At 39.1% G+C, this 72,089-nt stretch overlaps 1 protein-coding gene across 1 annotated transcript; it reads left to right on the plus strand.

Annotated features, from left to right (window-relative positions):
• The first annotated feature begins 17,856 nt into the window (after positions 1-17,856).
• Positions 17,857-19,260, plus strand: LOC107825558 (uncharacterized). Its single transcript, XM_016652428.1, has 3 exons — positions 17,857-18,357; positions 18,586-18,717; positions 18,811-19,260. Exons 1-3 carry the CDS (start codon positions 17,857-17,859, stop codon positions 19,258-19,260), a joined length of 1,083 nt encoding a protein of 360 aa, XP_016507914.1.
• Positions 19,261-72,089: the final 52,829 nt, after the last annotated feature.

Genomic DNA, 72,089 nt, shown 5'->3' on the forward strand with positions numbered 1-72,089 from the left:
CTTGGTCAATTCCATGGAATTGTATAGTTCAATAATCTTGTTGTTACCCGTATATTCTCCATGTGTTAGGGAAACTGAGCTGCAAGTCATGTTAGAAATCATACTTAGGCTACATGTTGGTACTGTTGGGACCCACAGAGGGCGCATTACATGTTGAATTACTTGCTTAATTTGAAATCATGCACTCAGTCATAGCTATTATTTGTATATCATATCTTAGTCTCTGTTGCCATTTATTTATACATTATATCGTCATTGGTTGGGATGATTATCATGATTCTTGTGAGCCCGAGAGACTGGAGAGATTGATGACTGAGTGAGGCCGAGGGCCTGATTGTGAGGATATTTATGAGATCAGGCTGCACGCCACAACATGTGTTATTGATTCATGCCATGAATGGCTTATTATAGCGCTTGGGCTGGGTTTGCCCCTCCGGAGTCTGCACACCCATAGTGAGCGCAAGTACCTACCGAGTGCGAGTGCGAGTGACGAGCGATTGGGAGGATTGAGTGACTGTAAGGATGTAGTGACTGTGAGGAATGAGTGACTGTGAGGATGGAGTGAATGAGAGGACTGAGTGATTGATACTTTGAGAGTATGCATATGATTTCATCACTATTTTGTACTTCGGCTGGCATACATGACTGATATGTAGATATCGAGATGTACCATATCTTGTTTCAATTGAACGTGACATATTTTACCTGTTTGGGCTTTAACTGCTTAACTTGGAAGCATGCCTACATTCTGTGCTATAATTTTGTAATTTAATTGTACCTGTGAAGTTCGTCACTGCTTTCAGTCCAATAGTTAGACTTGTTACTTATTGAGTTGGTTGTACTCACGCTACACCCTGCACTTTGTGTGCAGATCCAGGTATTTTCGGACACGGTTATTGCTGATTATCAGAGTTTACTGTTATTCGGAGATTATCGAGGTAGCTGCCCTAGCGTCCGCAGACCTCGACTCTCCTCCCCTATCCCTCAGTTTTTTTACTTATTCAGTTTTAGTTTCTTAGACAGTGATTCGGACTCTGTATTTGTATAGATGCTCATGTACTAAGTGACACCCTGGTTTTGGGAAACTTCAGTATTGGGTTGTGACAGTTTTATCCAGTATTTATGAAATTTTCACCTGTTTGAACCTGTTTTGATATATTTTAAATTGTTTTAAATTTTGAAGTGTTGGAAATGTCTAAGTAGTCGGCTTACCTAGTATCATGATAGGCGCCATCACGACATGTTGAGTTTTGGGTCGTGACAAGTTGGTATTAGAGCCTATGTTACATAGGTCTCATGAGTCATGAGAAGGTTTAGTAGAGTCTTACAGATCGGTACAGAGACGTCTGTACTTATGTTCGAGAGGCTGCCAAATCCTTAGGAAAACTTCACATTCTTGTATTCTTGTCGTGCGAATTTGTTGATTCCGGGAACTAAGCTTCTATTACTCTAATCTCTCACAGATGGTGAGGACACGTGATATCGGGCCAGACGGACATCCACCAGTACCACTAGCTAGGGCCACGAGAGGCTGAGGCCACAGTAGGGGCCGTGGTGCAGATCGTACAATAGCTAGAGAAGCACCTACAGATCCACCAGTTTCTCCAGCTTAGGAGTAGGTACCAGATGTGGTTGAGCCAATGGGGCCAGCTCAGGCACCAGCTGTGCCCATTTGATTCCAGGCCTTCACGAGGCTTTGGCTCATATATTGACTGTGTGCACTAGCCTTGCTCAGGCTGTTTCTGTTCAGACCACGCCAATCACTTATCAATCCGGGGAAGGTACTCAGACTCCTGCTGCCTATACTCCAGAGCAGGTGATGCAGGGCATTCAAACATTAGGGGTATTACCGGCCCAGCTGGTTGCTGGTGCTCATGTCCAGGTAGGTCCTGTTGTGAGTGATGATGAGCAGAAGAGACTAGAGAGATTTGGGAGACTCCAACCTCCATCATTCAGTAGGGCTGAGTGAGAGGATGCCCATAACTTCTTGAATAGGTGCCAGCGGATTCTCCAGTCGGTATACTACGAGAGAACCAGGCCAGTCGGTGCTGCACCACTTTCATGGCATGAGTTCTCCGTTCTCTTCTTAGAGAAGTTTGTGCCACAGACCCGTTGGGAAGAGTTGTGCAGGCAGTTTGAGGAGCTACGTCAGAATGGCCTATATATGACCCAGTATGAAATGAGATTTTTAGAGTTGGATCGTCACGCAGTTTGGTTGGTTCCCACTAAGAGGGAGAGGATTATGAGGTTCATTGATGGCCTCCACTATCAGTTGCGATTTGTTATGATTCAGGAGAGTGTATCTGGTGCTCGGTTCGATGAGGTATTTGATATTGCTCGGCGGATAAAGATAGTCCCTAGTCAGGAGTGTGAGGAGAGAGAGTCCAAGAGGCCTCGTGGTTTGGGTGGTTTCAGCGGTGTTCCTTTTTGGGGTCAGTTCCACCACAACAGGGGTCGTTCTTATAAGCACGCTCAAATGGCTCGTTCAGTTCATCGTGGTGCATCATCCATCCATGGTTCATACATTGTCTATCATGGTCAGTCATATCTCAATGATCTCCCAACTCAAAGTTCATCTCGTGTTCCATCGATTCATCGTTCATCTCTGCCAGATCCTTCTAGCAGTTACTCTGGTACCCGGGGCCCGATTCAGTCCCCACCAGCACTATCGGGGAGTTTCTTTGAGTGCATGGAGTTTGGGCATATGTGGAGACATCGTCTTCATCGCCCGGGAGGTCCAGTTCAGTAGAGGGGTCAAGCTATGACTTCTGCACCAGTTACTTCACCACCCGCCCAGCCTGCTCGGGGTGGGGCCCAGGCAGCTAGAGGTTTCTCTAGAGGAGGAGGCCGATCAGGTAGCGGTCGGGCCCAATTCTATGCTATTCCTGCCAGGCCAGATGATGTTGCTTCAGATGCAGTGATCACATGTATTATCTCAGTGTGTCACAAAGATGCTTCCACATTACTTGACCCTGGTTCTACTTATTCCTATGTATCATCTTATTTTACGTTATTTGGATATTCCCTGCGATTCCTTAGTTTCACATGTTCATGTCTCTACACCGGTGGGAGATACTATTATTGTGGACCGTGTATATCGGTCGTGTGGGGTGACTATTAGGGAATTGGATACCGAAGTTGATCTATTATTGCTTAGTATGGTTGATTTTGATTTGATCTTTTGTATGGATTGGATGTCTCAATGTCATTCTATTCTGGATTGTCACACTAAGATCGTGACGTTGGCGATGCCGGGTTGGCCAAGGATCAAGTGGAGAGGTTCTCTAGATTATGTTCGCAGTAGGGTGATTTCTTATTTCAAGGCCCAGCGGATGGTTGGAAATGGATGTTTGTCATATTTGGCCTTTGTGAGGGATGTTGGTGCTGATACCCATACTATTGATTCTATTCCGGTGGTGCGAGACTTTTCGGATGTGTTTTCCTGCAGACTTGTCGGGCATGCCACCCGACAGGGATATTGACTTTGGTATTGACTTGATGTCAGACACTCATCCCATTTCTATTCCTCCGTATCGTATGGCACCAGCTGAGTTGAAGGAATTGAAAGATCAGCTTCAGGAACTTCTTGATAAGGGGTTATTAGGCCTAGTGTGTCGTCATGGGGTGCACTGGTTCTATTTGTGAAGAATAAGGATGGTACTATGCGGATATGCATCGACTCTAGGAAGTTGAACAAATTTACAATCAAGAACAAGTATCCTTTGCCGCGTATTGATGATCTATTTGACTAGCTTTACGGAGCAAGGGTATTCTCTAAGATTGATTTGAGGTTTGGGTATCACCAGTTAAAGATTCGGGACTCAGATATTCTAAAGACGGCATTCAGAACCTGTTATAATCACTATGAATTCCTTGTGATGTCTTTTGGGCTGACTAACGCCCCACCAACATTCATGTATTTGATGAACAGTGTATTTCATCCATACCTCAACTTGTTTGTCATAGTATTCATTGATGATATCCTGGTTTACTCACGTAGCCAGGAGGAGCGTGCACAACATTTGAAGATTGTGTTGTAGCGGTTGAGAGAGGAGAAGCTTTATGCCAAGTTATCCAAGTGTGAGTTTTGGCTTAGTTTAATAGCGTTCTTGGGACAAGTGGTGTTCAATGAGGGGATTAAGGTGGATCCAAAGAAGATAGAGGCGGTTCAGAGTTGGCTCAGACCGTCCTCAACTACTGAGATTCAGATCTTTCTCGACTTGGCTGGTTATTATCGTCGCTTCATGAAGGGTTTCTCGTCTATTGTAGCGCCTTTGACCAGATTGACCCAGAAGGGTGCTCCTTTTAGGTGGGCAGATGAGTGTGAGGAGAGCTTTCAGAAGCTCAAGACTACCATGTGTAACGACCCGACTTGTCATTTTAAGAATTTACGCCCAGTTCAGTGACTTAAGGTTTTGATCAGCCTCGCAATATGTATTATGACCCGCGTGTGTGGTCGAGTTTGATTTATGGATGATTCAGAGTGATTTGGGACACTTAGTCCCTAAGACAGAAGCTTAAATCTTAGGATTTTAACCGTAGTCAAACCTGTGTGAAGACGACTACGCAATGGAGTTTCGTCGGTTACGTTAGCTCCGTTGGGTGATTTTGGACATAGGAGCGTGTCTGGAAAATTATTTGGAGGTCCGTAGTGGAATTAAGCTTAAAATGGCGAAACTCAAAATTTTGGAAAGTTTGACCGGGGGGTTGACTTTTTGATATCGGGGTCGGAATGCGATTTCGAGAGTTGGAACAGCTCTGTTATGTTATTTGGGACTTGCCTGCAAAATTTGACATCATTCCGGGTTGGTTTGATAGGTTTCGGCACGAGTTTTAGAAGTTGGAAGTTTTTGAAGTTCATAAGTTCGATTTGTGGTGCGATTTGTATTTTCGGCGTAATTTGATGTGATTTGAAACCTCGAGCGAGTCCGTGATATGTTATGGGACTGGTAGCATGATTGGGTAGGGTTCCGAGCGGCTCAGGTGTGTTTCGGACCAAATTTGGAGCTGTTTGGACTGCTGTTACTGAAGTCTGGTTTCCTTCTTCGCGAACGCGAAAAGAGTTCCGCATTCGCGAAGAGGAGTTTGAGGGGCTGATGATTTGTCCTTCGCGAACGCGAACGCGAAGAAAGAGCAGGGCAAGCCTTCGCGAAAGCGGTCCAGGCAACGCGAACGCGAAGAAGAAAAGGAAGATAGGGGCCTGGGGTCGTTTGGCCTTCGCGAATGCGAAGCTTGGAACGCGAACGCGAAGGAGTTGGCCAGCTGGTCATCGCGAATGCGACGAGGACTTCGCGAACGCGAAGAGGAAACGATGGGGCGGAAGCAGTTGGCCTTCGCAAATGCGACACTTGTCACATGAACGCGAAGAAGGATTTGAGGCAGCTGGATTTTGGCCTTCGCGAACGCGAAGGAATGGTTGCGAACGCGAAGAAGGCCTATCTAGGCAGAATTCGCGAAGGAATGGTTGCGAACGCGAAGAAGGCCTATCTACGCAGAATTAAAAGTCCCAAAAATGGGGGTTTGAGTTCATAACTCAAAAATCTAATTTGGAGCTCGGTAGGAGGCGATTTTTGGAGAGATTCTTGCGTGGGTGTTTGGGGTAAGTGATTCTCATCCAGTTTTGATTAATTTCCATGATTATGTCTTTGAATCCATCATTTAATTCGGATTTAATGGAAGAAAAATCAAGATTTTTGTAAATTCTTCCAAAAACAAAAATTTAAGATTTTGAGGTTGATTTGTTATTGGAATTCGATAAAATTGGTATGGTTGAACTCGTATCGGAATGGGTGTTCAGATTTCATGAAAATTACGTTGGGTTCCGAGAGGTAGGTCCCGCGTTGACTTTTGTTGACTTTTTGGAATAAATTTTTAAGTCGACGTATTATTATCCGGAATTATTTTTGATGAATTTTAATGAAGTTATATAATTAATTTGGATAGATTTGAACGGCTCGGAGGTCAATTCAAGCAAGAAGGCGATTTTGGAATATCGGCATAACTTCAAAGAGGTAAGTATCTTGCTTAACTTCGAGTGGGGGAAATTTCCCTTAGGCATTGAGTCTTATATGTAACTTGGATAATTGAAAATCATGTACGCGAGGTGACGAGTACGTACTTGGTTTATATGTGCAAATTTTATTGAGTTAAAGTCTTGAGCATATTGTGTAGTAAATTGGATAATTGATGGCATATATTTAATCATCCACTTGTTGTGCCTAAACCCTTGTTGTTGACTCTGTTGTTATATGACAATGCGATGTGATTGTTATTTGATTATTTATGAAATTTCGTGAATTTGCTGGCTTGATAATTGTTGGAATTTAATTTCATTTTGGATTTTCCCCTCTGCAAATAATTAATTAAATGAGCTTAAGAAGAGGTGTTTATATAATTATTGAAAATTTGATCTTTCATGAAGACTTTGCTTTATGTTGAGTAATTTCTATCTCTATTGATTATTTCTGGGTGTTGTACACATTGTGTGGATCATTTGGCTATTTGCTGTGAAATTAATTGACTTGGTTGTAGCTTTGAAATTTGGTTGTGGCCATTGGGCAAATTGTGATATGAATTGATTTTTGTTATGTTGTGATAATTTCCCGTGTAAATTGTTGTGTTGTGCGAGTTGCTATTTTGGGGAGATAAGGGTGGCATTTCACCGTTGATGTTATGTGGTTATAAGGGTGGCATTTCACTGTTGTGTTTGTTGGCTATTGATATTGTCTGGGCGGAGTGATAAGGGTGGCTATAGGAAAGATAAGGGTGGCAATAGGAGCGATAATGGTGGCTATTGATATTGTCTGGGCGGAGCGATAAGGGTGGCTATTGCCAGGGACGATATGTGATGATGCGGTTGTGGTGTTGACAATTTTCATGTGATATTGTGATGTTCTTGTGTTTATTTTTATGCCTTGTGCAACTTGCCTTGTTGTTAGTAAATTGATAATAATCCGATTTGTGTTGAAATTGGGAGCCTGTGACTATTGTCAGGCGGTTTATAAAATAAAATGTGGGCACGAGGTGCTGTGAATTGTGATATGAAATAGGGATATTGGCACGTGAATTGTCTGTGCAGTTGTGATATAAAATGTGGGCACGAGGTACTGTGATGAAATGATAATGATATTTGGCACATGAATTGTCCGTGCAATTGTGAGATGAATTGAGGGCACGAGGTATCGGGCAAATATGATAATTTAATTATGGGCACGAGGTGCCGTGAAAATATGAAAATGGACTGAGACCCGTATTTACGAAAAATATGAAAATGGGCTGAGACCCGTATTTTTGATGATTTTAAAATGAGGTGTCATGTGATGACTTTTTAATTGAAAGAATTATATTCAAAATATTTATTTGGAAGGATTTTTACTTAGAAAGTATTATATAAAAGAATTGTATTTTGAAATATATTTATTTGAGCAAATTGTATTTGAAAAGATTTATTGAAAGAATTATATTTGAAAAATAATTATTTGAGAAAATTATGTTTGAAAGAGAGTTATCTAGAAGAACTATGTGAAAGACATTTATTTGAAGGGCTTGATTTAATTGGGTGTAATTGTGCTTATTAATTGTTAAGTGATATTAATGGTATTCTTCTTGTCTGCTATGCATATCACTGGTTGTTCCATGTTGTCCTATTGTTATTTGTTTCCTATTATTTTGTATATTATACTGCATGGGTTATTAGAATAGTGAGTGTCTTGACTGTATCTCGTCTCTACTCCATTGAGGTTAGTCTTGATACTTACTGGGCACCGATGTGGTGTGTTCACTCTACACTTCTGCACGTTTTTGTGTAGAGCCAGGTATTGATGATAACGGACTTGAGCATAGTTAAAGCGGGATCATAAGGATTCAAGGTAGAGCTGCTTGGTCATCGCAGTTCCTTGGAGTCCTTTCATTTCATTGTATTGTTAACTTGTAATCAAACAGTATTGTATATTCGGTCCTCGTGATCATTCTATGTATTCAGTTAGAGTTTGTGACTCAGTACTACCAGTCTTGGGAGGTTGTATATTGTAATTATTTCCGCTGTTAGATTTAAAAAAAATGGCTTCAAAATGTAATAGAAATCGGCTTACCTAGTCTTAGAGACTAGGTGCCATCACGACGCCTGTGTTGGGACTTTGGGTCATGACACCATGACCACAACTCCAGTTCTAGTTTTGCCCTCAATGTTGGGTTCTTATACAGTGTATTGTGATGCTTCTCGGATTGGTATTGGGTGTGTTTTGATGCAGGAGGGTAGAATGATTGCTTATACTTCGCTCCAGTTGAAGCCTCATGAGAAGAACTACCATGTTCATGATTTAAAGTTGACTGCCATCGTTCATGCATTGAAGATTTGGAGGCATTATCTCTATGGTGTGTCTTATGAGGTATTTACGGATCATCGGAGTCTCAAGCACTTGTTCAAGAAAAAGATCTAAATTTGAGGCAGGGGATTTGGTTGGAGCTGCTAAAGGACTATGATATCACCATTCTGTATCATCCCGAGAAGGCCAATGTGGTAGTCGATGCTTTGAGTAGAAAGGCGGTGAGTATGGGTAGCCTTGCATTTATTCCTATTGATGAGAGACCACTTGTAGTTGATGTTCAGGCCTTGGCCAATCAGTTCGTGAGATTAGATATTTCGGAGCCAAGCCGGGTTCTAGCTTGTGTGGTTTCTCGGACTTCCTTATATGATTGCATCAGAGAGTGCCAATATGATGACCCCCATTTGCTTGTCCTTAAGGACACGGTTCAGCATGGTGATACCAAGGATTTTACTATTGGAGGTGATGAGGTATTGAGAATGAAGGACCAGATTTATGTGCCCAATGTAGATGGGTTACGAGAGTTGATTCTTGAGGAGGCCCACAGTTCACGGTATTCCATCCATCCGAGTGTCGTGAAGATGTACCAGAACTTGAGGTAGCACTATTGGTGGAGGAGGATAAAGAAGGATATAGTGGGGTTTGTATCTCGGTGCCTAAATTGTCAGCATGTGAAGTATGAGCATCAGAGACCGGGCGAATTGCTTTAGAGGCTTGAGATTTCGGAGGGGAAAATGAGAGTATCACCATGGATTTTGTAGTTGGTCTCCCACGGACTTTGAGGAAGTTTGATTCTATTTGGGTGATTGTGGATAAGTTGAACAAGTCCGCGCACTTCATTCCAATTGGGACTACTTATTCTTCGGAGCGCTTAGCTGAGATCTATATCCGCGAGATTGTTTGCCTTCATGGTGTGCCGGTGTCCATCATTTCAGATTGGGGCACGCAGTTTACATCACAGTTTTGGAGAGCAACGCAGCGAGAGTTAGGCACCCAAGTTGAGTTGAGTGCATCATTTCACCCTCAGACGAACGTACAATCCAAGCGCACTATTCTGATATTGGAGGATATGTTACGTTCTTGTATCATAGATTTCGATGGTTCTTGGGATCAGTTTCTGTCGCTTGCAGAGTTTATGTACAATAACAACTACCAATTGAGCATTCAGATGGCTCCATATGAGGCTTTGTATGAGAGACAGTATCGGTCTCCGGTGGGATGGTTTGAGCTAGGTGAGGCTAGGATATTGGGGACTGACTTGGTTCAGGATGCTTTGGACAAGGTTAAATTGATTTAGGATTGGCTTCGCACGACGCAATCTAGACAGAAGAGTTACGCCGATCGGAAGGTTCGTGATGTTGCTTACATGGTTGGGGAGAAATTACTGCTCAAGGTTTCACCTATGAAAGGTGTTATGAGGTTCGGGAAGAAGGGCAAGTTGAGCCCTCGGTATATTGGGTCATTTGAGGTGCCTCAAAGGATTGGAGATATGTCTTACAAGCTTGCCTTGCCGCCTATTCTGTCGAGTGTTCATCCAGTGTTTCATGTTTCTATGCTCCGGAAGTATGTCGGTGATCCGTCTCATGTTTTGGATTTCAACACAGTTCAGTGGGAAGGGAATTTGACTTATGATGTAAAGCCGGTGGCCATTTTGAATTAGCAGGTTCGGAAGTTGAGGTAAAAGAACATAGTTTCAGTGAAGGTGTAGTGGAGAGGTCAGCCAGTTGAGGTGGCTAATTGGGAGACCAAGCGGGAGATGCGGAGTAGATATCCACGCCTATTTGAGTTGGTCGGAAATTTTGAGTGTTGTATCCCCGTTCCCCCATTTACTGCTCATTTTATGCTTATTAGTTTCTATGTGACTTACCGAGGTAGTTGGTTCGGTTCCGGGAATGTTTCAGAATGAGTTGAGATACTTAGCCTCAAGGTCGAAAGCTTAAGTTAAAAATATTGACCGGATGTTGACTTGTGTGTAAATGTCTCCATAATGGAGTTTTAATAATTCTGATAGCTCTGTTGGGTGATTTTCGACTTAGGAGTGTGTCCGAATAGTGATTTGGAGGTCCTTAGTTGATTTAGGCTGGAAATGGCGAAAGTCGGACACGATTTTATAGGTTTCGGCATCGATTGTAGAAGTTGGAATTCTTTAGTTTTCATTAGGCTTGAATTGAGGTGTGATTCATGTTTTCCATATTGTTTGATGTGATTTGAGGGCTCGACTAAGTTCGTATCATGTGTTAGGACTTGTTGGTATGTTTATTGAGGTCCCGGGGGCCTCGGGTGAAGTTCAGATGGTTAAAGAATCAAAGTTTGGAATTGAAGCACTGCAGAAGTGCACCAAATTTGGTGCGATCGCACTTGCGGAGTTTTGGTCGCAGGTGCATGGCCGCTGAAGTGAAAGGATTGGTCGCATATGCGGTTGGGCGAAGCTAGGCAGTGGTCACAGGTTCTAGGGTTTGTCCGTTCCTGTGTGGTCTCAGATGCGGAGAGGGGTCGCAGGTGCGAGTTCTGGAAAGGTAGCATGGGGGCGCAGGCACAGAATGTTATCCGTAGGTGCGGATGCGCATCTGCATATGGAATATCGCAACTGCTGAAGTGGCCTGGATTCATTTGATCACAGAAGGGATGGAATATCCGCAAAAGCGGAACCACAGGTGCTGTCAAATTGAGCGCAGGTGCGAAAGCACTGGCAATGTTTAAATTCAAAGGGTTCCGAGGTTTTAATCATTTTTGGACATTGCAAGCTCAGGCTAAGGCGATTTCTTAGAGGGATTTCAAGGGGTTTCTTGAGGTAAGTCACTTGTGATCATTTTTATTTAATAATCTTGTTTCCCTATTAGATTTCCCACCTAGTTTGTGTGTTTTGAGGTGGAATTCGGGAGTTTGAGATTAGGAATTTGGAGAGTTTAATTTGGGAATTTGGGTGGTGATTTGGTAAATTTGGTATGGTTGGACTTGTGGTTGAATTGGCTTACGGATTTTGTGACTTTTATCGGATTCCGAGACGTGGGCCCGGGAGTCGACTTTTGAGTTGACCTTTTGACGTTTGATTAAGAACTTTGTATTTTCTTATGGAATTGATTCCTTTATCTCGGGTTGATTGAATCGAATTGTTTGCGGCTAGATTCAAGGCATCCAGAGGCCGATTCGCCAGGAAAGGGCTTATTGGAGTAGAGATTTGCATGGTTTGAGGTAAGTAATACTTCTAAACTTGGTTCTGAGGGTATGAAACCCCGAATTATGTGTTATGTGATTGGTGTTGAGGTGACGCACATGCTAGGTGACGGGCGTGTGGGCGTGCACCGTACAAATTGTGACTTGGTCAATTCCATGGAACTTTATAGTTGAATAACCTTATCGTTACCCGTATATTCTCCATGTGTTAGGGAAATTGAGCTGCAAGTCATGTTAGAAATCATGCTTAGGCTACATGTTGGTACTGTTGGGACCCGTAGAGGTCGCATTACATGTTGAATTACTTGCTTAATTTGAAATCATACACTCAGACATAGCTATTATTTGCATATCATATCTTAGTATTTATTGCCATTTATTTATACATTATATCATCATTGGTTGGGCTGATTATCATGATTCTTGAGAGCCCGAGAAACTGGAGAGATTGATGACTGAGTGAGGTTGAGGGCCTGATTGTGAGGATATTTATGGGATCAGGCTGCACGCCGCAACATGTGTTATTGATTCATGCCATTATTGGCTTATTATAGCACTTGGGCTGGATTTGCCCATCCGGAGTCTGCACACCTACAGTGAGCGCAGGTACCTAACGAGTGCGAGTGCCGAGCGATTGGGAGGATTGGGTGCGAGTGCCGAGCGATTGGGAGGATTGGGTGACTGTGAGGATGGAGTGACTGTGAGGAGTGAGTGAATGGGAGGACTAACTGATTGATACTCTGAGAGTATGCATATGATTTCATCACTATTTTGTACTTCGGTTAACATACATAAATGAAGTGGAGATATCGAGATGTACCATATCTTGTTTCAATTGAATGTGACATATTTTACCTGTTTGGGCTTTAACTGTTTAACTTGGAAGCATGCCTACATTTTTGTACTATAATTTGGTAATTCAATTGTACCTGTAAAGCTCGTCACTACTTTCAGCCCAATAGTTAGACTTGTTACTTATTGAGTTAGTTGTACTCATGCTACACCCTGCACTTTGTGTGCAGATCCAGGTGTTTTCGGACATAGTGGTTGCTGATTATCAGAGTTTACCGTCATTTGAAAATTATCAAGGTAGTTGCCCTGGCATCCGCAGACCTTGACTCTCCTCCCCTATCCCTCAATGTTTATTACTTATGTAGTTTCAGTTTCTTAGACAGTGATTCAGACTCTGTATTTGTATAGATGCTCATGTACTTAGTGACACTCTAGTTTTGGAAAACTTCAGTATTGGGTTGTGATGGTTTTATCCAGCATTTATGAGATTTTCACTTGTTTGAACATGTTTTGATATATTTTAAATTGTTTTAAATTTGGAAGTATTGGAAATTTCTAAGTAGTCAGCTTGCCTAGTATCATGATAGGCGCCATCACGACAGGTTGAGTTTTGGGTCGTGACAAGTTCTTTCTCTCCAAGAATCACATGCAAAGATCTCCTTCTATATTTTTAAGCGTGATTAGCAATATTAGATGCAAGACAAAAAGAAAAATTCATGGATGAGGTAGCTAATAAGGTAATGAAATACAAAAAAACTATAAGATTCCAAAACTCTAAGCAAAAAAGAAGATTTTTCAATGGATATGGTTATAATTCATTGAAAACATATAGATGAGTTAATATACAAAATTTGAGGAAGATTGGAGGTAATTTGAACTGATTTGGCATCAAAATTCGTAGTTAAAATCGAGTTCAAAAAATTCTTTTGCGACATATGTATCAAACGTGTATCACATATGTATCTCACACACAGGTATACATGAATATACATGTAATACATGTTTGATGCATATGTGATACACAAATAATACACAATGTGATAAAAACTCCACCAAATCATCCCAAAAATTGGGATTCAAGCTCCTTAAGATGTACCCAATCTATTCTAATAATACTCATTCAAAAGAAAGTAAAGAATTGACATTTGTTTTGGCTACAAATAAACTAATTGGCTAATATGGATAATAGTTGGCTAATATTAGTAATATTTTATGAATTGGCCAATTTTTGCAATGAGCTACTTAAAAATGAACATAGTTGATAGTTTCCCTATATTTACCCAATTCGAAATTGATCTCTTTTTAACTTAAAATTATTTTATTATGCTTCCATAATAATAACTTACAATAAAATATATTATATTATTTTGTAAATATAACAATTAGTTTATTAGAATGTATTTATAATTTTGTATAAACGTGTTAAAAAATTATGTAAATAACAAGATGACTAAGAGATGGCACTTCTTCTAAAAAACGTATGCTCTTTCTCTCTAGCTTCCATGCCCTCAGCGCACGTTAGTTAAACGTACGCCTATCCACCGTAGTTATGGCTAGGGGAAGAGGTCGAGCTCATGGATGACTTAGGTTGCAACCTTTGGCTACTATAGGTAAAGCAGCTGAAGCTCATACGCAATCGGAAAAATCAACGTTGGCACAACCGGCTACTACTCATGTTCCATTGCTTGAGTCAAATTTGAAGCAGAAACAAATGGAATCGAGTGTGCAACACACTGCTAAGAGACTGGACATGAGTACTAATCTATATCTAAGTGGGCGAAAGGAGGATTCAACACTGAAGTCAACAGATCAGACGAGTACAAGTAAGGGCATCCCAGATCTGGAACCAACGATTTAGAACAAGGAGAAGTCAATTGCATGGACCTTCCTCTTTGCAGCTAATCGTAGCTCAGAAAATGGTTTAAAATTAGACTACAATCCTCCTGCAATTGTTGAGGGGAAAGTTGTAGTTCAGCTGGAAAAGGATGATGTTGATAGAGAAATCCAAAAATGGAAGAGTGCACTGATTGTGTAGGTAATTGGAGAGACACTGGGGTATAACTATATGCATAGATTTGTGAAACCGAGCTGGAATCGAGTGGCTGAAGTAGAGGTATTTTACCATGATGAAAGGTATTACGTTATCAAATTTCAGTCTACAAGTGACATGCAGGAAATATTATATTCTGGGCCTTATACAATCAATAATAAACCGATGATATTGAAGCCATGGACTGTAAATTTTGATTTCACAAAAGAATTCATGCAGGAAATTCCCCCGTGGGTGGTATTTCCAAACCTACCATGGGTTGCTGGGGAGGAAGATCATTGAGTAGGATTGCTAGTGCAATAGGAAAACTAATGTATATTGATGAGTGTACCTCTAAATAGAAAAGGATTTCCTATGCTCGCATTCTCATTGAAATAAATGTTACAAGGCCACTTCCTACTAGTGTCTTAGTGTGGGAACCATATGGGAGACAATTTGAGCAAACGATTGAATACGACTGGAAACCAGAATTTTGTGAGGTCTACTTAAAAATAGGTCACTGCTGCAGGCAAAAAAAAGTTGAGAATCAGAACTTTATGCAGCAAAGGAAAAGAGAAGACCAAGAGAAAATGCCCAGCCAACACATACAGATGTTAGACCTCCAAAGATGATACAAGTGTGGAGAACAAAAGCAGTTGTTGACAAGAATGGTAAGGTTGCTGAGGTTATGGTGACTAGCAAAGCCACAGTTGATGAACATTGTCAATAGGAAGTAGGACAAAGGCAGATGACCTTGCTTGTCAGGGAGGACCAGATTACTGTCACAAAGGAACCTGCTAAGGAAAGCATCGGAGTGGAAAACCAAGAACATAAAAGCCATGAGCTTAGTTGTCCTAGAGAATTTCCAGCTCTAGCAGCTAGCATGCAGAGGATCACTAGTACAAAAAAGATAACATGTGGATTAGAGAGAAATAAGAACATGCCTACAGTAGAAAGTAGGCCTCCTTCCCTATCCCAATGACTTGGTTGGTATGGAACGTTAGGAGTATAAACAAGAGATACAAGAAGAAAGATCTCTCAACATATATGAAGAATAAACATATCAAACTAGCTGGATTGCTTGAAACTAGAGTCAAAGAATCAAATGTGAAGAGAGTTATCAAAAACATACTACCATAATGGGCATTGCAGTATAACTACCAGAAAGTTGTGGATGGCAGAATATGGCTCACCTGGGATCCAAATGTGTATAGTGTTGATGTTGAAAGAGTGGAGGCTCAAATTATATGCTGCCTAGTTAAAGAAAAATTAGATGGATTTGAAGCATATCTAACATTGGTATATGGCTTCAATACAGTTAATCAAAGAAAGGAGTTATGGACAAGTATGGCTGATAGGTGGTGATTTTAATGCTATGTTATATACACAAGACAAGATGTATGACAACCCTGTGATACTGAATGAAATTACTAACTTTTCTGATTGCATATACAATCTATTATTGAATGAACTACTATAGAGAGGATACTACTATACCTGGGCCAATAATTTACAGGGGGCAGAAAGGATTGTGATCAGAATTGATAGGATCTTTGGCAATGATAGCTGGATGATGAACTGGGGTCATGTGCACACAGAATATGATATACCTTTAATATCTGGCCACTCACCAATGCTTGTCTATACAAAGACTGTGAAACTTAACATTAGAACTCCTTTTAGGTTTTTTAATGTATGGGCCTCTCATGATGAGCTTGATACAATTGTTGGCAATCTATGGAGAAGAAAGGAAGTCAATGATCAAATGGAGAACATTTGGAAGAAACTAAAAGCTATGAAACCTCTATTCAAAAGTCTTAATACTAATGAGTATAAGAGCATTGCTGAGAGAATTGAAAATGCCAAGGTTGATCTTATTCAAGTCTAGGAGGAAATGAGGATGCAATATTCAGATAATCTACTACTACTAGAGAAGACTATCATACAAAACTTGGAGAAGTGGTCCCTCATTGAGAAAAGTGCCCTCAAACATATGGCTAGAGTGAAATGGATCAAGCTAGGAGATGTTAATACCAAGTACTTCTCTGTTATAATGAAGGAGTGAAGTCAAATGAAGCATATACTAGAGATATACAATGATGATGGAATAAAATTAGCTACTCCTACTAGCATTAAAGAGGAGATAGTTAAATTTTATAAGAGCTTGATGGGAACTGTTGCTGCATCTTTGCCTGATATCAATAAGGAAACTATAGAAAATAGACCTAAACTCACTCATGAACAACAATTGAGCTTATGTGTGGAAGTAACAGAGGAGGAGATATATGCAGTATTATGTGCAATACATGAAGATAAGGCCCTTAGAGTGGATGGATATAACTCTTGTTTCTTCAAAAGAGCATGTCCACTGATCAAAAGTGATGTAGTGAGAGCAATTAAGGATTTCTTCACTACTGGCAAGTAGGGGTGTTCATGGTTCGGTTTGGGTCGGTTTTTCCATAAAAAGAAACCAAACTAAGTAAGTCGGTTTTTCAAATATTGGAACCAAACCAAACCAATTAAGTCGGTTTTTTATAGATTCGGTTTTTGTCGGTTTTTGGGTTATTTATCGGGTTTTTTTAAATATGAGACATACACTACCAAACGCATATTCCGGCGAGTACATTTTCAACGTAACGCTATCAAACCAATTGCTCTTTGAGAAATCTATCATTTACCAAGATATATTGATGATAATTGACTCAAATAGTGATGAATAACTTAAGTACTCAATTAAAAATTGATTATTTTTAACATGAAATAAATTCTTGTACTTAATAAAAGAAAACTATCAATCAAACTAAAAGGCAAAGAATTAGATTATTATAATAGCAAAGAACTAGACTAAAAATACAAATGACTAATATGTACCATAAAATTTTAGAAACTTTATATAAAAATATACATATATATATAAGTGTAATAATAAATTTAAATAGATACTTTTATAGTCGGTTTGGTTCGGTTTTTTTTATTAAAACCAAAACCAAATCAAATTTGATCGGGTTTTAAAATTTAAAACCAAAACCAAACCAAACCTAAAAATATCGGTGTTTTTGGTCGGTTTGTTTTGGTTTTCGGTTTGGTTCGGTTTTTCGGGTTTTTATGAATACTCCTACTGGAAAGCTATATAAAGCCATAAATTGCACTGCATTTATACTGGTACCTAAGGCGAGCAATCCTGCAACAACATTTGATTTCAGACCTATTGTCTGCTGCTCATTTCTATATAAGATCATCTCAAAGGTGCTGGCAAATAGATTACAGAAAGTTATAGCAAACATCATTAGTGAAGCACAAGCTGGTTTTATTCCTGGGAGGAAAATTACAGACAACATCATCTTGGCTCACGAGCTTGTCAAAGCTTACATAAGGAAGAATACCTCTCTTAGATGCATAATCAAAATAGACCTGACCAAGGCCTATGATTATGTGGAGTGGATCATCTTGGAGCAGGTCATGGTTGAGCTAGAATTCCCTAGAAGATTTCAAGAGTAGGTTCTAACCTATGTTAATACTGTGAGCTATTCAATTGTAATGAATGGAGAACCTTCAGTTCCTTTCCCAGCAACTAAAGGATTGAGACAAGGCGATCCTATTTCACCTTTCTTATTTGCAATTGTAATGGAGTACTTGAGTAGAAGCCTCAAAGGATTACAAAAGGAGAAGGAGTATAAATTCCACCCTAGGTGTTCAAAGCTAAGTATTACGCATCTAAGTTTTGTTGATGATTTGCTCTTATTTGCAAGAGGTGATATACCTTATGGTACTCAGCTTCAACAATGCCTTAACCAATTTTATAGAGCATCAGGACTACAAGCTAATCAGACTAAGAGTTTTATCTACAATGGAGGTGTTACACAAGTAGTCAAAGATGAGATGCAACAAAGATTTGGTTACTCCAGAGGTGAACTCCCAGTAAAATACTTAGAAGTGTCTCTATCTACTAAGAACATGTCCTTAGCTCAATGGCAACCTTTGATAGAGAAAATTATAGCTAGAATCTCCTTCTGGACAACCAAAAACTGTCTTATGCAGGTATGATTCAGTTAGTGTAATTCAGTTCTGTTTGGTATACAAGTTTATTGGTCACAATTATTCCTAATCCCAAACAAAGTTCTCAAAACAATAGAGGCTTACTGTATGAGTTATGTATGGTCTGGTTCTAATGTTATCACAAGAAGATCACTTGTGTCTTGGGAGAAAATGTGTACACCTAAGAGTGTAGGAGGTCTAAACCTCATCAACCTTAAACTTTGGAATAAGGTTGCTGCTGCTAAAAATCACTGGGATCTTGCATATAAGGTGGACAAGCTGTGGATTAGGTGGATCAGTTCCTATTATATAAAAAACCAACAGCTAGATGACATGCCAATTCCTCAACAGGCTTCTTGGCTGGTCAGAAAGATGATTGGAGTAAGGGATATAGTGGGCCTAAGTCAGACAACGACTTAAGGAAAATGCAGCATGATCAGACAACTCTACTACCAGATGCTGGGTCAACTACCTAGAGTGGAATGGAAAATCTCAATATTTACAAATGAAGCAAGAGCCAAAGCTAAGTTTACAATATTGATGTACCTTCAAAACAAACTACTTACAAGTGATAGACTTCTACAGTGGGGTATTCCAGTGGACACAATATGTGTCATGTGTCAATTGCATAATGAGAGCAGAAACCATCTCTTTGTGGAATGTGTCTTTGCTCAAAGGACATGGAACAAGGTCCTAATGTGGCTTCAAAAGCAACCACATGGTCTGAATTCATGGAACCAACATTGGAGATGGGCAATGGAGAATGCTAAAGGAAAGTCTCAAGCAGATGCCACTTTCAAGATGATATATGCTGAGATAATCCACATGATATGGTGTGAAAGAAACAACCGAGTGTTTGAGAAGGCCGGCAGAGATGTAGAAGAAATAGCAAGAACTATAGCATGAGTATGTAATGTCAGAGATAATGCTCGAACTAGGAGCCTACTGCAATTGTTAAAATTTTGAATAGTTGTTTCGAATAGTTAGATGGTGAGGTGAGCGGTTTAATTGGATGTACCGGGAGAGATAGATACTGTATAGAAACAACTGACTGAGTTTAAAGTCAGGTGTGGTTTTGTAATGACTCACTTAGTGATTAATAAAAATTATTTAATTACCAAAAAAATAAAATGACTAATTGATTAAGAAATAATGGTGACATAATTACAATTATGCTAATAATATAAATTTTACGAATATAATAATAAGTAAATTATTAAGACTAATGACTATATTTTTTTAAAAGAACAAAATAAGTAATTTGAACAAATTTGAAAAATAGATCAATATATTTTATTAATTATTATTGACTAAGAAGCATAAGAAAATTAATTGGGAAAAATGGGACGGTCAAAATTGATCGTCAACAAGCCCCATATTAGGCAAAGTGATATTGATCGTTAAGTTAGATCCGACCAACACTTAAGCTAGGACCTGCCCCTCCGGAGTTAGGTAATAACCTGTGGATGCAGGCGCACGGGTCATATATGTTCTTGGTGAGGGACAAATGTCAGACACTCGTACATAGCTAAGTGTGGGTGTGTGTGATGATTGAAGGGTATGTCATGACCTAAAATCCCTCCTTAAGAGTCGTGATGATACCTAGTCTTCCAACATTATTTTAAACAATGAAAACATGAATAAACGAAAATGAAGTATAATATAAATGCAAAAATAAGAGTAATACAGGCCAAATCGGAAAATACTCAACATAATATCACAGAAGGTAACTCCGAGGCCTGCGGTTGGATCATGCAGGGATACCTTGAAGTATCTAGTGTTGTAATGACCCGACCGGTTATTTTGAGCATTAGCATTTTGTTCAGCTATTTGGATTCTTGACTAGCTTCGTATGATTTATTATGACTTGTGCATATCGTCGATTTTGGTTTTAAGGTGTTTTCAGAATTAGTTTGGAAGAATGAATTTTATGTTTAAAGCTTTAAGTTGGAAGAGTTGACCAAGTTTGGCTTTTAGTACTTGACCTTAGTTCAGAGTTTTGATAGATCCGCTAGGTCCGGATGGTGATTTTGGACTCGAGCGTATGCCCGGATTTGCATTTGGATATTTCTAGAAGGTTTCGGCAGTAATTGGCGAAAGTTGGAAATTTGAAAGTTTGGAATGTTCATAAGTTTGACCGAGAGCTGATTTTGATGATATCAGATTCGGATTATGGTTCCGGGAGTTGGCATTGTTTATTTATGTCATTTTGGACTTGTTGGTATGTTCAGACGAGGTCCCGAGGAGATCAGGTGAGTTTCAGATGTGGTTCAGATCATTTCGAATGGTTTTTGCATTTGCTAGTTTTCTGTCGTTACCTGTTGCTTCTGGTGTTCTTCGCTATTGTGAAGGGTGATTTGGTCTACTGTGAATTTGTTCTTTGCATTCGCGTAGAGTAGGGTTTGGTCTTCATCACATTCGCATCTGCTTCTACACGTTCGCGTAGTGATTGGGCTGATTTGGGCAAGATGTTTGTTACCTCTTTGCGTTCGCGATGTTATTCCCGCGATTGCATAGTTCTGTGAGCCTTGTTTATCACATTCGCGAGGCTATTGCTGCGATCGCATAGTGCATTTTCAAGGGTAGTGTATTTTCTTCTTCGCGATCACGATGGTATTTCCGCGATCCTGATTGATTGATTCGTCCTATGAATATAAAGTACTCTATTTTAGAGGTTTCAACCACCTTTGCATATTTGGAGCTATGGAGCTCGGATTGAAGCGATTTTTGAGGCGATTGTTACCATATGGATTGGGGTAAGTGTTCTCTAATCGGTCTTGATTTTATTTCATAAATCTATCTTCATTTTTGGCAATTGGTTAATGATTTCAATAGAGAAATTGGTTTTTTTGTCCAAATTTGATAAAGTGAATTTGCGAATTTTGAGCATCAATTCAGAGTCGGCTTTGTGTGAAACTAGTATGATTAGACTCGTAATTGAATGCATTGTCGGCTTTTGTGAGTTTTGCCGGGTTCTGAGGTGCGGCCCGAATTTAACTTTTTGGTTGACTTTGGGCTTTTGATTAAAGATTTGACCTTTATCGATTGGGTTTATTTTCTTAGGAATTATTTGATGTATTTGAGTTGCTTTTGGCTAGTTTCGAGCCGTTCATAGGTTGATGCGCACAAGATAGCATTTCTAGAGTATCGTTTGTCTTGCCCAGAATTGTGTTTGGCTTGTTCGAGGTAAGTAATACTTCTAAACTTGGTGCTGAGGGTATGAACCCTGAATATACGTGTTATGTATTTGGTGTTGAGGTGATGCACACGTTAGGTGACGGGCGTGCGGGCGTGAACCATGTGAATTATGACTCGGTTGATTCTGTGGTACTGTGTAGCTACTAAATCTTGTTTTTATCTGTGAAATTTTACGTGCTAAAGTAATTGAGCTATGATCCATGTTAGGCGATATGCTTATTCTGTTGGGCCCCACTGAGGTCATTTTTGTTGTTGGGTTATTTGCTTAAATTGCAATCACATGCTCAGTCATAGTAATTTATTTGCATATCATATCTCAGTCTCTGTTATCATTTGCTATCATATCATATTATCATTGTTTGGGTTGATTGGCATGAGATTTGTGAGCCCGAGAGACTGGAGAGATTGATGACTGAGTTGGGGCCCGAGAGACGGATTGTGAGTGATATTGATGGGATCGGGTTGCATTCCGTAGCAGGCCATATTGGCTTTATATATATTATTATTATTATTATTATTATTATTATATGGATCGGGGCTGCACGCCGCAACAGGCCATATTGGCTTTATATATATATATATATATATATATATATATATATATATATATATATATATATATATTATTGATAGAATATTAGATTAATTTTATAGCAGGCTATGATGGATTATATTAGCGCTTGGGCATGATCCGCCCCTCCGGAGTCTGGCATACCAACAACGAGCACAAGTAATATTGATTTATGATGGGATCGGGGTGTGCGCCGTAACAGGTACCGTACAATGCTGAGTAACTAAGTGCGCTGAGGGATTGAGCATGATGAGTGGGAGTGTGAGACAGTGAGATTGAGTACTCCAGGAGTACAAGTACATGAGTTTATCACTGTGATGCATTGCATTGACATGTATTTTTGACATACATGCATAGAGATGCATTTCCTCATGCTACGCGGTATTGTGACATTCATAACTTCACATGCACTTTGACATGTAGGCATAAAGATGTACTTTCCTCATGCTATTTGAGATTGAAATATCTTATCTGTTTTTTAAAGCTTTGGGAAAAAATCACAGATTTCTTATTTACTCATATTTTGGTAATTTCGGTGAAAGATTTGGGTTTTACTATTACACCTGGAAAGCGTGTCTATTTCTTTCGTAACTGTGCACTAGCTGAGAATCATATCTTTGAGTTGTTTCTCATACTACTTTTATTATATTGTTATGAGTTGATGTTGGCTATTGGTGTTGGACTCTGACAGTTGTCCAAGCTTATCAATATTTTCAACCTAAGGTTAGGTTTGTTACTTATTGAGTACATGGTGTCGGTTTTACTCATACTACACTTCTGCACCTTGCGTGCTAATTTTGGATGATGATGTTGATGAGTATGACATGAACTAGCATTGAAGATGTACCTGCGTTCCGGTCATAACTGCCTCTTGTTTTTGGTAACTTTAGAACTATTAATCTATTCATGTATATTTCAAATAGATGATGTATTTATTTCATACCAGCTTTGTAAACTCTATATCTTAGTAGCTCATGATTTGTACTACCAGTCCTTAGGAAGTCTATAAAGTTCGGTTATATTAAAATTATTTCTCTCAGTAAACCTCATTTGAATTGGATTGTTGCTAATTGGCTTACCTAGCAGGTTGGGTTAGGTGCCATCACGATTAATTGGATTTTGTGTCGTGACAAGTTGCTATCAGAGCTCTAGGTTAATAGGTTCTACGAGTCATGAGAAAGTTTGTAGTAGAGTCTTGCGAATCGGTATGATGACGTCCATACCTACTTCGAAAGGCTACATGGCAATTAGGATAAACTTTCCATCTTTCTTTCCTTATCGTGCGACATTGATTCAGCTTGAAGTGTATTCTTTGAATTCCTTCCACTCACTCGTACGTGTATGTGAGCGCTCGGTATCAGTTGTGCATCTACGATTTGTGGATTCTATGGATGGGATGCGAGATGTGTTGCTATGTTTTGGAGTTAGGCCAGTCTGGAGGACGTGAGGCTAGGTTTGGACCGCAACTTAGGCTTGGTAGTTTCACTTGTGTGAGCATGTGCTTTTGGAATTTTATGTCCAGTAATGTTCCTATGAGTGGAATTTGTGGCTCGATGAGTGGTTGGATGGCTATATGAGTTTGACATGACTGCGAGATTTGTTCTGATGGTTTGAATGTGATGAGAAGAGTTTGCTTAAGATATAAAAAGGACTATTGGGGTGCTAAAAAGGGCTATTGGGTTATTGATTTCTGTCTTGATGTGACATACAATTTCGAGTTATGAGTGTGTTGAAGGATCTTTCATGTTGTTTAATTGTGTAATGAATTAGATTCTTATGTCTTGTTGATGAGTTCAAAATCAAGAAGATTAAGTGATTGCGTAGTAGTTGTGGCTGTAAAAGGGTATAGATAGATACCAGTTTGAGGCAAATAGGTGGGTTATCACCTGCAGGGTACTCTACGAATGTGTGATCCTTATGTTGTTGTGTGGAGGCTTTCCTTTCTAACAGTGGGTATAGGTATTGCGATTTGAGTTTGGATTGATTGAGGAAGTTGACCTGACCGACACGAGGAGGAATGCGAGCTTAGAAAATGATTTTAGGTGTTATATGGTTTGTGTTACATGAGCGTATGAAAGATTTAGTTGAATCTCACTGCGGTATTCTAGCAGTAATAGAGTATGGGCATTGTGAGTAATCCAGTGTTTTGGTCTATGGATTTGAGCCAAGTGGGGGAGTCTTCTATCGATGATTTGATTGCATATTTATGCATTGTATTGGTTTTAGTTTGAGGCATACTTATGGATCGCTTATGACTTGCAGAGGCTGGTTTTGAGGATGTCTTAAGCAAGGAAATATCTGGATATATGGTGTATTGCACTTTATGGGTATATGGGAATCATGGAATGATTGAGTTGTTATTCATGAAGGATGCAGTGCGCAGGGAGGAGGAATTTGCTCGGTTGCTTAAAGGCGTGGTTACTTCTTTAGGTGTCATCGGGCTAATGGGAGACAAGTCGTTCGGCCCGTTTGGGCGGTGCAATTGAGATTTGAGCAGAGTGGATGACTCTCGAGGAGGTTCTAAAGAGTTTAAGATTCATATGTGGCATTTGATGATTTTCTGGATTTGTATTTGGCTAAGATCTGAGATTTGCTTTGGATGGTGCCGGAACTTGCGGTATTTTTGTATCCTTATGGAATTTAAATTTTAGTATCAGAAAGGTAAAAGGAATAATTTTAAATTAATATAAGGTCTCTTCAGAGTGGGTGTCTCGGTTGTGGTACTTTTGGGGTGCTTAAGAGAGAATACAATAACTTATGGGCCTTAGGGAGGTGTGGTTTTATGCTAGGATCTCGTATGGTGAGCTTTGGGTAAATCGTGGTGTTCTGGCAAGGAGAAGTGTCAACTTGAGGGTAATTCGGAAGGAACTTGGAGAAATAGGACAACTTGTTAGTAGGTTGGATCAACACGATAATGGATATGATCGGTTCTTTGAGTACTTATGATGTGGTGAGTCTCTACAGGTGTTTTGAGTCAATACTCTTGGGTTTGGTGGCCTGTGTGTCTTGGTTGAGTTAGGGTGATTCAGTTATGATAGCTTGGTTATGGATTTCAAAGTGTTCTTGACAGTTTCTATCACAATTTGAGATGGATATTTCTTACAGGTGTGAGGAACATGTCATGTATTGTGATTTTCTACTGAAAAGGATAATGTGTAAGGTTCCTGGCTGATTGAATATGTAGTTTTCTTGTGACTCAGAGTTGATAATGAGGTTCTCGTATTTTCATATGATGGCCTAATAGAGGCAGCGCGTGGTCTGAGATTGGGATTTGCATGTGCAAGTATATGATTCAGTTTCAAAATGAAGGTCATGAGTTTATGTAGCACATATGATTTCAGTTGTTGGCACTATTTGGTATTACCTAAGAAGAGTGTACATTCAGAAGGTGCACTGAGTTTTGACTTACAGTTGCTTCATTGGTACTGCGATGCTCGCCTGGTTGATCGACTGTTGATATTCAAATTTTTGCTATGTGGAATGGAAGAATTATAGAAGTATTTCTCGTGGGGATGATTATGTATGATAGATGTGTTAGTCATTCGAGTGGAGGAGTTGGGATCGACTATGGTGATTCATGTGTTCTGTGGATTTGGTGACTGGGAGATCTCAAAAGCAGATTATTTTGGGGTTGCGGACTGTGAAGATGTCGCCAAAGTTAGCTAGATGGTAGTATGTGCTATGGTTAGGTCATTATGGACTTTTGGATCGCCATTTATCCATTTAGAGATGACCGAAGTTGATTTGGGGGCCCATTGGTAGGCCCAATGAGAATCTGTATTCAGAACTGTTTGTGTTGTGGGGTTTGGCATTCGGTTAGAGTTGAGCTTGTTCATGTTTTGATATGTTCTATGTGTTACTCTTCTATGCTACAAGGGGTTGTGGTTTGTTGGTTATATGCACACACGATGTGGTTCTATTTGGGCCTTGTAGCAGAATTCGAGCGAGATGGTTATTGGGGTGTTGAATGGTTGACTGAACCTTAGTTATGGACTTTTCGGGCTATGGTATATTGTGTCATTCGCTTCTCCATGTTTATGGTCATGCTCTTTGTGTCCTTGATGTCGAATTGCTTGTAGTTATTGATTTTGAGCTTTGCGGCTTGAGGTATTTCATATGGACCAGTGTTTGGATGGGGACATGCATTGCAGCGGAGTTGTGTTGGGATATTATCCTTTGTGTTAGATTCGTGTCTCTTGGTTCTACTATATATGATGAGTTCATAGCATTACGGTTGTGGTGGTACTTGTTGAGCTTGCCAAATGATTTTCTCATTTGAGTCATTTTCCATTAGTGTGGCAGATCAATAGAGTGGCGATATTGATGAGATGAGTTTGTTGGACCTAGCATGGATGCTATTGGATTTGATTACAGCAGGTATGTAGGAATAATATCGGAAGTCGTCTTAGGATATGGCTTTGGTTCTTGACGAATGAGAGAGGGCTCTATGACTTATTGATCTGATGAGTGCTTGTGAGTTTTTGTATGTATCGGCAGTGTACGAAGGTTTTAGAATGAGGTTCTATTTGATATGAGGTTTATTACCAATACTAGGTTTGTTTGAGCAACTGCTATGATCGGGAAGTTTCGCTACGAGTATGCGAGTTGTGTGGTACATCATGTGATTACGTCTTGGGTTATGTTTATGGCTTGATACATCTTGTTCGAACTTATAAAGTATGTAGGTGTGAGATTCGGGTCTTGTAAGGATTGCGGATGTTGGAAATTGGGTTTTAAGGTTTTCGGACTAAGGTTAAAGTAATGATCTTCATTTATGTTGTGTTGTCAGGCTTACATGGACTGGGGTGATGTGAGATCACCCCCGAGTATGTGCATTGTAAGGTTACACGGCGTTTTGATGGCTTTGAATGACTCGGGGCACGTTCGAGGATGAACGCATATTTAAGTGGGGGAGAATGTAATGACCGACCGGTCGTTTTAAGCATTACCATTCCGCTCAGCTATTTGGAGTCTTGATTAGCTTCGTATGATGTATTATGACTTGTGCATATCGTCGGTTTTGGTTTTCATATGTTTCAGAATTAGTTTGGAAGAATGAATTTCATGTTTGAAACTTTAAGTTGGAAGAGATGACCAAGTTTGACTTTTAGTATTTGACTTCAGTTCGGAGTTTTGACGGTTCTGTTAGGTCCGGATGGTGATTTTGGACTCGGGCGTATGCCCGTATTTGCATTTGGATATTTCTAAAAGGTTTCGGCACTAATTGGCGAAATATGGAAATTTGAAGGTTTGGAATGTTCATACGTTTGACTGAGAGTTGACTTTGATGATATCAGATTCGAATTGTGGTTCCGGTAGTTAGAATAGCTTTGTTATGTCATTTGGGACTTGTGCACAAAATTTGAGTTCATTTCGAGTTGATTTGATATGGTTCGGCACGAGGTTTGGAAGTTGAAAGTTCTAAAGTTCATTAAGTTCAATTTAAGGCGTACTTTGTGATTTTGATGTTGTTATACATGATTTTAGGCCTCAAGTAGGTCCGTGTTATATTATGGGCTTGGGTGAGTTTCGGACGTGGTTCGGATCATTTCGAATGGTTTTTGCATTTGCTGGTTTTTTGCTGTCACATGTTGCTTCTGGTGTTCTTCGTGATTGCGAAGGTCCAGCCGCAATCATGGTGTTCTTCGTGATTGCTGTCACATGTTGCTTCTGAGCTAGGAAGGATACTAGTTAGCGCTTCGCGTTCGCGATGTTATTCCCGCGATCGGGTAGTTTTGTGAGCCTTATTTATCGCTTTTGCGAGGCTGTTGTTGCGACCGCGTAGTGCATTTTCTTCTTTGCGATCGCGATGGTATTTCCGCGATCGCGATTCATCGATTCTTCCTATAAATATAAAGTATTCTATTTCGGAGGTTTCGGCCAGTTTTGCATATTTGGAGCTCGGATTGAAGCGCTTTTTGAGGCGATTTTCACCATATGTATTGGGGTAAGTATTCTCTACTCGGTCTCGATTATATTTCATGAATTTATATTCATTTTTGGCAATTGGTTGATGATTTCAAAAGAGAAATTAGGGGCTTTTATCTAAAATTTCATAAAGTGAATTTTCAAGTTTTGAGCATCGATTCAGAGTTAGATTTGAGTGAAACTAGTATCGTTGGACTCGTAATTAAATTGGTTGTCAGATTTTTTGAGTTTTGTCAGGTTCTGAGGTGCGGTCCTGGGTTTGATTTTTTTGTTGACTTTGGGCTTTTGATTAAATATTCGACATTTATCGATTGGGTTTGTTTTCTTAGGAATTATTTGATGTATTTGAGTTGCTTTTGGCTAATTTTGAGCCGTTCAGAGGTTTATGTGCATGAGATGGCCTTTCTAGAGTATCGTTTTGCTTGATCGGTATTGGGTTTGTCTTGTTCAAGATAAGTAACACTTCTAAAATTGGTGCTAAGGGTATGAACCCCTGAATATACGTGTTAGGTGTTTGGATACCAAGTTTGTCATGCCCCAAAATCGAAGAGCGATACCGGCGCTCAACTGAGTGAACCCGACCGAGCAAGCCTGTTAGATTTTCTTCTACCCAAACTCATCCACGAATGGAGATAATACATATTTTCATTAATTAGACAAAAAGGTGTTCACGTCTACAATCTCAATTCATTTCCAATAGTTTCATCATTTTTAAAGTCTCAAATGGACAAGTAATACAACCACAACATAATATATTTTGACTTTCCCAGCACCAATACACAACCCACACTATGTCTACGGAGCCTCTATAGATAAAGAAGAGTACAATGATAATTCCGGTAATAAGGACCCGGCTATACCTCAAACAGAATACTCAAAGTACAAATGATTCATGACCTCGGGATGAAGTGAGGCTCACCATGTCAGCTGGGAAGAAGGTGTGCTTCTATCACTGATCAATATCTCCTGATGTGGAACCACCTACATCCATTTAAAGATGCAGCGCCCCCGAAAAAAGGGACGTTAGTACTGTCGAATAGCACTAGTATGTATAACTAAACACCCTCTCAATAGAATGACAAATAATACAAATAAGATTATCATAATGTTAATGGAAGTCTTGGTCAACATCAAACCTCAATTTAGGATCAAAATAGTGTTTCAATTAATTTCCATATCTCACATTGGGAGATTTTTAGTATCGATATACCATTATCCACAATACTATTATTCACAATACCATCATTATTCACAAAACCAGTACCACTGTACTCTCAGCACGGAGTCCGATCACGACCCAATCGGCTAGGCTATCTCATTAGAGACATCAACCACAATTACTCTCACTATAAATACCACCGTCTTTAACACGGAGTTCGATCACGACCCGGTCGGCTAGGCTATCCTTTAGGGACATCGACCACAATCACAATTTCAATTACTCTTCTGAGCATAATCACCACCATGTGTACAGCATGGTGTCCGATTACGACCCAACCGGCTAGGTTGTCTTATTCGAGACATCAACCTTTTTATATCAATCATCGCATTTCATATTACTTTCACATCTTTTTATTTCATTAGCACTAATGGCCATAATTATAAGATCATTCTTGGTACGTTGGCCATAATCAGTATTTCATGCTCACCTTTTCAATTTCAAATATCATCATCATCATCAACAACAACAAATACAATCCAAATCAATGTGTGTAGTACACATGTGAGCAATTTAGAGTCTAAGGCACATTGAGATATTTCACAAAATTTGGCATAATAGCCTTCGTTTAAACTTGACTTGAAGTCGAAATATTATTAATGCACAGCCCATATTTTAACACATTCTCAATTGATAACATAACATGAATAAAGCTTTTGGGATACTTGTCGAATATATATATCTTTCATCCCAATCTTACTCGGAAAAGCCAATTTTATAATGAACCACTCGGGACTTACATATTTTACATGAATATCGTGGGATCCAATTCTAAGAGAAGCGTTTAGCCAACATACCTCAATTGAGCTTCCTTACACTCTAAAATATTCCAGAATTCTTAGCAACTTCAATCTATTATAGAAATATAACAAATTGAATCAAAATTAGGAAGATGATTATGGTTCTAGCTCATTTGAGCATTTTATCAAACACTAGGTGTGCATTAAGGTATCAAGGTCCTTTTATGGAATATTCTATCATCCCACAACCCAATCTTTACCATTCTTAGCTCAACAATCTTCCTACACCCTTTGATAACACATGCATGTAAAATAAACAACTCTCGTGCCCAAATATTATCTTGTTAATTACCCATTTATAGATAAAATTCGAGATTGAGGATTAGGGTGTATAATCTTACCTCTAGGATAAAAACCTAGTGAGTTTCCCTTCTTCATCTTCCAAAACTTGAGCAAGAATTGAAGAATCAATTATTGAGGAACACCTTCTCACTCTAGGGCACTCTCTCTCACTCTAAAATATCAAATTATAGCTCAAAAATGACCCAAAACGTGTATTTAACGAAGTAGGGTCGGGTTTTTAAAATCCAAAAATGAAGCTCCGGAACAGGTTCCGCGGTTATACGGGCCGCATATCGGTCGCATAATTGGTGCCCAAAATGACCAAAATTCTATCTGTTTCTACTGTCACTATGCGGATCGCATAACTGTTCTGCGGTCGCATAGCCAACCACATAATTGCTTCCAACTGGCCCAATTAACTACCTCACTCTGCGGCCATTATGCGGTCCGCAAAATGATTCTGCGGTCACATAATGGACCGTATAAATGCATTTTATAAGTGATAAATGATCATCCCATCTACCTTTGAAGTCTAGAACACAAGCACGCAGCATATCCTCAAGCGTTTAAATAGTCCGCTCTGCCTGTCCGTCAGTCTGCGTGTGAAAGGTTGTACTAAGATTCACCTAAGTACCCAAACCTTGCTGAAATTTCTTACAAAAATTAGCAGTGAATTGTGCTCCCCGATCATAAATGATGGAAACTGGGGTGCCATGCAACCTGACTATTTCTTTGATATACAACTGAGCATACTGCTCTGCTATGTCGGTAGACTTAACCAGCAAAAAGTGTGCTGATTTTGTGAGTCGATCCACAATCACCCAAATTGAGTCAAACTTGCGCGGAGTGCGCGGTAATCCTACCACAAATTCCATATTAATCATTTTCCACTTCCACATTGGAATTTCTATGTTCTGTGCCAACCCACCAGGCCTTTAGTGTTCGGCCTTCACTTGCTGACAATTCAGACATCTTGCCACAAAGTCCGCCACATTCCTCTTCATATCATTCCACAAATATACTTCCTTAATATCATGATACATATTTGTAGAACCTGGGTGCACGGAATACCTAGAAGTGTGAGCTTCAGTAAAAATTCTTTCACTGAGACCATCCATATTTGGAACACATAGCCGCCCTTGGTACCTTAGTGTACCATCATCCATGCCAAGAGAAAAGGCCATGGTCTTATGTTTCTGAATCCCCTCTTTCAATTGCGCCAACAATGGATCGTTGTATTGTTTCTTTTTGACTTCCACAACAAGCGATGATTCAACCCTATTTCGCACAATTACCCCTCCTTCACTAGAGTCCGTAAGACGAACTCCCAAACTAGCGAATCGATGAACTTCCTTGGCCAATGGCCTTCGATATGCCTCTAAGTGTGCTAAGCTACCCATAGATTTTCGGCTAAGAGCATCTGCCACAATATTGGCCTTTCCCAGGTGATACAAGATATCAATGTCATAGTCCTTGAGTAACTCAAGACATCTTCTCTGCCTCAAATTCAATTCCTTCTTCTTGAAAATATATTGAAGGCTCTTATTGTCCGGCAATCTTGCTTTCAATTCCTGGAAACTCTTTTCACAAGCATCTGACCATTGGAACTTAATCGCTTTCTGCATCAATTTAGTCGTTAGGGAGGCAAGAGTAGAAAACCCCTCCACAAACGTTCTATAATATCCAGCTAAGCCTAAGATACTGAATCTCTGTTGGAGTTGTAGGCCTCGGCCAATTTTTCACAACTGAAATTTTCTGAGGATCAACCTTAATTCCCTCACTATAAACTACATGACCCAAGAATATGACTGATTTAAGCCAAACTTCACACTTTGAAAACTTTGCGTATAACTGGTGCTGATGTAGGGTTCGCAGAACTACCCTGAGATGATCGGCATGGCCTTCTCGACTTCGTGAATATACAAGAATATCGTTAATAAACACTATCACAAAAGAGTCGAGGAATGGGTTAAAAACTCGATTCATAAGATCCATGAAGGCTGCTGGGGCATTTGTTATCCCAAAAAATATAACCAAAAATTCAAAGTGCCCATATCAGGTTCTAAAAGCTATTTTCGGAATATCCCGCTCCCTGATCTTCAATTGGTGATACCCGGATCATAAATCAATTTTGGAGAAGTACCTAGCTTGCAATTGGTCAAACAAGTCATCTACCCTTCGTAGTGGGTACTTGTTCTTGATTGTTACCTTATTAAGTTGCCGATAGTCAATACACATTCTCAGTGACCCATCTCTCTTTCTTACAAAAAGGACCGGTGCGCCCCAAGGCGACACACATGGCCAGATAAAACTTTTTTCTAACAAATCTCTCAATTGTTCCTTTAGCTCTTTCAATTCTGTCGGTGCCATTCTGTAGGGTGGAATTGATATAGGATGCGTGTCTGGCATCATATCAATACCAAGATCAATCTCCATGTCTGGTGGGATCCCAGGGAGTTCATCCAGAAAGGCTCCCGAAAATTCATTCACAACAGGCACAGACTCAAGTGTAGGTGCCTCAGCATCGGTGTCCGTAACCCGGACCAAATGATAAATACATCCCTTTTTGATCATTTTCGTGGCCGAAAGGTAAGAAATAAACCTACCCTTCGGCACTACATCATCAACCTTCCATCAATAACTGACTCATTTGGAAATTTGAACCTAATAGTCCTGGTTCGATATTCAAGCTTGGCAAAACAAGAATAAAGCCAATCCATCCCCATTATCACATCAAAATCGACCATTTTCAATCCAATAAGATCGGCCACGATGTCCCGACCAAGCAACATGATAACACAATCCCTATAAACCCGCACGGGCAAAATAGACTCACCAACCGGAGTAGATACAGAGAACGGCTCATAAAGCTATTTTGGTTCTATCCCAAATTCCATAGCAACATAAGGTGTGACATATGACAAAGTGGAACCGGGATCAATAAGAGCATATATATCATGAGATTGGACAATCAATATACCTGCGACAACATATGGAGAAACCTCTAAATTCTGGCGACCCCTCACAGCATAGAAACGGTCGGATCCTCCCGAATTCTATGCTCCACCCCTAGCTGCACTACGCCCTATAGGTGTTGGAGTGCCTCGAGATGGAGGAGGTGATGTTGATGTAGTAGCTGCAGAACTGGCTGGTTGTGCCATGCCCCTGCCCGCACCCTGGCGCGACGAATGACAATCCCTCTGAATGTGACCCCTCAATCCGCGTAAGTCCAAGTAACTTATTCCTAGGTGCATCTTTCCATAACAAGGGCATGGGGGCTTCCTCTGCTGTAATCTACCACCATGATGACCCTCTTGATTGGATCCCCTATTGCCCTGACTGGGCCTGAAACGACTCCACTGTTGCTACTGACTGGGCCCTGATGGCGGTGCACTAGCCGAAGACTGAGCAAAGGACTATGATGGCCCTGATTACCCTCCTCTGAAGGATGACCTTCCGCCACCAGAAGAACCACCAAAGTTGCTCGTAGACCTGGCCTTATTACTACCCTCACACTCCATTTTGTTCCTTAATTTGCGGGTGTCTGTGGCTTAAGCGAATGCCACCATCTTTCCATAGTTCATATCAGAATTCAAGGCTGTTGTAGCAGCCTCATTAATTTCCAAGGGACCAAGGCCCTGTATAAATCGGCGCACTCTATCCTCCATAGTGAGAAGCATGTTAATAGCATTCTTAGACAGGTACACAAATCTCATATGGTAATCCCACACACTCATGCTACCTTGCCTCAAGTTCTCAAACTCAGCAGCACGGGATTCCTTAGTCTCAACAGACAAGAAATGATTAATGAAGGCATCGGCAAACTCACCCCACCTCGCCAGAGAGCTCTCTTCTTCACCGGTCTCCTTCCATAGTTCAAACCAAGAATATGCCACCTCTTTCAGGCGGTAGGAGGCCAATTCCATTGCCTCAGTTTCAGTAGCACGCATAACTCTGAGAGTCTTGTGCATTTCATCAATGAAATCCTGGTGATCTTCCTCTGGGTTAGTACCCGTGAACACTAGAGGATCCAACTGGAGAAACCTGTTCAACCTGGAACTAGTAGAATCCCCTGGCTGACCGGAAGAAGTGGGTGTAACATTTGATATCTGGGCCTGAGATGCCACTATCTGAGCCAACATCTGTATGGCTCCCCTAAGATCAACATCTGAAACACCAGAATCGGAAGCTGAAACTAGAGGTGGAACTGGAATATCAATTGGAGGAACTATTGCACCTTCAGTAGGTGTAGGGACAGGTACGGTCTGATCAATTGTAGTAGAATCAGGCAGTGTAGTAACTAGAGGAATAACCTCACTCCTTGGGTGCTCACCTGCATCTTCAATTATAGGATCAACTGTCACTCCTAGGGTGACATTGGCTCTTTGTCCAGTCCTTGCCTTCTTCTTAGCTGCAATGTACTGAATATTAGAGCAACTCGGGAGTTAAAGGAGGAAAAATCTTACAACTAACTTTATCGCACGATCAAGGACATGGAAGAAGGGTAGTATTCCTAAATGCCCATGTAGCATCCTAATTATAGATGTGGTCAGAAACACACTGATAATAAGGACTCTACTAGACACTGCTCCGAGACATCCTAAGACACTTTAAAACCTTAGGCTCTGATACCAAGTTTGTCATGCCCCAAAACTGAGGAGCGCGACCGGCGCTCAACCGAGTGAACCCGCTCGAGCAAGCCTGTTATATTTCCTTCTACCCAAACTCATCCACGAAGGGAGATAATACATATTTTCATTAATTAAACAAAAAGATGTTCACGTCTACAATACCAATTCATTTCCAATAGTTTCATCATTTTTAAAGTCTCAAATGGACAAGTAATACAACCACAACATAATATATTTTGACTTTCCCAGCACCAATACACAACCCACACTATGTCTATGGAGCCTCTATAGATAAAGAAGAGTACAATGATAATGCCAGCAATAAGGCCCCGGCTATACCTCAAACAGAATACTCAAAGTACAAAAGATTCATGACCCCTGGATGAAGTGGGGCTCAGCAAGTCAGCTGGGAAGAAGGTATGCTTCTATCACTGATCAATATCTCCTGATGTGGAACCACCTGCATCCATTTAAAGATGCAGCGCCCACGGCAAAAGGGATGTTAGTACTGTCGAATAGCACTAGTATGTATAACTAAACACCCTCTCAATAGAATGACAATTAATACAAACAAGATTATCATAATGTTAATGGAAGTCTTAATCAATATCAAACCTCAATTTAGGATCAAAACAGTGTTTCAATTAATTTCCATATCTCACATTGGGAGATTTTTAGTATCGATATACCATTGTCCGCAATACTATTATTCACAATACCATCATGATTCACAAAACCAATATCACCGTACTCTCAGCACGGAGTCTGATCACGACCCGATCGGCTAGGCTATCTCATTAGAGACATCAACCACAATTACTCTCACTATCAATACAACCATCTTTAATACAGAGTCCAATCACGACCCGATCGACTAGGCTATCCTTTAGGGACATCGACCACAATCACAATTTCAATTACCATTTCCAGCACAATCACCATCATGTGTGCGGCATGTTGTCCGATCACGACCCGACCGACTAGGTTGTCTTATTCGATACATCAACCATTTTATATCAATCATCGCATTTCATATTACTTTCAAATCTTTTCATTTCATTAGCACTAATGGCCATAATTATAAGATCATTCTTGGTACGTTGGCCATAATCAGTATTTCATGCTCACCTTTTCAATTTCAAATATCATCATCATCATCAACAACAACAAATACAATCCAAATCAAGGTGTGTAGTACACATGTGAGCAATTTAGAGTCTAAGTCACATAGAGATATTTCACAAAATTTGGCATAATAGCCTTTATTTGAACTTGACTTGAAGTCGAAATATTATTAATGCACAACCCACATTTTAACACATCCTCAATTGATAACATAACATGAATAAAGCATTTGAGATACTTGTCGAATATATATATCTTTCATCCAAATCTTACTCGGAAAAGCCAATTTTATAATGAACCACTCGGGACTTACATATTTCACATGAATATCGTGGGATCCAATTCTAAGAGAAGCGTTTAGCCAACATACCTCAATTGAGCTTCCTTAAACTCTATAATATTCCAGAATTCTTAGCAACTTCAATCTATTATAGAAATATAACAAATTTAATCAAAATTAGGAAGATGATTATGGTTCTAGCTCATTTGAGTATTTTATCAAACAATAGGTGTGTATTAAGGTTTCAAGGTCCTTTTATGGAGGATTCCATCATCCCACAATCCAATCTTTACCTTTATTTGCTCAATAATCTTCCTACACCATTTGATAACGCATACATGTAAAATAAACAATTCTCATGCCCAAATATTATCTTGTTAATTACCCATTTCTAGACAAAAGTTGAGATTGAGGGTTAGGGTGTAGAATCTTACCTCTATGATGAAGACCTAGTGAGTTTCATTTCTTAATCTTCCAAGCAAGAATTGAAGAATCAATTATTGAGGAACACCTTCTCACTCCAGGGCACTCTCTCCTACTCTAAAATATCAGATTATAGCTCAAAAATGACCCAAACATGTATTTAACGAAGTAGGGTCGGGTTTTAAAAATCCAAAAATAAAGCTCCGAAACAGGTTTCGCGATCGCATATGCGACCGCATAATGGTTATGCGGGCCGTATATCGGTCGCATAATTGGTGCCCAAATGGCCAGATATTTGTCTGTGTCTGCAGTCACTATGCGGTCTGTATAACTGTTCCACAGTCGCATAGTGTACCGCATAACAGTTATGCGGTCGCATAGTCAACCGCATAATTGCTTCCAATTGGCCCAATTAACTGCCTCACTCTGCGGCCAATACATGGTCCGCAGAGTGATTCTACGGTCGCATAATGGACCGCAGAAATGCATTTTTTTGCCAAACATTTTTCTTTACTTTATGGTGCATTGTTCAACCCAAAAGGTCCGAGCCGCGAAACAATATATTTTTATAATACACAATACGTAAGACCAATTCGGCACCACGAAACAATATTTTTCTTTTGCAAAAAATTTACGGGGCCTTACAGAGGTGACACATATGCTAGGTGATGGGCGTTTGGGCATGCACCGTGTAAATAATGACTCGGTTGATTATGTGGTACTTTGTAGCTACTTAATCTTGTTTTTATCCGTGAAATTTTACGTGCTAGAGTAATTGAGCTATGATCCATGTTAGAAACCACGTTATGCTATATGCTTATTTTGTTAGGACCCACTGAGGTCATTTATGTTGTTAGGTTATTTTCTTAAATTGCAATCACATGCTCAGTCATAGTCATTCATTTTCATATCATATCTCAGTCTCTGTTATCATTTGTTATCACATCATATTATCATTATTTGGGCTGCTTGGCACGAGATTTGTGAGCTCGAGAGACTGGAGAGATTGATGACTGAGTTGGGACATGAGAGCCGGATTATAAGTGATATTGATGGGATCAGGTTGCATGCCACAGTAGGCCATTTTGGCTATATATATATATATATATATATATATATATATATATATATATATATATATATATATATATATATATATATATATATATTATTATATGGATCGGGTTGCCCGCAACAAGCCCTATGAGCTTTATATATATTATTGATGGGATCGGGCTACACGCCGTAGCAGGCCATGATGGCTTATATTAGCCCTTGGGTAGGATCTGTCCCTCCAGAGTCTGACATACCAGCAGTGAGCGCATGTTATATTGATTTATAATGGGATCGGGTTGCGCACCGCAGTAGATACCGTACAGTGCTGAGTGTGCTGAGGGATTGAGCATGATGAGTGGGAGTGTGAGACAGTGATATTGAGTACTCTAAGAGTACGAGTACATGAGTTCATCACCATGATGCATTGCATTGACATGTATTTTTGACATACCATCATAGAGATGCATTTCCTCATGCTATGCGGGATTGTGACATTTATGACTTCACATGCACATTGAAATATAGGCATAGAGATGTACTTTCCTCGTGCTATTTGAGATTGAAATATCTTAGCTGTTATTGAAAGCATTTGGAAAAAATCACAGATTTCTGACTTACTCATATTTTGGTGATTTCAGTGAAAGATTTGGATTTTACTGTTACACCTACAAAGCATGCCTATTTTGTTTTCGTATCTGTGAACTAGCTGAGCATCATATCTTTGAATTATCTCTCGTACGACTTTTATTATATTGTTATGAGTTGTTATTAGCTATTGGTGTTGGACTCTAACCGTTGTCCAAGCTCATCACTACTTTCAAACTAAGGTTAGGTGTTTTACTTATTGAGTACATGGGTCGGTTGTACTCATCCTACACTTTTGCACCTTACGTACAGATTTTGGATTTTGATGTTGCTGTGTATGGCGGGAGCTAGCATTGAATATGTACCTTCGTTCCGGTCATAGCTGCCTCTTGTTATTGGTAGCTATAGAATTAATAATTTGATCATGTATATTTCAAACATATGATGTATTTATTTTATACCAGCTTTGTAAACTCTAAATCTTAGCGGCTCGTGATTTTTACTACTAGTCCTTGGGAAGTGTTAAAGTTAAGTTTTATTATCATTATTTCTCTTAGTAAATTTCATTTGAATTGGATTATTGCTAATTGGCTCACCTAGTGGGTTGGGTTAGGTGCCATCACGACTAGTTGAATTTTGGGCCGTGAAAGCAATGTCTCACTGTCGATCAGTCTGGTCTAAAGTATCTGGATCAGCATAAAAATAGATGTGCAGAAGAGTACCATGAGTAAACCACAATCGGTACCTAGTAAGTATCAAGGCTAACCTCGGTGGAGTAGTGACGAGGTTCAAGTCGTGTGATAACTCACTAGACAAATATCCTATACAATGAATATATCAAAGAAAATTGATAATTGAAATATCAACTAAAAACAGTAATCAAAACCCCTTTAGAATATGTAATAACAACTCAATGTAATAAAGACTCATTTTGATCACGAAACTTCAAATAGAGGTAAAGCATGTGATGAAATGTTAAATAAAGCTATTAACTCAGGTAAGTTCCAAACGTAAGCTTTTAGAATCAATTATGAAATAAGAATAACAGCCATGTCTCAATGCAATCACAACAACAATGAGGACACCCCGAAATATCACATAACATCTTCAAAATGACTTCCTTATTACATTGCATGTGCATATAAAAATGATATGACACCCTTATTTAGACACATGTGCATATAGTTACCCTTATTTCTTCACGCGGGCAACCCTAGATAATGCCACCCTTATTTCACCCCACGCGTACAACCATAGACAAAGAAATCGCATGGCAAAACCTCATGCTGACACCCCCAATCAATCCGCTCAACATGTCCATAAGTGCCACGGTACCACAAAACAATAATGCCAAGTGCCACAATATCATAACAATAGTGCCAAAGTGTTATCAAAGTATAAGTTCACAACTTTCAATAACCGTGCACGAGGACATAAAAAAATCGTAGAAGCGGAGGGATGTATAATAGATAAAGCATGTCCATTGTTATGCCAATGAAATGAGCATGATCAAATAGTCATGAAGTGATTTCACAAGTTTCAAATAAAGTTCATTATCACATTAAGGCATATTAATAGCCTACAGTCTATTCCGATCAAAACCACACATAGTGCATGTATACACGCTCATCACAGCATGTACACGTCACTTAACACATCATAGGAATCCATAATTTAGGCTAGCACCTAAGGGGTATTCTCTCACACAAGGTTAGACAAGCTTCTTACCTCAAACAAGCTAAATTAGTCCACTAGTAGGCCCTTCCCATGCAAATCCACCTCCAGATGGCTCGAATCTAGCCAAAATAACTTAATATCATAAATTAAAGCCATATGAAACTATTTTGGATAATAAAGATTTTATCTTTAATTAAAATCAAAAGTCAACTTAAAAAGTCAAACTCAGACCCGCACCTCAAAAACTGACCAAACTCATGAATTCCGAATACCCATTCTGACACGAGTCCAACCATACTAAAATCATCCAATTCCGACCTCTATTCGCCATTCAAATCATCAATTAATATTATAGAAAAGTTTTTACCAAAACCCCCAATTTCTCCAATTCAAATCATCAATCAAACACTAAAATCAAGGTTGGAATCATGAAATAATAACAAATCCGAGTCAAAAATACTTACCCCCAATCCAAATCATGAAATTCTCCTCCAAAATTTCCCAAAACCGATCTCTCTACCTCAAAGTGTGATAAATGAAATAAAACCCTTGTCCAAGCTATTACTGCCCAGTGAATTCCGCATCTGCGATCCCTTAACCACATTTGCGGTTAAAACATCGCGCCTGCGATCCCCACAACACCAGGACTTCCATTTCTGTAGTCTAGACCTCACACCAGCGAACACACTTATGCGGTCCACCAGCATAGGTGCGGTCTCGCTTCTGCGAAATTCTTCCGCATCTGCGGAAGCTTTTGAGCTCCAACAACACCGCTTCTTTGGTCAAATGTCTGCACCTGTAGACCTAGCTCCAACTTGCCCGGCGTCGCTTCTGAGGCTCCATGACTGCATTTGCAGGCTCGCACGTGTTGCCATGCCTTCTCATGTGCGAAAACACCAGAAATCACACACCTTCTACAATTCAACCAAGTCCAGCAATAATTCGAAAATAATCTGAAATGCACCTGAGGCCCCCGGGACCTTGTCCATACACACAAACCAATCCTAAAATATAACACGAACCTATTTGAGGACCAAAATAACCCAAAACAACATCGAAAATATGAATTTCACCCTAATTCAAGCCTAAGGAAACTAATGAACTTTCCAAATTCAAAACTTGCGCCAAACACACTTAAACAACTCCGAATGAACTCAAATTTTGTATGCAAGTCCCAAATTATGCAACGGACCTATACCAACTCCCGAAATCATAATCTAAGCCCGATATCAATAAAATCAAGTATCAGTCAAACCTATCAACCCTCCAAACCTTTTACTTTTCAACTTTCACCAAACCAACCTACGGACCTCCAAATCCACATCCGGACATATGCCTAAGTACAAAATTATTGTACGAAGATATTGAAACCATAAAAACTCCATTCCAGAGTCGTCGACAATAAAGTCAAACTCTGGTCAACTCTTAGAGCTAAAGCCACCAACTAAGGGACTAAGTGTCCCAAATCAACCCAAACTCTCCCAAATACATACCAATCAACCCCCATAAGTCACATAACCATAAATACACAATGAAAAGTATCAAATAGGGAACTTGGGGATAAAATACTCAAAACGACCGGCCAGGTCGTTACAGGATATTTGTGCCAGGCACTATACATGTGTTGAGATTTGGTATACTTGATGATTTGACTGCGATATTGTTGATTCTGACATGTATAATTGTCATGCAGTTATGGGGTTGTGTTTCTTTCCTTATGCTAATGGGTACTTGATGACTCTATTTTATGTGTAGAACTTGGAATCATTGTTAAATTGATAAAACCATGTTTCGATGATTTCCGTGGAAGAATTATACCTTAACTATTATTTTCAAAAACATGATTATTTATCTTCTTATTGTTAAAAGGTTGAATATGATATTACTTGAGCTACTTTTTCCTTTTGCCATTATTTTACCGTTATTGTTGCTATTGGCTATTAAAAATGAATATTGGACCTCGCAAGCTCGCCACTACTTTCATCCCGTGATTAGACTTGTTACTTATTGAGTATATGGGATAGGTTGTACTCATACTACAATCTGCACTTTATATGTAGATCGAGGTGTTGCTGATAAAGTTGATTACTTAAGAGATGTATCAGTAGCCCTGTTGGAGATTTTAGGGTAGCTCTATTATTCTGTTCGCAGGCCTTGGAGTTCCATTCATTACTTTATTATTACTGTTTATGTTCTTCAGAAAATATTGTATCATTATTTAGACCATTGTAATTACTTATTCTATAGAGCTCATGTACTCGTTGACACCAAGTTCTGGGATGATATTTCAGTGGTATCACTATTTGGCTATAATTATTTATCTTATTTTGCTTTTGAGACTATTTCTTACGATTATTGAAGTATTCTTTCGAATATTGGATGTTGGCTTGCCTAGCAAGTGATGTTAGGCACCATCACAACTCTGGTAGTATTTTGGGTCATGCCAAGTTGGTATCAGAGCACTAAGTTTCTTAGGTCTCATGATTTATGAGCAAGTCTAGTAGAGTCTTGTGGATCAGTACAAAGACATTTGTAATTATCTTCGAGAGGCTACAAGGCTATTAATACGTCACTTTTTTCATTCTTTATTGTGCGGATATATTTATCCCTAAGTCTAAATGGTTGCTCTTCTATTCTCTCACATATGGTGAGGACACGATCGTCGAGTACAGCTGAGTAGGCATAGGTACCCCATGCTAGGGCCACAAGAGGATGAGTACAAGGAAGAGGCAAAGGTGGAGCACACTCTACAATTAGGGGCCCTGCTCGAGTAGCTACTATAGAGCCACCAATAGCTACTATTGAGTTGCAACTTCATAATTATATGGAGCAGGTAGGACCAACTCAGGCTCCCCATGGCTTACTTGTTTAACCAACTGTTTAGGATGTTTTGATCCTATGGTGGGCTTATTCAAGAGTTTCTCTTAAGCCAGAACATTTCCTACTGCACCAGATACTTCCTGGGCAAGGAGCAGATTGCAAACTCGAGCTACTCGTACCCCTAGAGTAGGTGGCCCATGGTTATCATACCCTCAGAGTATTGCCAGTTGGGGAAGTTTAGCCTACTATTTCCACGTAGCCTAAGGATAGACCCGCGATGTTAATTGATGAGCTGAAGAGACTGGATAAGTTCACGTTGTAATGAGATTTTTCGCAATTTGGGACTAGTTGAGTCTAGTGAGGTTGATTTCACCCCCTTCTAGATGTAGGGTCCAGGCAAGAGGTGGTGGTAGGATTATAAGCTAGGCAGACCAGCATGATCGACTCCTCTTATTCGGACTTTGTTTTCTAGTGTCTTCTTAGAGTAGTTTGTGCCACGTTCCAGGAGGGAGGAGCTTAGGAACTAGTTTCAGTACGTTCAGCAAGGTCAAATATCAGTTACTGAGTATGAGATGAGGTTTACAGAGCTGTCTCATCAAGTTGTTATTTTGATTCCCAATGAGGAGGAGAGAGTGAGGAGATTCATTGGGGATCTTTATTACAGTATTCGCCTTGATATGGCTAGAGAGTTAGAGACTAGGACTTTATTTTACTAGGTTGTGGAGATAGTGTGCCGTGTTGAGCGCACCCACAGTGAGACTAGGGCGATGACGTAGGGTAGGGACAAGAGGTCCTGAAATTAAGGTAGCTACAGTGGTACCTTGTCTGGAGGCCAAGGTTGATTTGGGAGAGGTCATTCTAGCAAGACCATTTATCATTCACCACCGCCCAGTCGAGGAGCTTCTGTGAAATCTTCATTCAGTGCACTTCCAGCGTAAATTTATCATTACGCTCCATCCGTTCAAGGTTCATCAGTACTAGGTTCTTCTGGTGGGTATTCTGGCTCACGGGGTCCGGCGTCATATCCAGTTAGAGGTTGTTATGAGTGTGGTGACCTAGGGCATGTCAGTAAATACTACTCCCATCTTCACAGACATTTAGGACAACACGGAGGACAGACGATGATTCCAGATTGGGGTGGAGGTCATCCAGGACATGGCCGTCCTAGAGGGGGAGCTTAGTCAAGTGGAGGTCAGACAAATGATATACATTTTGAGAGATGACTGAGGCTATTTCATCTGATGTAGTGATTACATGTCTTGTTTATGTGTGCCGCAAGGATGCTTCAATATTATTTGATCCTGGTTCTACTTATTTATATATGTCATCATACTTTGCTTCTTGACTATATATGCCTCGTGGTTATCTTGACACCCCTGTTCATGTGTCTACACCAGTTAGGATTCTATTATGGTAGATCGTGTGTATCGGTCTTGTGTGGTCACTATTGGTGGTTATGAGACTAGTGTGGATCTTCTATTCCTTAGCATAGTAGATATTGATGTGGGTATGGATGGGATATCTCTGTACCATTTTATTCTTGATTGTCATTTTAAGACTGTGACGTTAGCTATGCCAGGGTTGCCGAGGGTGGAATGGAAAGGTTCTCTTGTTACACTCATAGCATATGTTATACCCCATATTTTCGCGCTCGTATGCATCATAAGTAAAGTAAAATAAAGACCGGTGAGGCTAAGATCCCATATTTGGATAGAAATATGTTTAAACATGTGTTACAAAAGTTAAGTAAGAGTTCTGGATCAAACGAATGAAAGACAATTAAGTTCGTCAAAACTCGGGAAAGGGCCGGCCGAATTTCAAATAGGATTTTTGGCCCAACTTAGTAGGGGTATATCCGACGCTATATGAGTACTTATGGGATGCATAACCTATCTAAATTAAATTTCAGGGAGTCTTATTTCCAACTCAATAAACAGTGCATCAATACCATGTTGGAGTAGGGAGATATACGCATGTTTTCAAGACTATGCAGGTGCCAAGCAACCAATCGTGTGGGGCCAATATGACGTTATTATGTTATTTTATCGCATAAATTTCACTAGATGACAGTTGAGGAGAGTTATGGCTAACCCTCTATGATTATTGCACAAATAGATGGGGTCGTGTGGGGCTAATATGATGTTATTATGTTATTCTATCGCCCAATGTGGCATTGGATATGTGTTTGGGCTGTTTGACAAGTTTGGATAGTCCTATTTATAAAGAAAACTTAGTCAAAATTTTACCAACATTCGAGGTCGAATGTTCTTAAGGGTGGAATGATGTTACACCTCGTATTTTGCGCTCGTATGCATTGTAAGTAAAGTAATGTAAATACCAATGAGGCTAATATCCCATATTTGGATGTAAATAGGTTTAAACAGGTGTTTCAAAAGTTTTTTATGGGGTCAAACAAATCAAAAAAAATTAAGTTTGCCAAAAGTCGAGGAAGGGCAGGCAGAATTTCGAACATGATTTTTGGTCCAAGTTGGCAGGGGTATATCTAATCGTATATGATTAGTTATGGGATGCATAACCAATATAAATTCAAGTTCAGGGAGTCTTATTTTCAAAATAATAAACCATTTGTCGATACGATGTCAGAGTAGGGATATATTCACGGTTTTGCAAGACTACATAGACAACCAATTTGGCGCGATGACTAGCGCGAGGCGACCCATTTAGCACCCTTAGGATAGTGGAAAATTACAAATTCCTACTTAAAGTGGTGCAACCCATTTATCTTTCACTTTTCATCCTTAGAAGCTCCAAAACCCACCCAAAGACACTTTAAAGGTTTCTCTACCATTGAGGAACATTTCCAAGTGTTCATGAAGTGAGTTTACCCTTGAAAGAGGAAGGCCACCTTGTAGTTTTCTCTAGTTTGTTGAGTGAAGTGGAGGGTTTCTTTGATCTTGGGATAGAGCTTGTTGATGATGAATCCTTGGCTGTTGAGGTAAGTACTTTACTACTCATATATGATCTCTAGTTCTTTCTAGCTTAGCTTGATCAATTGGTGAAGATAACTTGTAAGATATGGAAGTATTGGAGACAATTCTTGGAAATACTTGGGAGATGTTGTGTTATTGTTGAGCTTCTTGTTTGGGACTGTTTGGTGATGATTAGTTGCTGGTAATTATAGGGTATTGTTGGTTGTTGTATAAGGAAGATAATGAAGTTCATTTAAACTAAAGAAGTTGCCTTGTTGATTAGTTGCCATTGTTATGAGTTATAGAAGTTCTATGCACATAAGGTGTTTGATAAAATGTCTTAGTGAAGACTACGTTTAGTTATTAATCCAAAATTGATCCACAACATTTGTATAATGTAGATTATCGTTCGTAGAGCATTCGGGAGCTCGTGAGCTATCGGCATGGGTATGTAGGGCTATATTTGTTTTTTGGCTTGGTTGATACAAGCATTTCTAAAAGGTGACATCTTCTTGTTGCAATATGTTACTCATGTCTCCTTTGCTATTGAGATAACTCACATCCTATGATCGTCCATAGTTGGGAGAACTTCCTGCATCCTATAAGTATATTGTTATTGATTAGAGATTGAAGAAACATAGCACGAATAACAATAATCAGAGGATAACAACCTTGAGTCACTCCGATCAGATCCAATATCAATTTATTATATATACCACCTCTATATATATATATATATATATATATATATATATATATATATATATATATATATATATATCTTCTTACCACACCGCACTATAGTCGGCGGGGCAGACACTTATATGTTCATACCACTGATTAGTTGGGCAGATATTACAACCTCCTATATGGCCGGGCAGTTTATTATGAGCTTACCCCATATAGGGACTTGATATGATACTATATGGCCGCATAGAACAGCCCGAGTTTACTTACATGCATATACTTAAGGTTATGTTAGTTGTGTGTCCTCAACGGTCTTTTTTGAGTTACATGTTTATTCAATACCCTTTTCTTTGGTTTTACTTCTCTAATTTATATGTTTTACCTACTTTACATATGCAATACATATTTCGTATTAACGTCTCTTCTTGGGCACAATGTTCATGCCCGCAGGTGCAGACAGACAGACTAACATACCTCCTTAGTAGGTTACCTATTTCCAGCCGTTAGTTGTCACACTCCACTTCTCTAGAGTTGTTGTACAGAATCGGTGGGCGCTACTCCATATGTATATAGCTATTTTGGGTATTTCGGGGCCCTGTTCCGGCTTGACAACACATATTAGTACTCGTAGAGGCTTGCAGACAAGAAGTTGTTGCATATATGTTTTGTGTGGCCTTGTCGGCCCTTGTCAATTGTTGATATAATTATGATCGCCTCGTTTGTGTATATATATATATATATATATATATATATATATGTGTGTGTGTGTGTGTGTGTGTGTGTGTGTGTGTGTGTGTGTGTGTGTGTGTGTGTGTGTGTGTGTGTGTGTGTGTGTGTGTGTGTGTGTGTGTGTGTGTGTGTGTTTCTACCATATCATTGTCATTGAGAGGCCTTGTTGGCCTCCTAAGTTGCGTGTTGTGGTATTAAGGTACTGTAGTTGGTTCTTTCGGGACTTAGGGTGCCAAATGTTGGCCATACCCCTAAGGCTGGGGTATGACAAACTTCATATCAGAGCAGGTCAGACCTAGGGACTCTGCAAGCTGTGTCTAGTAGAGTCTTGTTTATGAGTGTGTTGTTCACCACATTTATCAATAGGAGGCTACAAGAAATTTAAGATAATTATCTTTCTTCTTGATCTATATCGTGCAAGAGATCTAAGTCGTAAATGTTCACTCCTAATTTTCATTTTGTTTATTTTCTCAATGATGCCTACTACTAGACGATAGATGGCTATTCAGAGATTAGATGAAGAGGCGGGAAAGGGCACTAGTCAGGTACCACCCACTATTGTAGATCATCATGAGCCTCAAAATGAGGCCGACTCATAGGATTGCGAGCACAACCACCTGTAGGGCGAATGGGAGCCGATATACCCCCAGTCCCTCCCCTGGTTGCTTTTGAACAAGATATGGATATGCAAAGTGTTGTTCAATTATTGACTCAACTAGTAGCCTCTCAGGCCCAATGTCATACCCCTGGCACTTCTGATAGAGCAATCAACATGAGAGTTCAGGATTTCATCAACCTGAACTCTCCGGTATTCACTGAGACAAATCCAAATACGGACCCGCAGAATGTTTTGGATCATATGCAACAGACCTTACGCGTTATGCATGCCACTGATGCTAAGATATTGTAATTTGCTTCTTATAGGTTGCAGGATTTTTCCGCCACTTGGCATGAGACATGTGAACAATATGGGGGGTCGTACCCCACCAGCAGGATGGAGGGAGTTTTCAGAGGCATTCTTGCACAATATTTTCTTGTTGAGTTCCGTTGAGTGAGCCAAGACATGTTTCTATGTCTGGAGTAGGGAAATATGAGTGTTCGGGAGTATAGCATGCAGTTTAACTTCTTGGCTAGGTATGCCCCTATAGTTGTGGTTGAAATGAGTGACCGAGTATATCGATTTGCGAGTTGTTTGGGACCACACTTGGTTAATGAATGTAATACGACCTCTTTGAATCCGAATAAGGATATCGCTCATATTCAGGCCTACACATAGAGGTTAGAAGATCATAAAAGGCATCAATAGGTTGATCGAGAGTGGGATATGGGTTAACATATGAGGGCTCGATCCACGGGTGATACAGGAGACTTAGGAGGTGGGTTCATGCCATAGTTCTCTAGGCACCCATCTTATCCGGAAGCCAGTGCACAACAACAGTTCCACAGCCGTCGTCGTGATCGAACCACTTATTCTGGTCAAGGTCAGAGTTCACACACATTAGGCCCACTTTACATAGGTGAGTCTAGTCAGATGAGACCTTCGTTGCCTTATTGTGATCAGTGTGGTAGAGCTTATTCTAGGCAATGTCGTCTGGGTTTGGATGTGTGTTATTCATGTGGGCAGCCCGATCATATTATGTGATTTTGTTCGATAAAAAGGGGGTGGTATGGCGCAACTGACATGATCTGTAGCTGATTGTCTTCATATGTACGCCCTCTTGGAGAAGGTACACAAACGTCAACAGGTAGAGGTAGAGGCAAGGTTGAAGCATCTAGCTGAAGCAATCATCGGAACTGCCTTAATACTTGCCAGGTCAATAGGATCTAGAGTCGTATGTAGTTACAAGTATATTATCTGTCTTTTACCTTGATGTGTATGCCCTAATCCATCCAGGTTCTACTCTGTCATATATTACTCCTTTTATTGCTAGCAAGTGCAGTAAAGCACCTGAATTGTTGCGTAAGTCGTTTGAAGTATCTACGCCTGCGGGTGAATCCATAATTGTTAGGCGAGTATATCGGGGTTGCGATGTGATGATTTATGATCATCATACTTTATCTAATCTAAATGAATTGGAGATGGTCGATTTTGACGTTATTATGGGCATGTATTGGTTAGCTTCTTGCTATGCCAATGTAGATTGTTGGACGAAGGTTGTCCGCTTTAATTTTCTAGGTGAGCCTATTATTGAATGGGAAGGTAATGCTCCACCACCTAAGGGGAGGTTTATTTCCTACCTAAAGGATCGAAAAATGATCTCGAAGAGGTATATCTATCTCTAGGTTCTGGTGCAGGATGTGGAGGCGAAACCTCCAACTCTTCAAACCATCCCTATTGCTAATGAATTCCCTAACATATTTCCTGCCTAACTTCCAAGAATTCCTCCCAAAAGGGAAATTGACTTTGCTATCTATGTGCTTCCTAACACCTAACCTATATTTATCCCTCTGTACAGAATGGACACTGCAGAATTGAAAGAATTGAAAGCTCAGTTAAAAGATCTCATAGAAATGGTCTTTAACAGGCACAGTGCTTCCCCGTGGGTTGCACCAGTGTTATTCATTCATAAGAAGGATGGTTTACCAAGGATGTGTATTGATTACCATCAGTTGAACAAGGTAACTATCAAGAATAAATATCCGTTTTCCAAGATTAACGACCTGTTTGATTAGTTGCAGGGCACCAAATATTTCTCAAAGATCAATCTTAGATCCGGATACCATCGGTTAAGGGTAAAGGAGTAAGGATATTCCAAAGACTATTTTCATGACCAGATACGGTCATTATGAGTTCCTTGTTATGTCCTTCGATTTTACTAATGCACAAACGATTTTTATGGATTTGATAAATCAATTGTTCAAGTTGTTTATAGATACCTTTGTAATCGTGTTTATTGATGATATTCTTGTATATTCTCGCTCTGAGGCGGAGTATGCGAATCACTTTCGAGCAGTGTTGCAGACGCTCCAGGATTGTAAGTTGTATGCTAAATATTCTAAATGCAAGTTCCGGTTGAACTCGGTGGCCTTTCTTAGGCATATAGTATCAGATGAGGGCATCAAAGTTGACAGACAGAAGATTGAGGCAGTGAAGAATTGGTCGAGGCCCACAACTCCTACTGAAGTGCGTAGTTTCTTGGGCTTGGCAGGTTAATATCAGAGATTCATAGAGAATTTCTCTTCTATTGCTGCTCCATTGACAAAGTTGACGCATAAGGCGGCTAAGTTCCAGTGGTCAGATATTTATGAAAAGGGTTTCCAGAAGTTGAAGAGCAAATTAATATCAGCACTTGTTCTAGCACTTCCTGAAGGATCAGAGGGTTATGTTGTATATTGTGACGCTTCTAGAGTTGGATTGGGTTGTGTTTTGATGTAGCACAACAAAGTTATTATGTATGCTTCAAGACAACTGAGAAAGCATGAGCAGAATTTAACTGACTTATGATCTTGAGTTGGCGACTCTTATATTTGCTCTGAAGATATGGCGCCAATATTTATATAGAGTTCATGTTGATTTGTTTATAGATCATAAAAGTCTACAATATATTTTCAGGAAGAAAGCATTGAATCTAAGACAATGGAGATAGCTTGAGTTGCTGAAAGACTATGATGTTGATGTCTTATACCATCCCGACAAGGAGAATGTTGTAGCCAACACGTTAAGTCGTAAGTTTATGGGCAGCCTAAGGCATGTGGGAGTTGACAAGTTGGATATCACAAATGATCTGTATCCATTAGCTGATTTGAGTGTGTGATTGCTTGCTGCAGGTGACGGGGGCGTTATAGTCCAAACTGTTGTCGACTCGTCTTTAGTGGCCAAAGTAAAGGCATGGCAATTCAACAATCCAGAATTGGTAAGAATTAGAGAAGGAATCCCCTTTCAGAAGAAGTAGTTTTTCGAGCTATCAGATGATGGGGTTATTAAATATAAGGGTCGATTGTGCGTGCCCGATGTTGGAGGACTTCGAGGACCAATTATGGCATAAATTCATCAATCCAGGTATTTTATTCAACCTGGCTCTACAAAGATGTGTCATGACCTTTGGCAGATATACTGGTGGAACGATATGAAGAAGAATATTTTATAATTCATCTCTCAATATCCAAATTGTCAGCAAGTTAAGGTTAAGTATCATAAACTTGGAGGATTGCTTTAGAATATTGAGATTCTGACCTGGAAATGGGAAACCATCAACATGGATTTTATTACAAGATTACCTAGTTCTCGTCGGAATTTCAATTCCATTTGGGTTATCTTGGATAGACATACAAACTCAACTCATTTCCTACCTGAAGGAACTACCTACTCAGCTGAGGCTTATTCCAGATTATATATCAGAGAGATAGTCTAACTTCATGGAGTTCCAATTTCTATTATATTTGACAGAGGTACCTAGTTTATAGCTAACTTTTGAAGGTCCTTCCAGAAATGTTTGAGTACTCGGATTAGCCTTAGAATCTTTTCATCCGCTAATAGACGGACATGTCTGTGTCCTATATTTCAAAGGAAGTTGGGAAGACCATCTGCCACTCATTTAATTTGCCTATAATAACAGTTACCATTCCAGTATCAAGATGGAACCATATGAAGCCATGTATGGGCGATAGTGCAGGTCTCCTATCGGTTGGTTAGATATTGGCAAAACAAAGTTATTGAGGCCTAATTTGGTACAACAAACGTAGAGAAGGTGAAATTGATTTAGGAGCGATTGTTTATTGCCCATAGTCGACTAAAGTCCTACTCAGATAACCGATGTCGAGACTTAGAGTTTGCTGTAGGAGATTGGGTGTTCCTGCAGGTATTTCCTATGAAAGGCGTGATTAGGTTAGGCAAGAAAGACAAGTATAGCCCCAAGTACGTTGGACCGTATCAAAATCTTCATAAAATGGGCCAAGTGGATTACAAACTTGAGTTACCACAGGAATTAGAAGTAGTTCATCCAGTATTTCACGTATTTATGCTTCGTAACTGCTTGGGTGATCCCTCCTGCATCACCCTCATTGAGGATGTTATTATCACAGAAGACCTATCATATGAGGAAGTCCCTGTTGCTATCCTAGATTGCCAAGTCTATAAGTTGCAGACCAAAGAAGTAGCTTTAGTTAAGGTACATTCGAGGAATAATAGCGTGGAGGAAATGACATGGGCGGCAAAATAGGATATGAAGTCCAGATACCCTTATTTGGTTCAGTCTTCAAGTGATATCATTGAAACAAATATGGCAGGTGTAGCCTAAATTTTAGTAGATGACAGTTGAGAGTTATGGCTAACCCTTTTTTATTATTGCATAAATAGATGGGGTCGTGTGGGTATAATATGCTATTATGTTATTCTATCGCCCTATGTGGCATTGGATATGTTTTTGGGCTGTTTGAAAAGTTTGGATAGTCCTGTTTATAAAGAACACGTAGTCAAAATTTTCCCAACATTCGAGGTCGAATGTTCTTAAGGGGGGAATGATGATACACCTCGTATTTCGCTCTCGTATGAGTTTTAAGTAAAGTAACGTAAATACAAGTGAGGCTAATATCCCATATTTGGATGTAAATAGGTTTAAACAGGTGTTTCAAAAGTTTTTTATGGGGTCAAACAAATCAAAGAAAATTAAGTTTGCCGAAACTCGGGGAAGGGCAGTCCAAATTTCAAACATGAATTTTGGTCCAAGTTGGCAGGGGTATATCTAACTGTATATGGTTAGTTATGGGATGCATACCCAATATAAATTCAAGTTCAGGGAGTCTTATTTTCAACACAATAAACTATTTGTCGATACGATGTCGGAGTATGGAGATATTCATTGTTTTGCAAGACTACATAGACAACCAATTTGGTGTGATGGATAGCGCGAGGTGACCCATTTAGCTCCCTTAAGACAGTAGAAATATTCCTACTTAAAGTGGTGCAGTCATTTCACTTTCATTTCTCGTCCTTAGCATCTCCAAAACCCACCGAAAGGCTCTTTAAAGGCTTCTATACCATTGAAGAACATTTCTAAATGTTCATGAAGTTATTTTCCTCTTTAAAGAGGAAGGCCACCTTGTAGTTTTCTCTAGTGTATTGAGTGAAGTAGAGGGTTCCTTTGATCTTGGGATAGAGCTTGTTGAGGATGAATCATTGGCTATTGAGGCAAGGACTTTACTACTCCAATATGATCTCTAGTTCCTTCTAGCTTAGCTTGATCAATTGGCGAAGATAACTTGCAAGATATGGAAGTATTGTAGACAATTCTTGGAAACACTTGGGAGATGTTGTGTTGTTGTTGAGCTGCTAGTTTGGGGTGTTTTGGTGATGATTAGATACTGGAAATTGTAGACTATTGTTGGTTGTTCTATGAGGAAGATAAGAAAGTTCATTTAAGCTAATGAAGTTGCCTTGTTGATTAGTTGCCATTGTTATGAGTTATAGAAGTTCTATGCACATAAGGTGTTTCATAAAATGTCTAAGTGAAGACTGCCTTTAGTTATTGATCCAAATCATTCGTTTAGTGTTGATTATTGTTCGTAGAGCATTCGAGAGCTTGAGCTATCGACAAAGGTATGTATGGCTATCTTCTTTGTTTGGCATGGTTGATATAAGCGTTTCTAAAAGGCGACATCTTCTTGTTGAAATATGTTACTCATGTATCCTTTGATATTGAACTAACTCACATCCTATGATCGTCCGTAGTCGGGAGAACTTCTCGCATCCTATAATTCTATTGGTATTGATTAGAGATTGAAGAACATAGCGTGAATATCGATAGTCAGAGGATAATGACCATATGTCACTCTGACTCTGATTATGATATCGTTTGAGGGTTGTCTTGCATTGCGCTTATATATATATTTTAATTCTTGCCACGCTACGCTATAGTCGACCGGGAAGGCCCTTATATGTGCATACCACTGATCAGTTGGCCAGATATTACCGTGTCCTATATAGCCAGTAGTTTGTTATGAGCTTACCCTACAAAGGAACTTGGTATGATAGTATATTGTCCCATAGAGCAGGCCCAGTTTACTTATATGTATTTATTCATGGTTATGTTAGTTGTGTGCCCTCAACAGCCTTTTCTGAGTTACAAGTTGATTTGAGACCCTTTCCTTTGGATTTACATCCCTTATTTACATTTTTCACCTCCCTTACATACTAGTATATCTTTCTTGCTGACGTCCCTTCTTGGGCGCGGTGTTCATGCCCGCAGATACATATAGACAGACCAACATACCTCCTAAGTAAGGTACATATTTCCAGCTATTGATTGTCACACTCCACTTCTCTAGAGTTGCTGTACAGAGTTGATAGGCGCTACTCCATATGTATATAGCTATTTTGGGTATGTCGGGACCCTGTCCCAGCTTGATGACACATATTAGTACTTGTAGAGGCTTGTAGACTAGAAGTTGTTGTATATATGTTTGGTGCGGCCTTGTCGGCCCTTGTCAGTTATTGATATACTTGTGATTGCCTTGTCAGCCTTAGTTTATGTATGTATGTTGTGTTGGCCCTTTTCTGAGTGCAAGTTACTATTGCATTCTACCTTATTATTGTCATTGGGAGGCATTGTCGGCCTAATTTGCATATTATGGTATTCAGGTACTGTAGTTGGTTTGCTCGGGCCTTAGGGTGCCGAGTACTCGCCACAAGCCCCAAGGCTGGGGTGTCACAACATAGTGATCTCATTTTTTAAGGTTCAACAGATGGTTGAGAAGGGATGTTTAGCATATCTAGCCTTTGTCAGAGATGTGAGTGCTAATACTCCTACAGTTGAGTCAGTTCTAGTAGTGAAGGAGTTTCCAAATGTATTTCTGACACATATACCAGGCATGCCACCTGATAGAGATATTGATTCTGATCATTGATTTGTCACTAGGCACTCAGCCTATCTCTATTTCACTATATCGCATGGCACCGGCGGAATTGAATAGAACTGAAGGATCAATTACTGGAGTTGCTGGATAAGGAGTTTATTAGTCCTAGTGTGCCACAGTCCTAGTGTGCCACCTTGGGGTACACCGATGTTGTTTTTTAAGAAGAATGATGGATCTATGAGGATGTGTATTGACTACAGGTAGTTGTACATGGTTAAAATCAAGAACAAGTATCTGGTTCCACACATTGATGATTTGTTTGATCAGCTTCAGGGAGGTCATAGTGTTTTCGAAGATTGACTTGAGTCAGGGTATCACCAGTTGAAGATTAAGACTTTGGACATCCCTAAGATGGTTTTCAGGACTCGTTATGGTCATTATGAGTTTTTGGTGATGTCGTTTGGATTAACTAATCCCCCGGCAACTTTCATGTATTTGATGAACAATGTATTCCAACCTTACTTGAATTATTTTGTTATTGTATCTATTGATGATATATTGGTATATTCCAGTAGTACGGAGGAGTATGAGCAACATCTGAGGATTTTCAGACTTTGACGGAGAAGAAGTTGTATGCTAAGTTCTCCAAGTGTGAGTTTTGGTTGGACTTGATGGTATTTTTGAATCATGTGGTATATAGTGATGGGATCAAGGTGGAATCGAAGAAAATTGAGGCAGTTTAGAGTTGGCCTAGACCTTCTACCTCTATAGAGATCAGGAGTTTCTTAGGCGTGGCTGGGTATTATCACTACTTTTTGGAGGGGTATTCATATATTGTAGCCTTATTGACTAAGTTGACTCAGAAAGGCGCTCCGTTCAGGTGGTCGGATGAGTGTGAGAGAGCTTTCAGAAGCTCAAAATTGGATTGACTGTGGCTCCAATTTTAGTTTTGCCTTCAGGATCGGGGTCGTACACAGTTTATTTTGATGCTTTACGGGTTGGCATTGGGTGTGTGTTGATGCATGGCGGTAGGGTGATTGACCACACTTAAACCATTTCTTATCCTCGAGGAATCAAACTAAACCTTATATCTAGATGACATTTTCATCAAACACCTTCCCTAACTCATCATGCCAAGAATATCTAAAGCAGTTTAAGCACCATACCGCAACCACTTAGCCTCAAGACACAACTCACAAGCACCACGTATTTTTGCAAAACCTGCTCACTTACTCAAACACAGAGGCCAAAAATATTACCTTTCCTTCGCAAATTATGTTCCCTCACACCAAAGATAGAGAGGATTTCCACATACAATAAAACTCAAGAACAATTGGGAACGCATGATAGAAAGAATTCATTCACTCTCAGAAATAAAATTCATGTGCCACAGAAGATGTACCATAGGTTTTTCCGTAGTGTAATATTCTACTAATTTGAGTTCATTCCGCCAATGATCAAGTAGGACTTATTTTGGTTGTAATGTAGGTTGCGGGGCAGGTATGATATATTTGGATAATAGTGACTACACCTCCCTAAGCACTTTAATATATTTACAATTTCTTAATTCAACCCCACACTTATGTCGAACCAAATCCCAACCTTCACAACATAATAACACCAAGCTTCCAATTCTTTAAGCACAACAAAAGATGAGAACAACCACATGAAAGGAATAATTTTCTTTAAAACATATACAAACACCAACTTGTTTTTCAAGCAGTTTTCTTCTTTTTTATTTTTTTTGAATTTTCTACAAGTGACTCTCACTTTTTTCTTTAAAAACAGTGCATCTTTCTTCATTTTCTCAGTTCCACTCAAAAACCCAACCATACCTTCACTTAGCTTTAACAAGATCATAACAATTTTAAGAGCTCAAGAGAGGTAAAAGGTTCAAACAGATAGTTAATTCAAATAATTGGGTCAGACTTGGAATGTGATTGCCAAATAAAGAGGATTACATGCTTAAAGGAGCTAACTAAGATACACATTAATTTGGTGGGTCAAAGGCATATATCTAGTTCAATAAATAAATGCCTCTATCACTTCCTAGATTGAACAAGACAGCTATTTCACTTTGCAAACACACGAAAAAAGTTCTAGATATCAATTGGCATGCACAGAATATCAACAAAATAACCTCACTCACACATTGGCATAAAACTCACTCAGGACCGGATATATCCCAACTCTATAGTCAAAGCAGTTAAGCAATAGCAAATATTTTAAGCACTTATACATGAGTCAAGAAATGAGCCGAGGCATCACAACTAAGACACTCACCGGTCTCAAGGCACAACAAAGTTAATAAAAGTTATCTCCATTTAGCATAATGACACAAGACTCCCTATTCCTAAGAAAAGAAAAAGCTAACTACACTCCGTTCAAGCATAACTCTTGGAAAAGAACCGCGACACAAAAAAAAACCAAGAAATATTATTATACTATCTAAGAAAAATATAAAATAATAAAATAAAATACATATTTTGAATTTTTGATTTTTTTTTATTTGTTTGTATTATTTTTGTATTCGACTTCAAATCTCCCAAGAAGGCAGTTGAGGAAATCCATCATCAGGAGTCTAATAGTTTTTAAGATTTTCTAAAATAATGCCGAAAAACACACAAGAAAATATATACACATATTTTCACCTCCCACACCACACTTTAAATTGAGGCTTGTCCCCATGACACACAAGTAAAAAGCAAGAGGTAAGAAAACTCCCTTGGATTTTTTCTCTTTTGAAAACTTATGAACTCCACCCCTAATTCTGAATTTATTCCTCATTTTCGCTCATTGGGATTATTTATGGTGCTCATTAAGCCAAAGTCTTCTAAGGATATCTGTATGACCCGCTCTTTTCTTTCTTGCTTGGCCTCATTTTGAGAGGCAAATTTTTCTTGTAGGATCATCCTCAACTCGTTCCTGCATTCTTTCACAGTATCCATCCATGTATCTTCCTGTAAATTTCCAAAAATAAAATTCACATGAATATTTCTCTGGTATGTCGAAGACCAACTGTTTCTCATTCTCTTCTACTAAATGTTGTAAATGTGAAAAGATGATTGGGGTTTGAACTCTTCTTTTATTGCTTCATAATAAACCAAAGCCTTGTCTTCAATCAACTTAATTAAATCAGAGTCTTCTTGCAGAGTAGAAAATTCTCTTTGTGGATGCTCATCCTCTTGGGTAGGCTCATTCTCACAGGGTATCTCCTCCATATATTTACCATCACAATGCAATGAGCTTTCTGAAAATATACTTACTATTGATTGCCAATTCCGAGATTTAGTAGGTTCTTAATAGTCACTTGCATTGTTAGGTGATTATAGTCACTTGCATTGTTAGGTTCTTAATGGCTTCATCATTTTGTATAAGTCTCTCTTCAACATTATTCATGAATTTACACATAAGCTCTTCTATACTACCATTCTCCTCTTGAGGTGGTTGTCTCAATTCGCTTTTGTTCCAGTCATAATAAGGGTATTTGTTCCATTCAGAGTCAAGGTTGTGGCCATATAAAACCTTATACATGTTAGGACTAGAAACATAGTGAAAATTTTCAAACGATGACCCAAAGGAGGAATACTTACCTGCTTGACAGTCAACTCATAGACATTTTCACCACATTTAAAACAAATAGCAGACTTGTGTTAGTGTTCATGTGCTAACTTTGCAACTATTTGAATTAGCACAAAATATTATTATGAACACTATTGATTGACAATCCCGAGCAACAACACCAAAATTTGACGAGCACAAAATATAATACGAAATTAATGCTCGCTAGTCAAATATAGTATAGTTTAATTATCGTCTCCACAGGGATTGGATTTAAATAGTATTCGAATAATCTCTAGTTAATTGCTATACAGAAAAATTAACACTTGATTGGAATGATTATCAACTACAACTAACTACTAAAATTAAAGCAACTATCAATTGATCAGGGAAGACAAGAGTTGAGCAGCACAGAAATATCAGCGGGAGAAATAAGGGTAATTGACTTGGTTGGTTCAAGATAATTGACTCGGGATCCAATTCACGATGTAGTTCACTCTATAATACTGTTGATTCTCACGAATTCACCAGATAATTATATTACACTTGGAGTTAAGGTTCCTCGTTGGATTAAACATTAATTTCTGGAAATAATCCAATTGAAGCACGATGAATACTTGCAATGAATATAATAATTGTTTTAGTAAAGGAAAACTTCTCACGAACATATCTCTATTTTCTAGTTCGGTTAATAATTCAATAGGCTCATTCGGTACTCAGTTGCATTACGAATTTAAACTAGAGCATAATATAAAAAGAGATTCATTATACAAAATTTCTCTTTCGATTAAGCAAATTAATGAAAAACTTCACAATATAATTCAAAAGTCCAAAAATTAAGTCAAGAAATTGTCAAGAATCGAATCCCTAATCAAATTATCAATACACCATGTCTGTCAACCCCTAAGGGAGAACTACTCCATATCAATAGAGAAAGTCATCTCAATAAGGTTTAAGGACATAGAAAACATCAATGTTAATGATTCAATACAACTCTCATTTTGCACCGATTGTTGATTGAAATCTTGATGAATTCTTGTGTCTTCTTGCCTTGGTTGCTCCTCAAATCCTTCGTAGGTCAAAAGTACCCTAAAAATCATACTTTTGGTTTATTTATACCATGTAAAAGCGGGTTCAGACGATCTACCCTTTCCAAGCCGGAGTGGGAAATTACTATAAGGAAATTACACAAGCATGGCACACCCCGCGATGATCCATGCATCGTTCCAATGAGGAAATATAGAGAGATAGATTTTTGACAAGCAAGAACCATTGCACTGACGCGCCGCGCTTCACGCGGCGCGATAGTGCAATTTTCTCGAAGTAGTTTTTCTTCTCACTTTTTGATAGCTAGACTTGGTTCTCGGCCCTTGAACATGATCCCAATTTATTTCCTTGGGATTTACTCAGACTTCAAAGCTCCAAATTGTTTGATTTAGCTCCAAATTATCTTATTAACTCAAAATCATGTCATGTAAGGCATAAAACACGTAATAATTATAAATTACCATTATTTAAGTTAAAAATGAATAAAGTATAGTAATTAAAGTGTAAAATACGGCTAAAACATAGATTTCTAGCCTGCTATGAAAGCCCCGTGAAAGGAACTAGCTGGTACATGATCTGGAGTTAGCAGGTATTGTACACATGATCAAGATTTGGAGGCATTACTTATATGGCGTGTCTTGTGAGGTGTATACGGATCATCGGAGTCTCCAACATTTGTTTAAATAGAAAGATTTGAATTTGAGGCAGCACAGATGGTTGGAGAAGTTGAAAGATTATGATATCACCATTCTTTATCATCCATGGAAGGTCAATATGGTAGAAGACTCCATGAGGAGAATGGGGGAGAGTATGGGGAGTTTAGCATTTATTCCAACTGGGGAGAGGCCTTTGGCTTTGGATGTTCAGGTTTTGGCCAGCAAATTTGTAAGATTAGATATTTCAGAGCCTAGAAGAGTCCTTACTTGTGTTATATCTCAGTCGTCCTTGTTTGAGTGCATTAAGGCCCATAAGTATGACGATCCTATTGGCTTGTCCTTAAGGACATGGTACAGCGAGGTAGTGCTAAGGAGGTGACTATTGGTGATGATGGTATGTTGCAGCTTTGGGGCCGGATTTGTGTTTCTAATGTGTATGGTTTTAGGGAGTTGATCCTTAAGGAAGCTCACAGTTTGTGGTATTCTATTTATCCAGGTACTACGAAGATGTATCATGATTTGATGCAACATTATTAGTGGCGGAGGATGAATAAGGACATTGTTGGATACATTGCTCAGTGTTTAAATTGTCAGGCAGCCAAGTATGAGCATCAGAGATCGGGTGATTTGCTTCAGAAGATAGACATACTAGAGTAAAATTGGGAGTACATCACCATGGACTTTGTGGTAGGGTTGCCATGGACATTGAGGAGATTTGGTGTTGTTTGGATCATTATGATAGACTTACCAAGTTTGCACATTGTATTTCATTCATGACTTTCTACACAATAGAGCAATTGGTTAAGATCAAGATCAGGAGATTATCCGCTTATATGGTGAGCATGTTTCTATTATCTCAGGTCGTGGCACTTAGTTTACTTCGCATTTATGGAAAGCGGTTTAGCATGAGTTGGGCATGAGGATTGAGTTGAGCACTATATTTCAACCTCAAACGAACGGGCAGTCCGAGCAGACTATTCAAATTTTGGAGGATATATTGAGGGCATGTGTTATTGATTTTGGAGGCCAATGGGATCGGTTTCTTCCATTAGCTGAGTTTTCATAAAACATAAGATACCAGTATAGTATCCAGATGTCTCTTTATGAGGAATTATATGGGAGGCGATGTTGTTCTTCGGTTGGTTAGTTTGATCCTTGGGAGTCTAGGTTGTTGGGCACTTATTTGGTTTGTGATACTTTGGAGAAGCTAAAATTGATTTAGGAGCGGCGTCGTACAGTGCAGTCCAGCCAAAAGCGTTATGGTGATAGGAAGGTTTGGGATGTAGCTTTTATGGAGGGTGAGAAGGTTCTTCTCTGAGTTTTGCCTATGTAGGGCCTGATGAGATTTGGTAAGAAGGGCATGTTGATCCTAGGTACTTTGGTCCTTTCAAGTTGTTGGAGAGATTTTTTAGGTGACCTACAAACTTGTCTTGCCACCCAACTTGTCGGGATTTCATCTGGTATTTAATGTTTTCATGCTTTGAAAGTACTATGAACATCCGTCACATGTGTTAGATTTCAGCTTAGTGCGATTAGACAAGGATATAATTTATGATGAGGAGTCGGTGGCCATTTTGGATAGGTAGGTTCAGAAACTAAGGTCGAAGAATATTGCATCGGTGAATATTCAATAGAGAGGTCAACCAGTCGAGGAGGCGACTTGGAGATCGAGCATGATATGCGGAGCATATATCCTCATCTTTTTGTTATCCCAAGTATGCTTCTAAGCCCGTTCGAGAACAAATGTTTGTTTAAGAGGGGAAGAATATAACAACCTGATCAGTCATTTTGTGTATTTTCATCTCTCTTCCCTATTTGATGTTCCCCAAATGTGTATTTGATGTCGGGTGACTTGAAAGGATGGTTGGGATTGGTTTGGAGTATATTGAGACACGGTCTCATTTTGAAAGCTTAAAAAGGTTTACAAAGGTTTGACTTTTGAGTAAACAACTTCGGATTTGTAATTTGATGGTTCCAGTAGGTTCGTGTGGTATTTTTGCACTTAGGAGTATGTTTGTATTTAGATTTTAAGGTTCCTAGGTTGATTTGGCTTTAATTGTTAAAAGTTAGAAATTTGAAGGTTTGAAAAGTTCATAAGTTTGATGGGGAGTTGACTTTGAGGTTATAGGATTCGGATTGTTGTTTCGAGAAGTGAAATAGGTCTGTTTTGTCATTTGGAACTTGCTTGCAAAGTGTGGATTCATTCCGGATTGGTTAGGCTTAAATCATATGCTTGGTTTGAAGTTGGAAGTTTATGAACTTAAGAGATTGATTTTGAGCGACGATTCTTGGTTATCATTTGGATAGGTTTGGGAGATGTATTATGACATTGTGGTATGATTGGACAGGGTCCCGAGGGCTCGGGTGTATTTCGGATAGATTCTACACCATTTGGATGTTAGATGACAGGTCTAGTTCTAGTGTGTCGCACCTACGGAACTTTGACCGTGGGTGCGAGGTCACAAAAGCGAGGGAGGCGTCACATAATCGAGTTTGTCTTAGATCAAGGGAGTCCACAGATGCGGAGGTCTATGCGCTGATGCGCATGTGCATGCGCATGTGCACTGTTTTGTCCGTAGAAGCGTATTTGCAGAAGCAAATTTAGCCGTAGAAGCGACATGTCAGTGTTTTAAGTTAGTTGCACATATGCAAGGTTTTTCCGCAGATGCAGTGTTGCAGAAGTGACATTTGGGTTTGCATAAGCGATAATCGTTGGGCAGAATATTATAATCGAGGGTATGGCTTCATTTTGTCATATTTTGAAATTGGGAGCTCGGATTGGGGCAAGTTTTCAGGCTATTTTCACTTACTAGGATTGGGTAAGTATCCTTAACCCGTATTTAATTATTAGCCATGATTCTATCTTTAATTTGGCTTTTGATTGATAAAATCTAAGGGAGAAAATTGGGATTTTTAAAGAAAATTTGGAGAATGAATAATTGAGATTTGAACCCCAATACAGAGTTGAATTTGGATGAAACTTGTATGTTTGGACTTGTGTTGGAATTGGTGATTAGAATTTATGACTTTTGTCGAGTTCCGGGGTGGGTTGAATTTTTGACACCAAGGTGTGTTATTGGAGAATAACTGTTATGCTCTGATATTGTTTCTTTTAGCATTATTTGACACCAAGGTGTGTTATTTGACAAGCTTTGCATTGTTTGGAGGTCGATTCACGTGGCAAGGCATTTTTGGAGTATTGATTCGAGATAAGTAACTTGTCTAAACTTGGTTTGAGGGAAAATGTTTAGTTGGCTAAGATATTTGAGATATGTTGGGGGTGACACATGTGCTAGGTGACGAACGTATATGCGTACACCGTGATTCTTCATGATTCGCGTAGACTTTAGGCTATTATGTGTCTTATTTTGCTATCATGCCTCTTTGTTGTCGTGTTTTCTCCACTTGTATGACTACATGAGCTATTATTCTTGCTAGGAATCATGTCTAGGCTATGTGCTTACCTGTTTGAGACATTATAGGGCTATTGTTGTTATGTTGAGATATTTGCCTTAATTGTAGTCATATTCTCAATCATGATATTATTTCTGCGTATTATATCTCTATCTTTGTGAACTTTTTATATGCTATCTCACTTGTTGTTGGTGTCCTTATATGTGTGGCACGGGTTGAGCTGAGTATTGTGAGATGTGAACATTCTGAGACTTGAGTAATTTGATGACTGATCTTGGGCCATAGAGTCGAGTTTATAATAATAATGAGGTGACGCCTGTGACAGGCCACGTAATGGTCTAAGTGGTATTAACAGTAAGGTGATACGTGCGCTAGGTCCCATATTAGGCTAAGTGATATTGATTGTTGACTTAGTTCCGATCAGCGCTTGGGTTAGGACCCTCCCCTTTGGAGTCAGATAATAACCTGTGGGTGCAGGCACACGGGTCATATATGTGCTTGGTGAGAGACTGATGTCAGGCACCCGTATAATTCTAAGTGTGGTTGTGTGTAATGATTGAAAGGTATTTGCACCAGGTATTATGCATGTGCTGAGATTTGGTATACCTGATGATTTAACAGCGATATTGTTGATTCTGACATGTACAATTGTCATGCAGGTGTGGGGTTGTATTTCTGTCCTCATGCTAATGGGTACTTGATGATTCTATTTGATGTGTAGAACTTGGAATCACAGTTAAATCGATAAAACCATGTTTAGGTGATTTATGTGGGGAAGAATTTATGCCTTAACTGTATTCTTGAAAAACATGCTTATTTCTCCTCTTATTGTGAAAATGTTGAATTTGATATTACCTGAGCTACTTTTTCCTTTTGCCATTATGATACCTTTATTGCCGTTATTGGCTATTGGAAATGATTATTGGACCTTGCCAAGCTCGTCACTACTTTCAACCTGAAGTTAGGATTGTTTCTTATATAGTACGTAGAATCAGTTGTACTCATACTACACTCTGCATTTTATGTACAGATACAGGTGTTGCTGTTGGAGATTTTAAGGTAGCTATGTTATCCTTTTCCTTACTTTGTTGTTACTGTTTATGTTCTTCAGACAATATTTTATAGTTACTTAGACCGTTATACTTACTTATTCTATAGATCTCATGTACTCGTTGATACCAGGTTATAGGATGATATTTCATCGTTATTTAGCTATAGTTATTTATCTTATTCCGCTTTTGAGATTATTTCTTACTGTTATTGAAGTTTACTTCTGAATATTGGATGTTGGCTTTCCTAGAAAGTGGTGTTAGGTGCCATCACAGCTCTGGTAAGATTTTGGATCCTGAAAGAAACTGATAAGTGTTTGGACTTTGTGTTTCTTCTCTATATGCAAGCTCATTGGATGTATACATGATTCTTTTTACCATGTGTCTTCTCTATATGCTAGCCTCGGAATGTAGACATGCCTTTTATATATATTTTCTCTATATATTGATTTAATTGATGAAATTAAGTACATATCTTCTCCATATGCTATATTTGTGTAACTTGACCTGTTACTCTTGCATATCTTCTCTATATGCTGAACTGTTAGTTTATTTGCTGTTTATTTGCATATCTTCTCTCTATGCAACTGTTGATTATTTAACTTGTGCCTAGATTCCAGTACAGTTGATGTTTATATATATATATATATATATATATATATATATATATATAAATGAATGAATATCGAAATAGAGTATCATTGATGACTCTCGCCACTACCTCGCCAAGGTTAGTCATGATACTTATTGAATACATGGGGTCGGTTGTACTCATACTACACTCTGCACTTAATTGTACAGATCCAGGAGTTGGACCCAGCTGAGCATCGAGGGTTGTAGTTCTTGCTGTGGAGACTCAAAGTAGAGTTGCATCCTGATCGTAGTCCCTGAAGTCTCCTTCTATCCTTTCATTACTGTTATTGTTTCAGACAGTATATTATATTAGCAAACTTATATTCATATGTTAGATCTCATGACTCAGTGTTATCGATTTCTGGAGATATGTTGTCTTGGTTTGGTATTTATCTATCGTATTCGACTTTTAGACTCATTTACTTCTGTAATTGTTATTATTTTCCGTTGTTGTTTTATGATTGGCTTAATTAGTAAGTAGGTTAGGTGCCATTGTGACAAGTGGTGATTTTGAGTCGTGACAATGTAGCTAGCATTAGATCTGATCATGGTACTGAATTTAAAAATGCTAGTTTTTTATACACTTCAAGACATGGCATTGATCATAACTTTTTTGTACCTAGGACCCCACAAAAAATGGTGTTGTTGAAAGGAAAAATAGGACTTTAGAAGACACGACAAGAGCCACGTTGATTTCTAGTGGTCTCCCTAAAACATCCAATAATTTAAAATACCTCAAGGTCCAAAAACCTTATATAACTAATCTAAGAGCATTTGGTAGAAAGTACTTTGTGCATAATAACGGTAAAGATACTCTAGGAAAGCTTGATGTTAAACATTGTGTGGGTTTCTTTCTCGGTTATTTTCCAGATAGTAAAGCTTATAAAGTCTCTAACAAAAGAACCATATGAATTTAAGAATGTGTGCATGTTTTTTTGACTAAACTGATCACATGGCTGAAAAGGTAAACAAGCTACAGATGATGGAGAATTCGGACTCAACCAAGTATATGATGATCAATCAAACCAAGAACTTTGGGGGCTATTATTGAGAAAACACAAGAATCTGGTCCTCTAGAAGTTGAGCATGATGTACAACAGACATGAAAAACTGATCAAGATGACAATACTGGTGATAGTGAACCTGGTCCCTTCGCAGATCAGTAAGAAAATAATGGAACTCAAGGATTATAAGTAAAAACATGGAAGCACCAAAGTTATCATCTACTCACAAATTTTCTCGCAATTGTTGAGTGTATATTGGTGAAAAGATCTAAGTTTAGAAATATGATTGCCTTTTCATATTACTTGTCCATGATTGAGCCTAAAAATATAAAGGAGGCTCTTCAAGATGTTGATTGGATCATGGCCATATAAGAGGAACTTTATCAGTTTGAGAGAAATAGAGTGTGGAACTTGGAACCTCGACCAAACTATAGAATAATCATAGGAACCAAGTGGATTATTAAAAATAAACTTGATGACCAAGGTACAATCACAATGAATAAGGCTAGACTAGTAGTACAAGGATCCAATCAAGAAGAAGACATCGAATATGATGAGACATTCGCTCTAGTTGCCAGAAAGGAGGCTGTCCGAATGCTCATTGCCTTTGCATCCTACATGGAATTCAAATTGTATAAAATGGATGTAAAAAGTGCTTTTCTAAATGGGTATTTTAAAGGAGAAATTGTTTGTGTGTCAACCTCAGGATTTGAGAGTTCCTAATTATGTGTATAAATTGGACAAGGAACTGCATGGGTTAAAACAAGAACCAAGATCTTGATATCAAAGGTTATCAAAATTTCTCCTACAGGATGGGTTATCATGTGGCAAAATTGACAACACTTTGTTAATGTTGAAGAGTGGCAAGAATTTGCTAATTGTCCAAATATATGTTGATGACATTATATTTGTGATACAATGATTATTTGTGCAATGAGTTTGCAAAACGGATGGAAAGTGAATTTGAGATGAGAATAATGGGAGAGTTAAACTGTTTTTGGACTGCAATTTAAGCAAACTAAAATAGGACTATGATACATATACACAAATATATTAAAGAGTTGCTTAAAAGGTTTAATATGGACAACGTAAAGATAATTGATACTCCTATTGCAACTGTAACTAGATTGGATATGGATGAACATGGTCTTCCTGTTAATGAAAAGTGATTGTTTATATCTTTAACAAATCTTTGAACATGGGTCATTTCGAAAGAAACCGCTTGGATCTTAGTTTGATCAAAATGAACTAAGGACATTCTTGATTCCCTCAATGATTGGCTATGTTTAAATAAAGTATTTGAGTCTAAGTGTGAAAATATCTAACTCGGTCTTATACTGTGACAGGTATGCGCGCATGGCATGATGATGAGGGCTTAGATATTTAATTTTATAAAAATATCCTTGATTGTTTTTTCTCCAAAACGCACACACAAGTATACGTATGTAATGACTTGGCTGGTCGTTTTGAGTATATTAGTCCTGATCCCCTATTTATCACGTCCTCTGTGTTATATTGTAGTTTCATGACTCGTCGGGGTGTTTGGTTTTGGTTTCGGGAGAGTTTCAGAGTGATATGGGATAGATAGTCCCTAAGTTGGAAGTTTAAGTCGTAGAAGTTGACCGCAGTTTGACTTGTGTGAAGATGACTCTAGAGTAGAGTTTTGGCAGTTCTAATAGCTTTGTAGGGTGATTTTTGTATTAGGAGCGTGTCCGGATGTTGATTTGTAGATCCATAGGTCGTTTCGGCATAAATTGCGAAAGTGGAAAAGTTGGAAGATTTTTGGAAAATTTGACCGAGGGTGGAATTTTTGATATCGGGGTCGGATTCTGATTTCGGAAGTTGGATTAGGCCTGTAATGTCATTTATGACTTGTTTGCAAAATTTGGTGTCAGTCGGAGTTGTTTTGGTAAGCATCGGCGTTGGTTTCGGAATTCGAAAATTCATAAGTTCTTAGGCTTGAATGGATGCGCGATTCATGATTCTAGTGTTGTTTGATATAATTTGACGCTTCGAGTGTGTTCATATGATGTTATAGAACTTTTTTGTATGCTTGGTTGAGGTCCCGGGGGCCTCGGGTTTGATTCGGACCATGTTCGACGTATTTCGGAACTCTGAAGAATTGTTGAAGCTGCTGAATTTGCTGATGCCTGGTTTCCTTCATCGCATTCGCGAGATAGGTCTCGCGTTCGTGAAGGGTACTTGGGAGGCAGGTGAGATTTGTTCTTCTCATTCGTGAAGAAGGCCATGCGTTCGCGAAGAAGAGAGGCAGGCTGGGGGTGACTGTCACGCCCTAAAACCAAGGAGCGTGACCGGCGCTCAGCCGAGTGAACCCGGTCGAGCAAGCCTATTAGATTCTTTCTACCCAGTTCATCCATGATCAAGAAAATACATGATTTAATAAATTATACAGCAGGAAGTTCATACATACGATGCTAAATCGTTTGATTAGCCATTGCGCCTTTAAGTCTCAAAATACATAATTCTTATAGTTCGAATGGAACAAGTGATCAAACACAACATAACTGGTTTAACATTTCCAACACCCATATACAACCCACATAGTGTCTACGGAGCCTCTAAAGATACAAAAGAGAGTAAAGATGGTGCTGGCAACAAGGCCCCAGCTATACCTCAAAAAGTGACCACAATATAAACAAAAGGTACAATGCATTACCCTGGAATGCTGAGTCTGCTGGGAAGATGATGATGTACCACAAACTGCAATCAACATTGTCTCCTATGTAACCACCTGCCCCCAGCAAAAGGGACGTTAGTACTGCCGAATAGTACTAGTATGTAAAGCTAAAATACCATCTCAATAGAATGGACAATAATACAAGGGGGAAAACAATCATGAGTTCAATAAGAGCTACAAAACAATACTAAAACATCAAGTAAGGATCACATAAGTTCTCAAGTTAATTTCCATCTTATTAGGTTGGGTAATCTTTAGTGCCATATGCCACAATCCACAATACCACCGTGTTCTTACAGGAAATCCGATATTGACCCAATCGGCTAGGTCATATCATTTGAGACATCAACCATATCCACAATTTTAATTATCATTTCCAGCACAATTACCACCATGTGAGCGGCATGGCGTCCGATCACGGCCCGATCGGCTAGGCCATCTAACTTGAGACATCAACCATTTTCACAATTTCATCCATAATACAACCGTGTTCTTTCACGGAGTCCGATCTCGGACCGATCGGCTAGGCCATCTCACTTGAGACATCAACCATTTTATGTCAATCATTTCACATCGTACTTCTTTCATATACTTTCAATTCATTGGCACTTGTGATTTCAATTACAAAGTCATTCTTGGCACTTGGCCGTATTTCATAATTTCAGTCCCCCTTTTCTACATTCAAATATCATTGTCATTATCCTCAATAATAAGGCTTGCCATTCAAGACATTAGATTCACATATCAAGTTTGAGAATCTTAGGCACGTAGAGGCTTTTCATACAATTTGGCACAACAACCTTTATTTCGATCTTGACATGAAGTCTTAACATTCCTAACATATATTCCACATTTTGAAAATATTTCTCAAAAGGCAAGATGACATGATGAAGCATTTAGAATGAAAATTGAACAAACATCCTTCAACACAACCACATTAGGAATAGCCAATTCAATAATGATCAAGGACTTACACCAATTATATGAACACAGTGGGATTCAATTCTAAGAAGAATGGGTTTAGCCATACATACCTCAATGGAGCTTCCTAAAACTCTAAAATGATCCGGAATTCTTAGCAACTTTAATCTATTTTGGAAATATAACAAGTTGAACCACAATTAGGAAGATGATCATGGTTTTAGCTCATTTGAGTATATTATCAAACACTTGGTGTGCAATAAGGTTTTAAGGTCCTTTTATAGAGGATTCCATCATCCCACATTTTGAAAATATTTCTCAAAAGGCAAGATGACATGATGAAGCATTTAGAATGAAAATTGAACAAACATCCTTCAACACAACCACATTAGGAATAGCCAATTCAATAATGATCAAGGACTTACACCAATTATATGAACACAGTGGGATTCAATTCTAAGAAGAATGGGTTTAGCCATACATACCTCAATGGAGCTTCCTAAAACTCTAAAATGATCCGGAATTCTTAGCAACTTTAATCTATTTTGGAAATATAACAAGTTGAACCACAATTAGGAAGATGATCATGGTTTTAGCTCATTTGAGTATATTATCAAACACTTGGTGTGCAATAAGGTTTTAAGGTCCTTTTATAGAGGATTCCATCATCCCACAACCGATTCTTTACCATATTTAGTTCAACAATCTTCCTACACCCCTTGATAACACCTTCATATAAAATAAACAACTCTCATGCCCAAAATGATCTTGCTACTTAACCATCTAAAGATAACTTTCAAAATTAGGGGTAGGGTGTAGAACCTTACCTCTAGGGTGAAGAATTAGTGAATCTTCCTCAGTAATCTTCAATGATTTGAGCAAGATTTGATGGATAATTGATTGAAGATCACTCCCCCACTCTAAGCACTCTTTCTCACTCTAAAAGTATCAGATTTTCCAAAAGTAATGGTCCACAATGCTTATATAACGAGATTGGGTCGGGTTATAAAAATAGGAGAATGGATACTCCGAAATTACGGATCGGGCTATAGACTTGGCCTCGCAAGCTACATACCTGGCCTCGCGAGCTCTGTAGCGAGCTATAGACCTGGCCTCACGACGGTTATAGCCTGGTCTAGCGTGCTACAGACCTGGACTCGCGAGGGTTATAGCCTGGTCTAGCGTTCTACAGTCCAGCCTTTGGGTATTCGAACATAACTTCTTGTAGGAATGTCCAAATGACAAACAGTTTGAAGCGTTAGAAACTAGACTCAAAGGGCTTCAATATGATAGGTAGATCACCTCATAATTCGTTATATTTTGGTAGCAGCATGTGTTTGAAGTAGGATCGTGTGCGAATTGAGATATCCTTTCCACTTAATGTATCCTACTTGTTCCACACGAAATCTTTCCATTAACAAAAATTCTTAGTATGTTTCAACACACCTTAAACATATATATTTCATTTTGAAATAATGTGGTTTTATCCCATGGGTCTCCTTTAATACTCTAACACGGTATTCCCAAATACCGTTGGCGTAGTTTTAAATATTAAATCATTAGAAAAATATTTTAATGGGGACTTACATTCTCCCCCGCTTAGGATCATTCGTCCTCGAATGAGGAGGAGAGTCCATCCCCAAACACTTAACATAACATAGATCTTCTTTTTTCGCACTTCTTAAACTCCCAAATTTGACTAACTCAGAAAATTATTTCAGATATTTCGGCAGAGCCTCCTCTGTAATTGGGCCTATCCACCTGTCAGAGAACCTCAGAAACCAATCCTAACAATGTATATATAATCCAATGAAGCAATATAATATGAAACAACACCAACTGTGGCCTTATAAGCAATACATTACCGAAAAGGAACACCCTTAGCATAAATTGTACATGTGACACACAATTCATAGGGAACAATTTCATAGAAACAATTACATAGCTATTCAAACAAATGAGGGTACTTCTTCTTTATTTCTTCTTCGGCCTCCCAAGTGGCCTCTTCAACCTGCCGGTT

The sequence above is a fragment of the Nicotiana tabacum genome, chromosome 19 (genome assembly GCF_000715075.1).
Source record: "Nicotiana tabacum cultivar K326 chromosome 19, ASM71507v2, whole genome shotgun sequence".
NCBI classification, from domain to species: domain Eukaryota; kingdom Viridiplantae; phylum Streptophyta; class Magnoliopsida; order Solanales; family Solanaceae; genus Nicotiana; species Nicotiana tabacum.

Coding starts and splice junctions, on each gene's coding strand:
- LOC107825558 (XM_016652428.1), top strand. CDS start 17,857: ATGAATGGAGAACCTTCAGTTCCTTTCCCAGCAACTAAAGGATTGAGA. Junction 18,358..18,585: donor CCAAAAACTGTCTTATGCAG/GTATGATTCAGT, acceptor CTTTGGAATAAG/GTTGCTGCTGCTAAAAATCA. Junction 18,718..18,810: donor CTCAACAGGCTTCTTGGCTG/GTCAGAAAGATG, acceptor CTCTACTACCAG/ATGCTGGGTCAACTACCTAG.